At 37.0% G+C, this 72,089-nt stretch overlaps 1 protein-coding gene across 1 annotated transcript; it reads left to right on the forward strand.

Annotated features, from left to right (window-relative positions):
* The first annotated feature begins 1,928 nt into the window (after positions 1 to 1,928).
* Positions 1,929 to 48,070, forward strand: LOC122351050 (adherens junction-associated protein 1-like). The gene is made up of 6 exons (XM_043247894.1): positions 1,929 to 2,761; positions 23,696 to 24,417; positions 39,019 to 39,106; positions 40,398 to 40,640; positions 42,716 to 42,838; positions 43,835 to 48,070. Exons 1-5 carry the CDS (start codon positions 2,733 to 2,735, stop codon positions 42,786 to 42,788), a joined length of 1,155 nt encoding a protein of 384 aa, XP_043103829.1. The 5' UTR covers positions 1,929 to 2,732; the 3' UTR covers positions 42,789 to 42,838; positions 43,835 to 48,070.
* The last annotated feature ends 24,019 nt before the right edge of the window (positions 48,071 to 72,089 follow it).

Genomic DNA, 72,089 nt, shown 5'->3' on the forward strand with positions numbered 1-72,089 from the left:
TAACCCTTGGTCTTGACCCTCAGCCTTTTTAAATCAGAAGCAGCTAAATGAATGCAGTGCGTTTCATTACCAAACGCAATACACTCTGAACTCCCCTTTATTTGCATATGATAATACAATTGTCTGAAGCTGAAGCAATAGCTCAATTAAAGCAAGGCAGATAAGGACTCAGTTTCTTGACAAGTTTAACTGATTACAGTTATCTAATTTAATGCAGGTTAGCAAAGTGTCCAAATTGTTATTGAACCTGGAAGGGCTGTGGTCGATGTCGTTGACAAAATACTGTTTTGAGTCAGCATTTAAGGGTCTTTACATTGGAGGCTTAAATCATCAGTGTAAGGATTACACTGTAATCCTGTGTGAGTAAATACCCAGCCAGATACATACAGAACATTATGAATAACTCACTCAGCAAAACTGCGCAACTGTTTTCTAAGAACTGCTGGGATTTCGTGTTTTACAGCAAGTGAAATGACTGTTGGCGTTTCACACGCAAACGAAAGATTCTCCGTTTGGATGATTTTTTTTTTTTTTTTTTTTTTTTTTATGAGTTGAACACATAAAAGCGTTATATAATACAATTACATGCAAAACATGGTTAAATTGCATTGATTTTACAGATTACACAACAGGTTTATCATTTATATTCCAATACATCAGGTATAAGATGTCTAAGTGCATACATATGGTAATGTATATGACCTCTTTACAGATGCTAAGAAATGTAGCTTTTCTGAAATGCATTTCCAGTAATGGCGATAAAATGCCGAGCTGCTTGGAATCTGCTGAACATTTGCTGTTAAGGCTGGATTTGATATGCCGTACTGCTCTTTAATGACGCTTATTTATCTCTTCATTTTCTGTTTCCGCACACACCCCATTTATACTGGCACAATTTAAAACAGCTTTCCTAGATGATCACAGATGTTGTAAACCTTCCATTCCTTGCGTCTGGGAAATACGTCTTTTAAACCCTGCTTATCTGAAAGCGATATACATACGAGCCTGCTATTATCTTGATGTTCTCCTATTGTTTTTATAGTGAGCTAATGATATTTTCTCTCTCTTAGCCTCGGCGTAACCCTTATATAAACCCTTTTTGTATTTTTAGGTTTTTATGAAGACATTATTTATTGTGTTTATTAAGCTGTTTTCTCGTGGGGACCGTTAGCTGGTCACCGCAATGTTTGTGATAGGTTTAACTATCCCTCTGGGAACTGTTTGGTCCCCACAATGAAGGCGAAACGCGACACTTCATAACCTCCACACACACTAGCGTTTTCCAGGAATGTATTTTCTTCATCAAGGCTGTTTCACAAAGCCCTTCTCTCAAACGCGCCGGCTTAATGAGCTTTCCTGCTGCCTGACAGACTACAGGCAGAGTTTTTATTCATTTTCAGCCGGCTAAAGCCGTCCCTGTGAAATAAACAGGAATTCAACATCGTTCAACGCCACTGCTGTCTCTACATGGTAAATTGGAGTGGAAGATCAATCATCTTAACAACAAAAAAAGAGTTTCCGTGGTTCACAAGGAAGAAAAATGTGGCATTACGCTCTCATGTAATTTGCAGGATATAGCTCTATTGCTTCAGTAAACCCACTAGACACTGTATTAACCTTGGGATGAGAAACTGATCTCCCCCTTAGTGGAAAGTGCTGTACACTGGTTGAGCTTTTCATAGCCCATATGCAGACTGATTTATCTCGGCGAGCAGAGATTGGGATAGAATTGGGTTCGGATGAACTCCTCTGAGGGAAACAGGGGGAAGGATGTCTAAAATGTTACATATTTTACTTTAAAATGACGTCACGGGTTTGTCAGCTAAAGCAGGACTGGCAGGTTGTTAGTCAGACGGAGGAGGAAAGGAGAGAGAGTATGTGAGAGAGAGAGCGAGAGAGAGAGAGAGAGAGAGAGAGAGAGGAAGAGAGAAAGAGGAGCAGTGAGGGTGGATAGCGCGCACAGTGGTGATAACACTATCTATCTATCTATCCAAATGACGAGCGTCGCTTTCACGCGCTCCACTCATCACGCGCGTCCGTGAAGTGGTGTTTCATTCCTCACACTTGGTTTTTTTTCCTCCCGCGTCGCTAATTTATTTGAGCTGCAGAAAGACTGCGAGAACTATCGAAGAGCTTCTTCAGCCGATGTAGGACATGGTTTTGCGCCACGGAAATCTCGATGTTTTATCTTGCGTTTTTTGCCCGCGCTCGGTCTCATAACAATGTAGAGAAAGTGCGCGGTGACCGCGAGCGCAGCGCACGGGCGATGTTGACGCCGTCACCTTGCCGTCTGGTTCGCGTAGCTTCTTGACTTTTTTTTTTTTTCCAGTGGAGTATAATCGAGACGAACTTGTGAATGTAAAAGAAGGCGGCTGTTGAGAAGCGACTGAACCGTCCAGCTGCCCACGCTGCCGCTGGGTCGCTCTGCACATCCGTGCGCACTTCTGAGGAGAAAAACAGCGAGCAACTAAAAAAAAAAAAAGGGGACAAGACGCGTCCTTGTTTTTTCGTGAATATTTCGCCCAGTCCTCGTTTGGTGCGCTCTGGAGAGACGTGGAGCTATTTCAAGCTTTCGGTTTCTCGGGATATATAACATTAGAATGCTAGCATCCGTAACATTTGGAGTAAGGTGTCTAACTTAAGGTGACCATCGCGCTCGAGCGTCGACGTTTGTTGGAACGCATAAATGGACGAATACCAGGAGGACTGATTCGGAATTGTTGTCTGGAAAAATGTGGCTGAAACGGTGTGTCACACGCAGGTAATAAATATCCCTTTTCTGATCTCTCAGCTAAGGGCTAAATGCATTAAACGCCCTTTGCCAAAATTCTGTCATCTGCGAAGAGTTTGTGTGGCAACTTTGATGCCGTTATCACTTCACTTGTTTTGAACGTGACGTCTTACTTAAACCTCACGTCTTTGCGCTGGTGATATTCCCGAGGAAACGTCTTAAGTGATGCTGGTTTGTGTGAATAACTAGAGGGCTCGTAATTAACAAGATTGCGAATCGAGTCGAAGTCATTCGCGCGGCGCTCGCTAGGGGTCGCCAAATAACCGCGATGCGACAACCAAAGACTCGACGCGCGCAAATTAGGTCGAGTATCAGCTTAAACACACCCTCGCATACCACAGTACACCATGACAGAACAACATTTGCTGTGCGGTCAAGGCATTTATGCCATTTTATGAATCACCCCTCTTATTGTCAGAATGACATTTTGATCGTAAGGTTCACGTGGTGTGCGGTGGAAAAGTCGGGTCGAGTCAGAATCAGAAGAGCCGTAATGGCCAGGGATGTATTTATGGTTAACAGGAGCTCTTAGCACTTACTGTACATGCACAGCAAGAGTAGGATTCGATCCAAAACGGACATTCGTGTCATAAATCTTTATTATACATTCCGTATGGACAAAAAGTCAGCCAAATGCTAAGTAATACACTACGCCGAAGAACTACAACAGCTCGAGAATAAGAGCCATAAAGAAATGTTCATCGAAATGTTCATTACTCTGGTTTCCTAGCACTTATGACCCCCCCCCCCCTTCCAAAAAAGATGAAAACCGAGCAACTACAAGTTCGGTTATTTAAAGTGGCAGAATCTGACAGCTGTCGTCGCCGTTACATCTGTTTAGCAGCTGTTCCGGGGGGCACAATGTGGAGAGCATGTTTAAGGTGGGAATGGCGATGGAGCCAGGCGAGCATCATCGTGCATTGTCTACCTGATGTAGGATGCTGCAACATCTTGCATTCACAGGTTCTCCAGAAGGCACTATCTTACCATAGTCACGTGTGATAAAGTGCACATTTTACATAATTATATTGTTGCATGTTCTGTTTAGAAGTGTTCTTGCTTTATAAAGCCGTCAAGAAGTCTTGTCTTGTCATAAAGTCAAGAAGTGTTTTCTTTATGACTTTATGTCGGTTAAAAACACAGACTGGTCTAATATCAGCTGGAAAAGAAATACTGATTAGCCCTTGACTAACTGCTAGTTGGTCAGACCGAACAGGTTGTTATTCAACAGAATGCAGCCTGGTTAGTTAGGCTTACTGAAAATTTCTCCTTCTTCTTTCTGAAGATCCTTGTCGTTTTATGTTCTGAGACAAATGTAACGCAGAAATGCATCTCATCTTGTTTTTAGTGGATTTGTGTCTGTGTGCCGCTTTGATTTAAAGCATAGATAAGAATGAAAGTTTAGGTAGTCTAGAATTCATTACAGCAGGGAACACTGCATTCGAACAAAACTGCGAGCAATGGCTATTGAAGTTTAAATGTGTTAGATAAATTAAGTATGAAATTGCTGGTAAACCAGAGGGATATTATTTTTCTCATATCTGGTGATCTGCCGCTAAAACTCACCCCCTCCACAACTACTACGAATTTAGCATGGCCCATGCATTATGTATATCTACATTCTTTTTTAGTTTTACAATACACAGTGGCAATAAGGCACACGCTTCGTTGCACTCCAGCAAAGGTCTAAGGTAGCTCTGCTGCCAAGTTACGAGACAGCGGGGGAATCTCCCTTTAGCAGTTTGGAAAATGCCTCACTATCGCGAGCAGGCTGAATAGCCTTGATGAAGATCATTAGCTGCATCTCTTAATTGCTCCATCAACTACTTTAATATCTTCACATCAAGGTTATGCGTCCTCTCACGGCTCCGACGTTCTCTCTCGAGAGCCCTGATTCTCCAGTGTACCTCGCAGGATTATGCTGACGCTCTCACATTAAAACAGCCCGGCGAATGGGTCCTCATATGCCACAGACTGGGCATGTATCTCCGTGTCCAGTTCACCGACCCGGAAGCCGTTAGGAGAGTAAACAGTGATATGGGAATGTGGGGAATATCAGCCCCGTGTGCTGACCTGAACAGCAGCTGGTTCATTACGAGCTCCGTCACCGGAAAGAATTAGCTCGTCTCTGCTTTGACACAAGCCGTTGGGTAAATTAGATTTTTTTTTCAAACGTTTAAACGACTTAATTTGATCATATTTTTACGTGTTCTCCTTCTCCCTGTCAGACGAGGTTCTTTAAGTGCACAGCCGTCAATGTCTTCAATGGCAGCACACAACTACCTCATTACCATGTACACCGTGGCGTGTAATAGCATGACACTTCTGTCATTTTCATACCACTTTTTCTCGCCGGATGTAAGCTCACTTGCTCGCACAGTAATGCATGCCTGGTTAGTGCGAGGAGCGCTTCTGCTCTCCATTCGACACTCTCGATGGTCTGATATAACGGCAAGACGATTTGATTGCGCCCACCCCCACTTAAACTGTTATGTAACAACGTCTTCGAGGGTTCAATAAGCCAGAAACAACTTCATACCGCAGCTAATGGCACAAATGTCTGTAAAGCTGAAGTATCTTAATCAGGAGAGTTTTTAAAGGCCAGAAAAAAAAATTCCGAAGGAAGTCTGAAGGAAAAAGTTTTCAACCAGGAATAGCCATTCGAAGGTTTCGACTACTTCAAAGGCACAAACAGAGTCGAAGCGCCATGTTTAAAAAGTAGAGCTTAGCAAATTCTGCTTATGTAACTTCTGCTTCTTCACGGGGGGAATTGTTGGTATTAGCATATGTACATTCAAATCTTCAAAGCCTTGATCAGAGTCAAGTGAAATATCACATAGCATCTTGACCGACTGACCAATTTATACAAGAACGTATTCAACATTCAGACTTTCACGATGAACACACTCTTAAATATAAGGTTCTCTACTGGCGTCTGTAACACTGTCATACATCACATTTTCAGAATGAAATAAAATACTTGTTGCTTACTAATTTGGGGATGCCAAAAATAGTCACTAAACAGTTATACTTTTCCACAAAATATGTAGCAATTTTTGCTTCTGACATTTGTAAAGTGAAGAAGTCTTATATTATTTCTGGAAAAAGCTTTAAAGACATGATTACTATCTTTCTGGTTACAACTTTTTGTTCATTTTATAGCTGATTTTTACATGCATGAATGATTCAGAAGTCATTACTTTTGGTCTAGAATTATGGTCAAAGAAAAAAGAAAACGCAAACATTCTTATTTACCTATAAACTATGTTTATGTAAAGTTCTTTGGCATTAAATGGAGTATTTGAACACGTTTCCACTTCTTTGCTGACTGTAAGTAAAATACTACATTTTGAATATTTTTGTATTTTATCATAAATATTTGACATTCGCCTGCTTTCGTTATTTTGAAAAGTACATCAAAGCTAATATATAATTTTAATGAATTTAAAATATGCTGACAAAACGATGCAATGGTAACTTTATATTGATGTTTTTGAAACCGGCATAATCGTGTCAGGTGATATGACAGCTTTTTTGCAAATCAGCAAAAAGTTTTTTTCAAAATGTAGGGATGTGCAGTTCACTTAGGAAGCTTTCACATTCATTGCACAAAATGTTCTAGTGAAATTGGCTCTTCAGATTATTAAAATGTTAATTACACCAAGCAAAAATCCTTCTTTCTGTTCACTGAAGGTTCTTTGTGGAACCAAAAATGGATGTTCTATGAAACCCATTTTCGATTTTTAAGAATGCACAGGCAGTGTTACTTGTCCAAGTTGAGTCGCCGTGGCAGCCGAATGCCCTGTACCCCTCAGCACTGCCTGTCTAACAGGGCAGGAGTGGCACACCTGAACCACACACACACACACATACTCATGTAGCACCTTTGTTCAATCAATACCGCTTCTATAAAGCCTCAAATTTATCCGTCATGGCACAAGACCAACAGTGCCTGCTAGCCCTCCAGGGCCATGTCTCTCCACCTCTCTCCTTTTTTCCACACATTTCTTGAAAATGAACAGTAAACACTTTTATATGAGTTTAAAAGGACTCTGAGGATTTCTCCAAACGTCCAGGATGTCTAGGTTCGGCCTGAGAGGAAGTCAGTGCCTCTAACTAATGACACTACACGTTTAGTAATGAAGAAGCGTACGGTTACTGTTGTTTAAGCTTGCATGTACAGCATGCGTGCATGCTTTATTGAGCCTGTGGGTCGTGTACACAGTTGTGCTGAGGGATTTTAGTAATGGGTCTTTAAATGCCTGTGGCTGTTGAGGCTCTTTTATCTGCAAACTTTTAGTTTGGAAGATCCCTGCAGTACAGATGCAATGCAGATCTTTTCATCCATAATAACAGCTGATCCTCTCCTCCCAGCAATGTTATTTATTAGACACAGCTAGAGAGAGAGAGAGCGTGTGTGTGTGTGTGTGTTTGTGTGTGTGTGCTCGTTCACTTTTTGTTGTTGTTTACTGCGATAAAGTGCCACTTGACTGTACTTACTTGACCTACTATAACACACACATATATATAATTTCAGCATTGGACACAGTCTGTTACTGTCCATTACCAAAAGGATAGCAAACAGTTCCTTGTTTTCTTTAAAGACAGTTTACCTTGGCTCAACAAAACCCTGATGAGGAACTGGATGTTTTTTCTGGATCATTTGTGTATAAATGACTAAGTGGGGGCATCAACGTTCATTTTCACCAGAACATTTGTTTGACAAAGCGTAAAATTACATCTGAAAATATTGTAGTCTTTACCATTGAATGAAAAAAAACGTGTTTATATTCAAAACAAATCCTCATATCTTTCACAAATCAATTTATAAGCCCAAAAAATCTGTTTTTTTGCACATTTCCACTTATTCTTCACATTTATTTGAGAGGCGATCTCCATTTCAACCAATTTAATCCGCTCAATGGCTTCATTCTGCCAATCAGCATAATTAATGGATTAAAATTTGGATCATTCCTCAGGTTGCTGTTTGGCGCTCGCTGTAGTATTTGTTGGATCTGATCTGAGCATTGTCTTGGCATTTTGGATTTAATGGGAGTAAACAGAATGTAGAAATATGACATTTCACGATTCAGCCAAACAGCTGTCCTGGGGGAGATGCTGGTGGCATCAGTCCATTATTCATCCACTCAAGAGGAAAGAAAACCATTAAATTTATTACGATCAAATTATGTCATAATTTTTCCACTAATCTGCTCTTGTGAATCTGCTAGCAGCAGAGGTGGCAGCTAACTGTAATGGCTCAGAAACTTCATTTATTATCCATCTCTGGATCTTCCTCAAATGTGAATAATATTTAATCTACTCGCGTTGCGTTTCAGTTTAATTTATGATTGATTGTAAATTTGAATTAAGGCTGGGTGGTAAAGCTAGAACAAATTATGTCTTAGTAATTTCAATGTGTTTTACAATATTTATTTCGGGGGTTACTACATCAATGTTTGACTACTACTTTTTTTTTATTGTACTAAAATATTTCAATATATGAAAAGTCTTCAATGAACATTAATTTGGTTGATGATACAAATGTTGGGTTTTCGACAGTTTTGTCGAACGGTTTTAATTAATTTTTTTTTTTTTTTTTACTTTTTCAAGCCAAGCAGTAATAAGAAATAATTTTCGCTATCAACCAGTTCTAGTTCGAGTAAATGAAAACTTTGTCTTCAGCCCCTCGGTTTTTGAGTTTCTTGTCCGTGTTTTTGGTTGTGATAATGACTTGCGCTCGAGTTCCCATAACGCCACATCAGAGCAGCGAGACAGGGGAACTTTAGCTTACATGCTAATTACAAGTCTCAGATAGTTTAGAAATGTAATTGGACAGTGTAATTGCTAACTATGCGTGACAGCAATATGGACACCAGGGACACATAAACTGCCACAGAGAGTTCTGGAAGCTAACTAGATGTTTTACATACACTGTGACTTATTGAGGTCAAGCAGGGATCGTTTATTTAGCGTGACGAGGCATTAATTTGTGCTGAAATGCAATATATCATGTAAGTCCAAACATGGGCCTCTGTTGGTATAGGAACTAACAGAATAGATAGAAATTACAGCGCTCCAGCGCCACTGAATCCTATGAGTCCATATCAGCTGCTATGCAAAGAGTTGTTTGCATAGCCATTCACGTTAAGAGACTTTGCACACAGAGGGTACGGATATACCAATAAAGCCATCCTTTCACATTCAACACATAGCAAACAGAGGGAAATCTGGTAGGATCACTGCCCTCTGCCACGGCTTGTGTGAAATTTACTGTATAAACCATATTGAAAGAGATTCATAATTAAATGAAATGTTGATTAGGTTGGGGAAAATATACCTTTGTGTATGCTACTATAATAGTAGTACAGTTAGGGAAATATATTTAATATTTAATAACTTTTTCTATTATATATGTTTATATATTAAATATATTTAGATATAAAACATAAAAATACTATCTTGTACTTTTATATATATATATATATATATATATATATATATATATATATATATATATATATATATATATATATATATATTGTGTATTCATATGTCGATAATAAATATGCATAGCACACACATACATATATTATATAAACAAAAACTTTTATTCTGAATTTTCAGCAGCCAGTTACTACAGTCTTCAGTATCACATGATGCTTCATAAATGAACTGCAATATACTGGTTTGGTGCTTAATTATTAATAATTAATAATGACTCTCATTACTATAAACATTGAAAATATTTTTACTGCTTAATATTTTTGAGGAAACCATAGTGCATATTTTTTTTCAGGATTCTCTAATAAATATAATCGTTAAAAGAATTTCTTAAAGAAAAAAATGTTGTAATATTGTCTTTACTGTCATTTGTGATTACATAAATCATATTTTTCTTCTACTGCATACTCATAAACTTTACAATCACAGTGCACCATGGTTTATACAAAACAACAATAGCTTATTTAACATTTTATGTAGCACCTAGCACTAAAATAAAGGATCAAATTTGTACATTATTAACATTATAAACAGTAGTACTTTTCCAACGCAGTGAAAGTAAACACTCTGCTGAAATTCAGTCAGAATTGCAAGTCAAAATGAATTGAGAGAACTTGTGTTGATGCTTATGATGTCTCTATGGAGATTTGATTGACATCACATTTGATTGGACATGAACAGTAATGACAAAGTGGTATAGCGTTTGGCAGATAGCAGCAGTAGAGGAGTGTGATGGAGAGAAAATAGATGAGTCTGGCCCAGAGGCTGGCCAAGAAGCATGCAGAGTCCTCTGACGGACACTTTTGAGGTAAAAATATCCTGCTCAGGGGGGGTCAGTAGGAGCTTGACTTGCTTTGATCCAGCGGTTACTGATTTTTCATACTCGCAACCTTTAAAAGGTCCTAAATGTTGTAATGAATCCCACTCCTTTGAAACTTGATGCCCAGTCTGAGATTTGAGTCGTGACCTTGAAACCAGACAGCATTTCAGTCAAGATTCAGCTTCAGTGAAGCTTCCAGCCCCCCGTGGCCCTCTCCACACTGTCCCATAATTGCCTTCAATGGGGAGCTTTCTGCTGAAATGTGATTCCATCAAGCCGGCTTTATGCTTGGTTAACCAATTAATTTTCTACTGAAGACTTCAATATGAGGAAGATTTGAACATCCTTGCGTGGGCAAAACCAAATCTCTCTCTAAGAAAAGACGACGGTGGTCACATTTTGTTGGCCGTGAGTGGGTAACATTAACCACTTTCCTGAGAGCTTGCCAGACACAAGGACGGAGAACGTTCCAGATATCCATTCCTCCTATTAAGGACTTCAGTGCTTGTATATCTGAGGCTTTCAGCTGGATGCATGGATGCAGTATGACGTTGCGTTGTGCATCACGGTTCTTGCTGTTTTTGGAATGTAAGTCACTTTTATTTACTACATTTTCCTACAGTTATGTAATACAGCATACTCAACATGAATCATTTATCCATCAGATGACAGATTCTGGTATGCTACACAAAAGATGCTTTAGATCTGCTAGCATGAAGTTATTTTAATGATATTATGTATACACCCTTATTTACAATAGTAATTTTGTTTTTAATAATGTACCATATTAAAGTAATATGAAAACCTTTTATCAGCGGAAAATGTTTGCTATTCTATTATTAATTTATCTACTAAAAGAATAATAATTGTGTAATTAAAGTATATCTATTTTTTCTGACCTAAATAAATCAGGCTCACTTGTTATCAACAAAAATTTATAAAATTAATTAATAAATTAATAAAAACAACAACAGCAATCCAAAATATTAATATTGCAGTTTTACTGTTAAAAAAATTAATGAACATTTAGTAGTATTATAGTGATATTTATATTGATTTGTTAATGTTTTATTGGATTAAATAATAATAATTGATTAGTTTAAATTAGTTCCTTTAATATTGTCTTATTTTATTTTTTTCAATAAAATAATATGCATACACTTTAATAGCCAGTAAAAATGGCATGTACTAATTTTAGGCACTTATTGATAGAATTAATAAAAAATATGTTCTACATTTAAAAGAATAGCGTTCACACCACAAATATATCAGAAAAACAATATCATTGGAATCACTTTCACAACTGTTTTTCATCCAGTTGATGGATAATATTAAAAACATCTACATCCAATCAGAATTCATTCTTCTTTAAAGAGTCTGAGCATTTACAATGACGGTCAGCATAACTCAACCACACGCTCAGAATAAACAGACCTTTATTTTGCATTGGTGCGGATGCGAAATATAGTTATTGTTAAGATTCCTTGTGTGAATGAGCTTTGGTGCGAAGGTCAGAGCTGAAAAGCATACTGGGTAACATAACACAGAGTATTGTTCACGATTACTTTCTGAGTTGCATGCTCTCTCATCTGTGCTCAATTTATGTATTAATGAATTTTCTGCTATGCCGAGTCGTAAATTGCTTTGACCAATAAATCACATTGGCATAAGGGCACATTATACACACACACACACACACACACACACACACACATTCATCGTCTCATCTTCACTGATCTTTCTTTAGGTTTATTGGTTTGTCTGTCAATGTTTGCTTGTTGATCTGAGGTCAGTAATCTCATCTTACAGATCTGCTTAGGGAAGCTCTCTCTCTCTCTCTACTTCTTCTCTCGTGCAGTCGCTTAATTAGTGCCTTGTCTTTACTGCTCCATATGTGTGTGGTGTGAGGCTCGTGAAGAATGACAGCAGGATTAATCTTGGCATGAGCGTGCACAGGCAGCGCAGAAGAAAATGGAGTCCAGTCCTGCTCATAATTTGCTGTTTGCTCCCCCGGACAGGCGTTTTGCTCAGACGCTTGAGCCAGAACCGACCTTAAGGCTTTAAAGTGCCGCTGCGCTGACCTCTCTCCTCCAACCATTATTATTCTGGGCCACTCTGCCTTAAAGGTACAAACTCTTATTAAAGGCAGTGAAAAGAACAAGTCAATGTTTCTTATCTATTGCGAATCCTTTTTGGCTATCTCTCTTATTCTCTTTCTCTGGGGTGGAATTTGGGAGTCCTGACCAGCATTTGATTCAAAGAAACAAAAGAAGTAGTTTCTTTAGTACAATAAAAGACAAAGAAACGGATAGAGAAAGCTACGTGAAAAAGGCTTTAGATGCACAGTTGCTTTGGAGATTTGCTGATCTTTGTAAAACTGTTTAAAAGATCGGGGCTGGAGGATGGTACATTTTTTTATTCTTTTAAATGAAATCTTATGCACTCCAAGGCTGCATTTACAGTATTTGATGAGCAATATTGAAAAACGGTAATACTGTAAAATGTTTAAAATAGTCATTTCCGGTTTTAATATATTTCAAAATGTAATTAATTTATTCAATTTATTCTTGAGATGAAAAAAAAAAGTCATACCCAAACCATACCAACAAACAAGCAAACAACAACAACAAAAAACTGTAGCTGGCAAATCAATTGAAATATATATTTACAATGTGTTCTGAATTATTAGGCAAGTTGAAATTCTGGTCATATTTTTCTTCCAAGAACATTTTACCAATCAGAAACCACATAAATATATAATTATATATAAGGAATGCTAAAAATAAAAAACTCCATGTTTTCTTTTTCCAGACAAAATGAGCCAAGAAAGATATTGAACTCAGACTAGAAGTAAAAAAAAAACAAAAAAAAAAAACGTTAAATGCCCATGAGAAGAGTGATAATGCAATAATAGCAGAATAAGTTAATAATATAGAATAATTTAAGGAATGGCCACAAGTAAGGCCGGGTTCACACAGCAGCAGAATACGGTTGTCAGTGCTGTATTTGGGATTGACAACCGTATTTTCTTTAAAGGTGTGACTCTCAAAATGTCTCGTTCACACAGCAGCTTACATCTATGTTTAGAATTCTGTCTGTATGAACGTGCAACGGGAGTAAAGCCCAATTCCTTACCAGTAACCATAGAGACAGTGACTAAAGTAATATCAAAGAGTCTTTCTGACACGACAAGAGTCCAATTCAGCCGCAAGTTCTTTCTTCAAGCCTTAAAAAAATTCTTCAAACGGTGGTTCAAGGGGATGTGATGCTGTTCCTTCAAGAGTCACTCCCAACTCATCTGTCCACAACGCCTATGAAAAAGTCTAGATGGATTTCCCACTTTAGCATGTTATTCTTATTAAGTGAGGGTCATTTTGTAGGATTTTGAACCCTAGTTCTCAGTCTATGAGAACCTGACACATTGCAGTTGTGGAGACTCCAGGAAGGTTGCAGTTCTGAAAAATTATGGCGATGGTGACTAAATGGTTCTTGATGTTTTCTCAGCTAATTCTTGACATTAATTCTCAATTCTTTTGCAGTCTACATGTGTTTTCTTCTCCACCTGTTTTTTTCTGACTCAGTGGGACCCAGTGGTCATTCCTTAACTTTGCTATTTATATTATTGCATTAGTATTGCACCCTTTTATGGGCATTTTATAACTAGGAACTTTTAGTCTGACTGGAAAAAGAAAACTTGTTAATAATTTGGCACATCTAAATATAACGAGTTTTTAACTTTCAGCATTTCTGGACAATTTTATATCACTTATATATGATTAAATACAAAATCAATAGTAGTTATTAAGATTGGTGTTGTTTGGGATTGGTAAAATGTTCGTGGAAAAGAAAATATGACCAGAATTTCAACGTGCCTAACAATCTGGAACACAGTGTAAATATACTACTTTAAATATTGAAGCTTAATAAAAAATATATACATGTTTGGAGATTATACTTAGTTTCAACCATTATACCAAAATATATTTCAACATTTATTTTGGGGCAACAAAATACATGTCCAGTGGTACAGTAGCCTGTATTTAAATTAAGTCTAGATTTAAATGTAGATTTATAATGATTTAATCATATTTTACATTTTTTTACTTTAATTTTTATTTGTTTTATTTTAATAAATTAATCAATGTTTAAATGCTTTTAAAATATGTATTTATGTAAAAAAAAAATCATTATATAAAAAAATTATGTATGTAGTATAAAATATATATTATATTGCGAATTAATCAAATTCAAAATAATGATTACATTATATATTTATATTTACTGTGTATACTTATTATGTTTATAAAAATACACACACATAAAGCACATACTATTATATATTCATATTCTTATAGTTCTATTATATAGAAATATATATGTAATAAACGTAACAAATATACCTAACATATTTTTTTATAAATATTTACATGCATAATGTAAACAACAACAACTTTGTATTGTTTTGCAGGCCTATATTTATTATTATTATTATTATTATTATTAATGTACAAAATATGCTTACTGTCTTTGTTGAAACTTAAAATAAACAATCTCAAAACTTTTGAATGGTAGTGTAGGTTTTTTTCCCTATTCATGAAGTGGTACAGGCATCTTCCTTTCTCTTTTGATGGTAGTTGGTGCTCTCTCACCGCTCTCAGAAAAGCCTGTGGGCATCTCAGGCGGGTTACAGGTGAGGTCCTGTGCAGGTGAGACGGTGTGTTTCCTGTCTTAATCCCACGCCCTCGTGCCTGCGTACATGAGCCGACCTCGTAGTGCAGCCGAGCTGAAAGCATAGATTATTAATAGAGCAGATATAGCCTGTGGTTTCAGGACCAGAATAAAACAAACGTTGATGCATGTCATTTAGAATTACACTGAGTCACTGAGCATTAAAGAGGCCAGTAATATAGACAGGTACGCAGTGATCCGGGCTAAGCGAGGACGCGTGGGCTGTCCATTCCATTTTCTGATAAATCCACAGAAACCCCATATTTTTCATTATATTTATAGGTCTATTCACATCAACTTTGTTTGGAGATGCGATTGTCAGTATTATTCCCGTCAGCCACTAAAAAGTCCACCCTTTTTTCTGTCCGAGTCCAGAGGAGACACCAAAAGCAAACTTTAAAGTCTCATTCTGTAATGAAAGAAGAGAGAGATGAGTTTAACGCATCAGGTCGTCAGTCATCAGTTTACCATCAGAGTGCATTTGAAAAAGACAAATATCTGTGTCTCGATGATGTTTCTTCCTTTGCGTCTGTTTTTTTGGCTTCTCATATAGGCGGTTCCATCCAGTCAGATGAATAGGCACGTTTGATCACGTAGAGTTGCCCCTGGAGCAAGAAATGCATGAGGGAGAGAAAGAGAGAGAGCAAAAGGACCCTCACCGAGCTATTCATGAGCTTCTTCTAACGCGATGCAAATGAAAGGTTTCTTGTATCTGTTGAGTTCTATTTTAGGTGTGTGAAAAGCAGCGTGGAGACTTGCTCAGGGAGATGCTCGCTACACAACCCAGGAAAGGCGGGCTGAATGGACAGGAAGTGTGTGTGTGTGTGTGTGTGTGTGTGTTTTGGCACTTGTTTGCATGTGAGTACAGTGCTGAGCGTTTAGAGGATGTGGCGGTTTGACCCTCTCTGCTCCCTAACACTTACACTCTCTTGAGCCACACGGCATGATGCTTATCGGAAATCTCTCACACCGTAAAAATACCACATGATGGCTTATGGTTCTGTTTTCTTTTGAAAACACGTGTCTTCTGCTGGGCTAACCGTCTGCATGAGAAGATGAAATTAAACTAACACCTTTTGCAGGTCTTGTATGACATCGATAACTTAATCAGTTGAAGTGAACTACCATTAGTACATTTATACGATTTATAAAATCCTTAATTTCATTTTTTTTTATATAAATCACAAAGTCCTGAAAAAAATGTCAGCTTTGTCCTAACAGGAATAAAATACAATACAATACAATATTACTGTATTTATTGTATTTTGGTAAACTGCTTAGCATTGGAGGCTTCTTGGAGCCTTCAAAACCTCTTATTGACCTCAAAACATTTGAATGATAGTGTATATTATGCTATATATTGTATTACTTTATTCATTTAGCAGATGCTTTTATCTAAAGAACTTACGTTTAAGAACATAAGGAGCACTTCAAGCAAGTTGTCGTAAGTGGCATCAGTACCAAGTTACAAGTGGAAGATTATATTACAGGCTGAAATGCAGAGAAGAAGAGAAAGTTGTTTTTACAGGAAGTTCTTTTGTTTATGGTATAGCGCTTGCATGTGAAGTGTCTTCAGCTGTTGAATGAAGCTTGAGATAGTGTGAACAGATCGGGTTGAAGTTCACTGAGAGGAAGAGAGAGTGAAGATCAAGAAGAGTGAACAGTAAACAAACAGAAACCAAAAAAAGTAGCTACTTAAGGGGAGTATAACCACGAAACTTAAACCTAACCTTAAAATTATAGGCTGATGAATTTTCTTAAAGGCCAAACCTCAGAACCCATGTCCTATCCGATCCTAAATTCTGATTGGGTAGATCGGAATTGAGTTGATTAAGGAAACAGGTGCCATTTAGCTAAAGCATGGTAAGATGTAAGTACAGTAGCAGAATGTGGTAGGTTAGTTTGGTTATGTAGTAAATCTTATGTTGTTGACCGTGACTACAAGGTTTTGAAAGTTACACTGAGGGTACACTTTGCAGCTCCTTCAGACTGACTTCCTGGATAAAAAGGAAAGAGCAGCCTCAAAATAAGTCCCAGATAAGCTGTTTCTCTACTCTTATAGCATCTTTGCTGAGCCACGATTGACATTATGAACTGTGATGATTGCCCACCCATGACATTTTCTTCTCACTGTTGTGCTGTTGTGACTGGCAGTCAGAATCCGCGGTGCTGTCCAAGGTGCTGAAGAGAGACCTGTTGATCATTTGATTCGTGTCTCAGCTCCAGACAAACTCAACTGTCTAGCATCTCTCTGAAACAACTCAAGTAGATGTAATCCCGGTGTACTTTTGGGACCTTACTTCTGCAGGTACTGCACCTTTTCTTTTTGCTGATTCATAAATCTGTGTTTGGAGAAGTAACAATGTTACACTGAAGAGCTCAGGCATGTCTTCGAAAAACCGTGAAGATAATCTCACTGATTTGCTGTACTACCTAAGACCTGTCAGCAGATTAATGTGTGAAATCTTTTCTATAGTGAGTTAATGGCAGGGCTTTGCAATGACGTCACATCTCTCCCAACGAGAGAGCAGGGATTTGTCCTTTTCCTTGGCTAAGCCTCATTACACACTCTCACATACGCAGACACCCCTGTCATATCTCTCCAGACTGCTTCTGATGCTTCTACATATGTATAATTACTTGGAGATCCTTCCTGAATTGCTTTCCACTGACAATTTGTAACTTTTAATATTTTGTTATTAAATTTAATTCAATTGTATTATGTAATTAATATATTTTATTTGATTTGGTAATTAATTAATTTTATTAAGACATTAGCATTATTTGCCAGGCATATTTAATGTAGCTTTTATTTTATTTTATTTACAACTTTTGGCTTTTAATATTTTCTTACTTTTTTATTTTGTAATTTATCTATTTTATTAACAAACTGACTTTATTAAAATATTTACTTTTGCCTGGCATATTTAATGTGGCATTTACTTATTTTATTTATTTATTTATTTATTTACAACTTTTGCTTGCCATATTTGAATTTTATTTTATTTTCCCAACTAAGCTCTATTTGCCTGGTGAATTTATATTTTTGTATTTAATTTACTTAATATTTTATTCAATTAAATTTTCTTTCTTTTATCTAATAAAACAGTAATTAATCAAATTATGGATAATTTTTTATTATTAATATTATTAATATTATTCTTCAATAGAATACTTTTTTTTTTTTTTTTAAGTTTTTGAAAGTTTCAGAAATTTCACTTGCATACATTGCAATTTTATCGTCATTACGATCCTTTTTTCTTTTATTGTGTTTTATTTCTCTCTTTCTCTCTCTGAGGCATTGTATGTGTCTATGCGTGTGTGTATTTGTGTTGAGAGGGCGTATGTGTGAAGAGGGAGTCATGTTCTGTCATCACTGTGGCAGGGATATGAAATGTCAGTGCAAGGCTGTTGGAGATATCTCTCCCACAGTCACAACACACACACACACACACAGCTGAGCTCTACAGTGGTTCTCTCACACACACACACACACACACACACACACACACGCACACACACAGTGCAGCATATAGATCAGACCATGTGAAACAGCCATTTACATCCCAGTGTTCCAGCAGGAAGCATGTCCTGATGCAGTGCTCTTATACACTCATGTGCTAATGGGCAAATGCGAGAACAACAGCTGCCTGTTTATTACTGCCAGTCTCTAAATATGTAATGTGAAATCCTTCCAGCTCATTTATGAATATTATTTATGACAGGATATCAGTATTATAATCAGAATTCTAAAATGATTACCATATTAATTATTTTTTCATAATTATAATCATGTAACATAAAACAATAGGTGGATGTTTTATGTACATATGCAATATCTTATGGCATTGTATGTTAGCCATTTTGATTTCACAATTACAACAGGCCAGTTATATTATAAAATAGATTAGCGTGGAAAATTTGCAAATACAGATAATTCTACCTGTTCAATTACATTTATTTATTATTTTCACTCTGCTCAGGATAAACCAAGTAACTGATCCAAGGATTCAGCCGGCTGTATGAGGATCAGACTGACTCAGATATAAGCTGCGCGCTTATCCAAAATGCAGGCATGGAATCCATATTTATTTGCAACACTTCTCTGAAGTGTAATTCAGCTGAAAAATCGGCCCATGAGTCATATGTCAGTGAGCATTTGGCTTGCCGTCAGAAACCATTCTGGTCGGGTTTCTCAAGTTTCGTCATGTGTCTAGAGAGTATGTGTGATGATTCGTAATGGAACGAATAAGATCACGGCACTTGATTGTCTTGTGTGAAGAAATTCACTCATCGGATGTGAAGACAGCTGAGCAACTAGTACTGGATGTTCCTGAATTTTCCACCAGCCATATGCTCATCTATCAAAACCTCCCATCTCATTAATAGTAACCTGGGACAGTGCTTACCATAATCCCTCTGATATATACTGGGCTTGCCTGAGTATTTAGACCATTATTATTTGCTATTCCTTCGTAAACTACAGTCTTATTGAAAATATGACACTCCAAATTTAATTTAGACTTTAAAAAAATCTATAATATGGTATTAAAGGTACAGAAATATATAAGGGTATGCACTATTTCTTGGTTTCTAATCAAATTTAACATTGATCAGACAGATGTTTTAGAGCTTAAGATGCTCTTTGGATCATTGCAAATCATGCTGGAGCATGTGATCATAAAGATGAAAATTTGCGATATATTTGGTCAAAATCTGTTTTGATGTAGAAACAAACTCATCTACATCTTGGATGGCCTGATGGTGAGTATATTTTTTTAGTGAGCTGTTCCTTTAAATGTTAATGTCTAGTGTCGGATCTGCCTACCCTGTGGAATTATGTAATATTTATGTAGCTTTGTCGGTATTATTTGTTGTACAGCGTGATATGTTAGTAATGACATTTAGTCCTGAGGGGGGCAGTAAATGGGGGGACAGACTGAGCTACATATTGAATACATATTAGCATAGAGTAGAAGAGAGAAAGGGAAAAAAAAGCAAAGGGAAAGTTCAAGTGGTCAAAAGAGTGTGCTCTTGTCTCTGTGTAATGGTCAATAAACCCTTTTTATGGTGTTATTTACTCATAATTCATTGCATCATCAAATAAGAAGTGTCTATAACCTTTACTTTCAGTGCTCTGGAGAAAAAAGTGCTTCAATAATTTCAAATTCTGTGTGATTCTGTGATTTGTGCTAATACAGTTGTGCTAAATATCACTAAAGGTGGGTCATTGGCTTGTAATTATAGGGCAACCACTTTAAATGCTACATAGCACCTATTATTAATAGTGGTGCTGTGTAGAACCATAAGTAGAAGCTCATTTAATACAATGGCAAAAGCTGTTTTGTATCACTTTTCTGAGGTAAAAGTCCTTTGTGGGGCCTCGGGATATTTCCTTATAGCAGGGCCTTAGGGGTAAAAAGGTTAAGAACCGTGTTATCTTTAGGAAACACACAGTATTTTAATGAAATTTGTATTCTTTTCTCCGCTAAACTAAGAGACTTAGGGAGTTAGATAACCTTTATAAAAGTATACAGAGGTTAATATGTTCTTTGTATGGCAGTGGTGCTACAGAGCAGGGGTTCCCAAACTTTTCCATTCCACGACCCACCTAGGCAAGTTTTAACAAAATTTAGCTGCAGCTAAGTGATTTAGTGCGACCCACCTCGTCCCGCTCTGTGACCCACAAGTGGGTCGTGACCCGCAGTTTGAAATCCCCTTCGTACCTTATCCACCCCGAAGACTCGCTGATTTTGTGCGTGTGCGTATTTTTAGCCTGAATGGGCCTAAACCATCATATTTCTCAAACCATTTTGGCAGATTTTATTGGCAATCTATTACATGTTTTTGAAATGTAAGCTTGGAGACTATTTTGCAGCACGTGACTAGAAGTAGCTGAAGACGGCCCTTAAGGGACTTTAGTGAAACTCATGATCAGTTCAGTCAGTGTTTATAATGTTATTCCCTTTACTTTTAACAGAGCGGATATGAGAGAGATGGAAAAAGGAGATGGTCTTATCATTTTCTTTCAGGCTTTTTCTGATAGCATATTTTCCATTTAACTTTTTAGGAACTCCCGGGCTGCTTCTCTTAACTTGCTTGTGTCAGGAAACGCGTTCTTTTAGCGCTTTCATATATTAAATAAAAATATATTTCCTCCCATTATCATGAATATGGATGGGAAAAGAAATTATATATTCCCACTGAGTCTATATTTGTGCTGCTGTTAAATCTAAGCAACTAAGCACAAATCTTATGCAAGCTTGCAAACATAGCGAGCATTAGCCTAATGAATATTCAAAAGGAAAGTATTCTTTATTCATCCACTTTATTCCTGTCTTTGTCCCTTGCAGTGTTAATTTATTGCATTCATTTATTTATTTATTTTTATTTGTTTTACATTTATTTACTCATTTTCAGTGTCTCTTCAAACATGTGCAGAATGCAAATTCAATGAATAAATAAAACATAATACTGTTATTCACCAGCAGGCCAGTATCTTCAAGAACTTTAACATGACTTGGTAAGACAGGATATGTTTATATGCATAATGCAATTAAATCAGTCGCAAGTTGACACCTCAAATTTAGAAACATTCATATGAATGGCAAGTAATTGGAAGAGGTTTGCCTGTGTCATCTTAAGTGTCAAAAGAGCTAATTTCGAACCCTGAAAGTGCCTGTAGTCTATGAATCCAAATTGGTTACTATAAAAAATATGAATATAAACAAGACCTTTGCTTTGTGGGCAACGCGTTGAATTACAATGCAGAATCTAAATGCGTTACGCCATGCTGAAGTGACCCGAATCGTAGCTGATGCGTTATAAGTAAAGAGCAGGGAAGGGTTGTTCATGCAAAGCCGTCCTCGATCTCATTCACACCCTGTCTTGTGCGACCCTTAATTTAGCCCTCATTAATATCACAGCAGCCTCCTTGAATTCACAATGTAGCCACCTAATTTCATCAAAAGCCAGCAGACGGGTGATCATTAATAGCACAACATCGGTTCCGATACATCTCCTTAAGTAAATACAATGATGTTCCTGACAGGAATTACATTCTAATGGAACACATTAGCACAGGGAGTGTGAGTCAGGCCCCCCGGGGCCCAGCCCAATGGGATTGAAGGACCTTATTAGTGAGGTAAAATCTCTCAGATGAGTGGCCAACCCAAGGTCCTGACCCAGTTCAGTCAGACCAGATCCCACAAGTATGTTTTTTTTTTTTTTTTTTCAATGGAAAGTGAGAGAGAAATGTAAAGAGAAGCTAGAAGAGGGGGAAACTGAGAGCGAGGGCCCTCTCGTACTGTGCTTGTATTAATACATCTTATTCATGAACAGACGAAGCGGCATCCTGAACAAGCTCTTAAGCATAGGTAAATGGAAAGTGCTCTTTAGATGAAACGGGAATTTATATTCTTTTCAATTCGCGGCTTTATAGTATATAATGTTCAAGCATGACTCGTATTTTACTTTGTGTTGGACTTCAGACATGATGGTTCATCAGTGGGTCAGACAATTCTAGAAAATCGTCATCTCACTGCAACATAAAGGCCACTGATAGTATGTGTGGCCATGTGTGGGCTATTTAATCTCTCTAAATTAGCCTTTGACCGTAACCAATATTATCGAAGGCCAGAAAAGATTACAGTTATGCCTTGATGAACTCTTTCTGTCTGGATCAATACAGATTCTTGGCTTATAGATAGGAGTATGACAGCTCATTTCAATGTGTTTGAGGTCCTGAAATTGAAAAAAAAAAAAACCCAGCAGCCTTCAAGAAGCCATTACAGTGGAAGTTGGACATTTTTGTGGTTTGAGAAGTTTTTTTATTTCATTAGAGGTCTTCAAAGTGGTTTCAAGGACCCCCAGGGGACCACAAGGGGGTGCTAGGGTGTCTATGAAAAAATTTGGATAAATTATTTTACAAAATGCTTTTTAGGGCTGTCATAATAATGAAAATCTTGAAATGTGATATTGTTTTTATTATTATTATCATTTAAAGCACCAAATTTGATTGTGCTATGCTAGTCAACATTTGAAGTGGATCAAAACCTTTCATCAATGTTGGTCTAAAACCAAAATGCGTACTTGTCTTAGGACAGCTTTTATTAACTTTTTTGATCCACTTCAAATGTTGAAAACTGGATTTCGAAAGACAAAGAAGAAAGTACAATGAAGCAACACAATCTGAATAGTTTTAAATATTACATTTGAAGGAATTTCAATTATATTTTTTACTTAATTTCAGAAATTATTCACAATATAAAATAAATTAGTTTTTATAGCGCAAACGTATATTTTATCTGTAGCCCAACATTGTATCGCTGGCAGACTTCTATCCAAAGCAATATGCAGTTCATTCAAGCAATACGTTTTATTAGTGTGTGTAAACCTAGAATCTTTACGTTGTTAGCGCCATGAGACCAATTCAGTCAGAGGAACGTTTGTTTACAAAGCAAAGTAATTGAAGAGTGCAGGCTAAGACTGAAAGTAAATGTCTTTGAAAACAACATTGAAGTGTGCTTTTAGCATCTAGCTGTTAAAGGGGAATCACACATCTAATTAATATTGGAGTTCAATTTATGAAAACTTAGTGAGTCACAGAGCAGAACGAAGCCTAGAGCGAAAATCGCTAGACTGGAAAATGGTGTTGGAAATAAGGACATTACAAAGAGTGCAGTAAAGCCCAATACACTGTAGTCAGTCCTTGAAAGATCTAATAAGACAGACTTTAATGTAAAGAAGTTGTGTAAATTTTGTCAAACCTGCATATTCCCTCTGTGATGTCTAAAAGACCCACCGATTAAGATTCTCTAATGTGTCTCTCTCTCTCTTTCTCTGCTCTTCAGTTCCATGGTTGCTTGGAGACCTGGGGGAATGCTGGGATGTAGAATGTGGATCCTCTTCATCCTTGTCCATCTCACAATGGATCTGTCTCTGTGTGCACCAGCAGGCCAAGGGCTCACCCTCAAACTACTGCCCAGATCAGTGCCCGGCCGGCAGCCGCACCCTTTGCCCACTCGGGACACACTCGCCGGCCAGCACTTGAGGACTCTGGGTGTCTTTCATCGTGGCGTTCCGCCTCCCTTGACATCGCTGGGCAATCACGGGGCGCTGGGGGGTGCCAAACTGTGGGGGCGGAAAAACCGCAGGTCGCTCCAAACACGGCAACTTTGCGCGGAGTGCCCCTCCGACAAAGGAAAGTCGGTTGCATCGCCAGAGGGGAGTAAATCTGATTTAAATCTGCATTTATCTCGCTCAAGGAGGCAGCTGAAAGGGGACGGCTATGACTCCCTAGAGGGGAGGACCACCACAGTGGCAGGATTTATTGACTGGGGCCCTACGGGGGCCGACGAGGGGCTGGAGGAGGAGGCAAAAATGACCCCGAACGCCACCGTCACCTCTTTAGCCCCTTCCACCACCACAGTTCCCGTAACTAGCACTACCACACGCAGCCCCCAAAGGACGTATGCGGTGATTACAACCGCACATCCTAAGAGGCAAAGCACCACACAGCCAAGCAACTCCAGAGTGACTGCCAAACCACCGAAACCTTTTGGGGACACACCAGGTAGGGCATAAATCTGAATGGCGACGGTTTCTTCATTTAGCTTTTGTTTTCTAATCCATGTAAGATACTTAATCAGCTTATGTTTGATCACGTATTTAAAATTCAGAGGCGGTGAAACACAAAGAGATATTTTTAGGGGCCGGTTTAAGGTCATTTATGAACATGGCACAGAGGTCTTTGGGTCTTTAACCACAATGAAGCGCATCAAACACACTGTGTGGGTTCTTTGAAAAACTGAGGGTGGAAAATACTCACGAAGCTGTAATTGGCACACAACTGCTCGGCAATTTACAGCATAGAAGGTGGTTGAATTGTCGAAGGGCCAAGAGCGTGCATCTAGCTAGGTTTTTTTTTTTTGGTTAAAATATTGGCTTAGTCATAAATTTTTGCTACAAAAAACCTCAGCTGCTGTATAATTATAGAAAATAGGCAAAAATGTTGAAAATAACACAATGCGCTAGTGTTATTGAAAGTTTTGTGAAAAGTTTTGTGAAATTGGAGATCACTGGAGTCACTTTGGATTTTTGTGGCTAGAAGTTTCGTAAGCTGGCAGAAAAATAGCGCTGTACATAAATATAGTATGATTTTTAAAAAGTTTTTGAAATGTCTCAAATTACAAATCAAGGCTGAGTTTATTTAAAGTCTTCATTAAATCGAAATTATACAGTATTTATTGTGTTAGCGCACATTGATATTTTTGTCATAAACAATCTCTGCAAGTCAAAAAAAAAAAAGTCCAGTCTTCACTGTCACATGATCCATCACTAAATCACATTTAAATTCTAAACGGCCAGTTGATTTCAGTTGGCCAGTTTTGAAGACAGAATAGCTTCCTTTCTGCATCCTTTGCCGTTTTAAATATTTTGTATAGTGCATATTTTTTCAACACTCGGTTCCTACTGAGAAATAGGCATCGTAATCATCTCTAAATCTTTCTTGATGTTCTGGAGCCCCAGAAGCCTGAAACCAGTTTTCATACGCTTGTTTAGTCAGTAACTGACTGGGCACGGAGGCAGCAAGATGGTTTTAATGCACTTTTGCTGTTACATTTATCATCTTTGGCTCCATTGCATAATCCAGGCCTTGGTACTGCATGACAGAGTAGCCTACATATGGCAACCTCAGTATCCATCAGTAGTATTTGTGAATCCTGGGGAGATTGTACTATTCTCTGTACTAGAAGGATGATGATTGGCATTAGCTCTCATGTTTGCCATTAGGCTGCAATCTGTCCTCTGTGTTTGGTATTGCACAGCATTAGGCTAGTCATCCATTCAGTGTGAAGTCCTCTGGGTAGATCAACTATTGTGCTCCATAAATCTGTGCAAAAGGGGAAGTGTCTTGACACTTTCTACAAATTGGCTTGACACTATCTGTGTATGCGGTGCACCGAGATCTGTTACAGTGTACAAAGTGGGCAAAAGTTTCACGCACAATTAAGTTTACACAAAATCGTGGTTCGACACCAGACATAATAAAAGATGGACTGCATGACCCCTAAAACCGACACGCAGAAAAAGACATTTTAATCCCCTAATTCTACACTACAGATCTGCAGTACTGTGAAGTTATTCATCTTCACAAGTTTTGCACATTAGCATGTCATAGATTACATTAGCTGCAAAAGATATTAACAATAAAGACTCCCATAAAATTAGATTCATGGTGAGTAATATACAAGCGAGGACAATTTTACGACTCCCCTGAATGGAAACTTACATACATCCATGCATGTCGAATTATATTTCAGCACAAAGGTCAACCTCCAATCAAATGTCATGGCCTCATTAACCACAGGAATGATTAGCAAAATGAAGTCAATCTGGACTGACGACAGCAGTGTCATTATATCTAAAGGCCAGCATGAGGTTTCCCTTAATCTCTAAAGTGCTGTTCAAATAATCCTCCTTTATTTCTTATGATCTTCATAAAGGCTACGTGGACGCAAAATATCAGTTGCACCAAACTGACAGTTCATAACCGCATAGTCTAACACTAGTAGAGGAGACTGTAGAATTATTTTCATATATGACTCTCTGTGTTTTCAAAAACCATAATAATTGTATCATTTCGGTGCCATCAGTAGCATCCAATAGAATTGCAACTTGCGTCTTTGAAAGGCCTAACTGAGTTGGACATCATAACATTAACTGAATTGCAGTTCTGTTTGGTGATAAATGACTTGAAAATGATCACCTTTGAAAAGGAAAATGGTAAATTAAAAGAATGGCCTGATTGCTGGTGAATCATATGACTAGTATTACTGCATAATCTTTAGATTGTTAACCATGGTCATATGTTTTTATGGCTTTTAAATATATAATATTGTTGCAAGTTCTGCTGAGTTAAATATTAGGCAATAGCAACTCGCTAACATTGTTGAGGTTTTGCTAAAATAGTATTGAGTTATAGCATCCATATATATATATAATATATATAAAATAATACATATGTGTAGTTGACAAATAAAAATTGGACTGTGTCCTGTGGTGTGACAGCAAAAGAATCGAGAGAAGAAAATGGAAAGTGACACGCAAATATTATTTCTTGTAAAATGAAAAAAATGACATTTCAATTTCTGTTGGTCCAAATGTGAACAATTAAGCAGCGCTGCTTCATGCTAATAGTTCGCTTAGCACAAATAACTTATATAAAAAGTGAATGTACAGTAAACAGTTCTTTTTTGTTTTGCAGCAACCCCGAGGTAGTGGTTCACATTTGTAGCATGCTGTCACAGTATGTGCAGCAAGCAGTTTAATCTAATATTTGCTGCTAAATTAATTTGACTGGTTTGTGTTTTTTGCTTCTGTGTGTGGAAGCAAGTGTAATGGGCCCATACAGACAATGCTGCTGTGTTTTTGCATATTTTAATTATGTGGTGAATAGGAAGAATACCGGTGTTAATTGCAGTTTTAATACAACTGAGGCGTGAAAATTGAATAATTTGTTTGCAGCACACAGTCCGTAGCTGTCTTTTAAGTGCTATTTTGCCATAAGGGAAAAAATATGGCAAGTCACTCGTCAGTGACTCTAACAAATAACAAGCAACCTGAGAATATTAAAACTTGATGGAACTGCAGATGGAAAAAATAGCTTGTTGATAAGTAAATCCCTGATGAATAAAAATCCTTCGCTCTGTTCTACGCTGTCCACATGGAAAGAGTAGTAAACAACATCAAATGCTGCATGGTGTCTCCTGATGGTGTTAGATCTACAGTATCTGAAATATCAATGCATTATGTAGTATGCTGCCTTGGAATGTCTTTCATATATAGTCTGAAATTGAGTCCTATGTAGCGCCCTTAAGGCATGCCATAATTATCCATCTCTGTCAAGCTACAGCCAAACCTGTCTGATGAAACGAAATACCTATCAAGGTGAAATCCCTGCTCTTCCTCATTCGGCGAGCAGCCTGGGTAAATTTAGCCCCTCGCAAACCTGCACCAGTACTAAACTGCTTCTGACATGCAAAGTAATGGGGGGAAAATAAGCAATGGGCTGTGAATACAAAACTGGAGCATTAGACATGCATACGAGCCGGTGTTCGGCGAAGTTCATTTCAAAACATGGGAAGTGCGTATAGGTCAGTGTAACTCTTCACGCGCCTGATTAAAATCCAGGACACTTACAGCATTAACTTCTTTCATTATGGTATTGTAGATGCTTTACTATTTTTTTCTATTTCTTTTTTACAGCGCTCTTAAAGGGTACACCCAAAATGAAAATGAGAAATTTTTCAGGATTCTCTGATGAACAGACAGTTTAGTCCACTTGAAATTTATATATTTTTTACATTATGAATGTCTTTACTGCTAAAGCAAAAAAAAAAATAATAATAAAATTGTTTTATTTATATATATATATATATATATATATATATATATATATATATATATATATATATGTGTATATATATATATATATATATATATATATATATATATATATATATATATATATATATATATTATTATATTATTATATTATTATTATTATAAACCTAATTCCATACTTTTCAATGGAAGTCTGTCATGGTTTCCACAAAAATATTTCACAATATACAGTTTTATGCTGTCTTTTGATTGGTCCAATAAATGCAGCCATGGTCGGCATAACTGTTTGACTTTTATATATACTTTGTGCCTTTTGTGAGAACCAGAACTATAATATCCGTCTACTTTCATTAGATTGAAAAAGAGCAGCTTGAACATTTTTACAAATATCTTACAAGTTTGGAACAGGTATGAACTTGTCATACAAGTTTGGAACAGGTACTTAATGACATATTTTTGAATAAAATATGCCTTTAATTTCCTTTAATAGCCAGCATCCAAGCCAGCCTAGAAACCTTTCACTCACTTTAATGATGAACTATATCAGGCTTTTCCCCAAGGACCATTGCTTCGCAACTGTGTGCAATGCATCAAGTCCGAGCTTCTCTCCATCAGCTCATTGCTGACTAGACTATATTTTAGAGTCACGTATTAGTCCTGCTGGTGACAGCCTTGACTTTGCGGGTCTGTTGATACAGCACAAGGAAGATTTTATCGCTGCAGACCAAACATGATTCAGCTGTTTACCCATCCGTTTGTGTGTATGTGTATGTGTCTGTGTTTGCATTCAGAGGGGTCAAGGTTTGACCCCTTAAGCCCCTGCTTGTAGGAACCGTAATTACACAATCTAGTTCTAAAAATAGCATCTCTTTTCCATTGATGGCAAACCCAAAGAACCCACAAAAAATCAAGTATCTTATACTTTGCACTGTCAAACGATTCATTGCATGCAAAATAAAAGTTACATAACTTTACATAATATATGTGTGTGTGATTTATATATTTATTATGTATATATAGATAGAACACATGCATGAAAAATATGTTATTTTATATTGTATATATAATATATAAATATAACTATATAAATGTATATACATGTATTTTTTTTTTTTTCAAGAAATATACTGTAAGTATGTGTCTTTATATGTACATAATAATATACACATTACACACACATATTATTTTGGATGCAATTAATCATTTGACATCACTAAAAAGAATATAATAATATAAAATAATATAATATTATTATGACTGCTGGATTCCTGTGCTGAGCACCCATTATCAAAGATGTCAGATTTCGAGTTGTATAGAGCGGATTTCTACAGTTATTATAAATGTCCTCAGTGCATACCTGTGATCGTGTGTGTGTGTGTGTGTCCTTTGCCTCCATTTAAGATGCTAGCATTACCATGAAGATCACAGATGGAGCCATCAGGTTAACGATGTGCGTGAGTTGATTAAAATGCCTTACAGTCCTGCTGCTCAGCACTCCAAGCTCGTTATCACCTCCCCAGGCTCAAAGGTTAATTGAACATTTAATAAGGAAAAGACAAAATTATGCGTTTATCCAAGCCAGACTGTGCTTAAAAGTTAATGGTTGGAAAAATAATTTTTTTGTTACTTTTGCGAAATGGTGTTGTGACATCCTAATAACTCCTAATAACGCTCTGCTCAATGAAGGGTGTTCAATGGTAAAATAAGAATTATAATAATTACTGGAGAGCTGAAAATATCATTTCTACATTCCACTCAAATGCAAATTCTCATCTAATCCACATCAAAATCTTCCCCAGTAGAAAAAACTGCCGCAAGTTCTACTTTACTGAGGGACAATATGCGAGACCCAGGTATAATAGAAATCTTATTTGGAATGGCTGGGTAATGTGTTACATTGTTGCATTTCTAATCGGTAACTAATTAGTAGCTAATTATGTTACATTGTAACTGTGTAGAGTAATTAATCACTTCACATTGCTTTTATTCACGAGGCTTTTCATATTGAAAGTGCTGTCCGTCTTTGATTTATTTACAGTGCAGTTTGACGATATGATGTATTTAAAAGCTATTTCTTCATTTAGACATGACATTTAAAAAAACATATAGCGTTATTTAGTCTAACTGATCAAACTTGTAATGTGAACGTAAACACACTGACTGACAAGCATGACACACTCACCAGAATTACACTAGACTACCTGTTCTCATGGCATTAATAAACCTGGTGCACTTCAGTGAGACACAAAATACGCACCAACAAACTGAGTTTTGATTAATAAAGCATCATTTTTGCACAGTTACTTTAAGAATATCATGTTATGACTTCAAAACAATATTAATATGCCCGAGATATTAGAAAAACAATACTTTTGATGCATACCTATATGCAACGCTAGCGTCTGCTGGTTGACCTTGTATTGCAGCAGCAGTACAGGGTTTGTGAGATGTTTTTCAGATGCACTAACTTTAGGTAAAGTCGATGCTTTAAAGTTATTGCTTTGATGTGTTCCAGTTTTATTAAAAGGCGACATTCTTCCTGTCAAAGGTGTGCTAAATTCACTCACAGGGTCCTTAGGGATGTGTCTTGCCTGCATTGTAATACATGAACTATATTATGTTAGAAGTGCCGTCTTTCTCAAAACTGTTCATCCAATAGGGCCGTTCGGTAAACCTTTTAAAGACGTGATAAGCTCACAGGGCCGATCTGACAGACAGCTGTGAAGTAGTTCCATCCAGGACAACTTCATTATCTGTTAAGTAATACAATCATAGAGTCTGCTTTGACCACCTCTCCCTCCCGCACTGTACAGAGCGATTGAATTATGCAGGGGAGCCTTTGACACCGGGAAAAGGCATTTAGAATAATTGCCTTTGATCCTTCTTGTCTTTCTCTTTTGCTTTTTCCTCTCCATTTCACTCCGCTCTTGCAGTGAGGGTTTGGGAAGGCTGTAGCTCTGTGGAAGTCAAGTGAGATTGACATCTTGACATCTACGTTAATTGGCAATCGTGAGCCATCAGCAGGTGCGATGAGAGTTTTCCCGCGCTCAGGTGGGCCGTGTGGGAGGACAACAAACGGAGCGAAGGAGGGAGAAGGTTAACACCCGGGGGAGGGAAGACTTCAAACCCTTTTTCCCCTCCTCTACAGATCCAATGCATTCAAAATTAGACCTGGATAGTTGCAGGTTGCGGTTGTCGGTCGGTTGGCAAAGATTTTCATCAAGCCCGTTTCCACAAATGAATGAGAAGAGGGGCACTCCGCAGGAGTCAACAGCTCTGCGAACAGAAAGCTGATGCAATCAAACGTAAATCCACAAAGAGCACACGGATGTAACTGATGGAGATTTAGTCATTTTCACTGGTCTGCGAGAGGAGAACTGGTGCAGAAATAACAGTTTTTTAAATAATGTACTGAGCAAATAGGATTTACACATGAGAAAGCCTGTGCTTGTATTGCTATTCCTATTATCGCCCATGAATAAGTTACGATTCCATTCATAAGTGGAACCCTCTCATTCACATCCATTTTTTCGGTGTACACGCTTTTAAAACTTTTACAATTCAGTGGCCATGAAGCATAAATTGTCAAACTAAACACGTTCTGTTCCTGCGCTGAATTATAAAGCGTTAATGTAGTGCTGTGGGCTTTGTTACATCACGCTTATTTTACAGCACAAAAGAAGATATTTTGAAGAATGTTTCTACTGATTTTACTCACAGAATGAAAGCCAGCAGGGTTCAAAACAGTAGTGAAGAAAAAAAAAAATCGGGTTTGCCATTAAAGAAATAACATAAACTATATAAACGAACAAAACTGTCATTATTCAATTGCAATTGTGCCTCAAACTCCCAATATTAAAATAGAATTCAACCTAGTGACCATAAGAGGCCATTTAAAAAATGTGCATATAAATTGTTATATACAGCAACACAAAAGAAACTGTTAAAGACGTTTGTTTTCGATTTTGAAAACATAATATATCAAATGTAAAAGTGGCTAAAAAGGTACTGGCTACTAAAAAGACCTTTTAAAAGGTTCATACGGACTTAGATTCTGAATTTGGCTTTCCGCTGCAAATCCCCATATTACAGAAAATGCATAATTGCTTTTGGAAAATGATTTAAAAATAGATTCCTAAACCCCAGAGATTCTGCATGCACAGAGAATATATGCACAGACTAATCATTTTTAACACACAGTGAAAAAGAACATTTTTAATAGCACTCAGTCATCATGGAAAAAATGATTTTCTGTCTCCTCATGCTCCTGCTGTCTGTCTCTCTTTCTTTCACTTATAATGAAATTACTGCATTCCCATTAAAACTAAATCGACTTCTTAGATTACTGTGAAAAATCTCTGGTGTTAGCGTTGGGATTTGCACCGAACTAATTCCAAGGTGTGATTTTGGTGAGACTGGGGCTCCTGTAAAGTCAATTTAAACTTGGCAACCGCACAGCACTTCATTTCAAGTTTGAAGGATCTGGATACCCCTGCATACAAATTCTAAAGGTCTTTTTTGCGCTTTCATGTTCTTGCCTTTTGAATGTGCAGTCAAAGCTGTTGCTTTGCCATGAGTACTCCTCCAGCCAAACCACAACATGATTGAAAGCACTCAGTGAAGGCATCTCCTTTCCACTCCATCTCACTAGCCCTTTACAGCCATCTGTAGCTGCAGATGCCAGGCCTGGGCTGCACTAATAGAGCATTTAGCTGACAGATCCACACAAAGTCCCGCTTCAAACCTCTAAATGTCCTTTAGGTGCACAGAGGAGTGTCTGCCTCTGTGGTCTCTGCTCTATGGGGCCCCAGCAGCACAAACTCATAACCTTCAGTTAAAATACTGCCCCCTGTGTATGTGTCTCCTTTGCATATATTTTCAAGGTCTGTCTGTTAAAACGGTGCTATTTGGGTTTTATATTTGTCCTAGTTTTTTTAAAACTTGCTTTTCTTTCCACTACTGTCCTATTTTAATGGTAGTCTCATGACATTTCACTTTGTTAGGCCTAATTTTTATCTGGACCAGTTTACTTCACGTTATATATCACTGGCCACTAGTGGATCTTTGCTAAGGTGTTTTGTACACCCTGTTTCTACTTTCTTTCTTTTTTTTTTTATCATAAATGCAACACTACATGGCATATGCAATGACACAGTTCAATGTATTCAATGTATTTCCACACTCAAAACAGGTCTTGATATTATCTTTGAGAATATGATTGCATTATAGTTAGTATTTACTAACCATTTTATTATTATATATATATTTTATATTCATAGTTATAGTTTAGAACCCATCCCCATGTAATAAATTGTAAGTATTCAGACATTATTTACTGACTATTGTGATGTTTTGTAAATAGCTTTTACTGATTAAATTTTCAGATATATAAGTTATGATTTACATTTTAATTATTGCACTGAAAAGCTAAACATGCAGTAATTATTTTTACAACTCTAACCTTGATGACTAAATACAAAGAAATTTTTTTTTCCATCCATGCCACCTTGAATATGCTATTACATTTTGATGAAAAATTATGAAAACAAACATGTTTCTTGTTTCATTGGAATTACACGCACTTATGACACCTACGAGATAAGATCAGGAATGTTTATCAAGAAACCAAACGCAGTCAGTTTTGCTTTTAATGTTGTATTTAAAAGGACACCATTTTTGAATGGCTATTAATTGAGGCTAACAGTGTCGTATTAATCAGCCAACCTTGAACCTTTTGATACAACTGAAAGAAACAACACTCCAAAATAATTTACCAATTCAGCCTGTTCTAGTAGAGACGTTTAGTAGCATCTCTGGACGTGAGGACTCTACGTCTTTGCGGTTTGGGGAGCTTGGGAAGTAACCTCAGTGCCTCTGAGGGTTGGGCTCTTTTGTCCCGATTATTGGCAAGGTGCCCAGGGAAACAAAGGCTCACCCCGAGCACCTGAAGCAAGGTGACTCCATCACTGGCAGAGTCAGGAAAGAGGGTGTTTGGTACCTCAGCGTCAGGCTGCTTTCCTCTTTTGACACTTTCCCTGATTGGAATTGGTGCGCCTATCTCTCTCATTGCAGGTCCAGGTGAGACAAGGTGATGTACGTCCTGTTCTCTTTGCCTGGGTGGCAGTAATAAGAATATAATGGGAGTACATTTGCATTCGTCTACTCCGGTATTATAAAGCTCTATATTACACAAATGTGATGGGTTCGGTGTGACAGAACAGGGGGAATGAATCTTTCGAGCCGAAAATCAATACATAAAACAACAGGCCAAGAAGCCAACGAGAGTTCTGACTCAGTGCAAGGTCGAGGACGAAGAGCTCGTCTCATAAAATTTCACAGATGCATAAACACCTGAATATATCACCCGACACGCTCTCTCAATTCAATCTGCTGCCTTCCATCTCAGACTGAGAGGAACGGAGCGAGAGAGAGGGAAATTTAAATAGCTGTCCGATATGTTTATGTGTTGGTGTAGCTGGGGGACTCCATGCCAAGGAGCAGTGCTCAGGCCAGGGACTGAGATAAAATTAATCCAGCTCTGACCCGGACGCAGAGCACAAGGGAGAGAAAGTGAGCGAGTTTCCCAGACGCATCTGCATGCTTCCATCAGTCATAGTGCCAGCTAAGCAATCAGGAAGGGTCAGAACATCAATATGAAGTAAACGAGCGGTTGAACTCCTCTGAACCTTAACAAATTCTACTCTAGGTCAAACAAGGAACCTGCCTATAATGAATCAAAACTGCATCGGAACAGATTTTTTTACAAGATCAGTCCACGCAGCCACACAGACGGAGTGATTGATTATAAATAATCAGGAACAAATTTCATTATTAATTAGTTAGTTGTTCTGCGCGCTGCGGCATCTGCTGTTGCCGTCCTTTTACAGAAACGAAAAAAAAAAAAAAACCTTCTATGGACAAAACACACGCGTGTAATAGAGGTCACAGATTGAGCTGATGTGGGAAATGTGTATGACGCAAAATGTTCAAAAATATAAAAACGCTTTGAATTAACTGCTTCGGTGTCACAAGTGTAAAGTAACACGACTTGCCCTTTTAGGAGCTCTGACAGATGCAAGCGTTGTTCAATGCATTCGGCAGCTGTTTCAATATACGCAAATGTTAGAAATGACAGCAAACTTCACAGACTTAACCAAGCAAGCACGAGTCTGATTGAAAGCATGCGTGTCAAGCAAATGAAATGCACAGAAAGGCAGCACAATGTTTCTGACTAAAACAGAGAGTGCTGCAGTAATGATATATTTTGTATGCCAACTCAGAAGTTAGCCTCAGGAAAACTCAATCAGATTTTGCAAAAGCCTTTCGGATTGATGCAGAAAATAAGCTCTGCGTCCAACAAAAGTAGGTTTTGTTCATTGTCAGCTTTATCGGTCTTTATTTAAAGGGTTAGTTCACCCAAAAATGAAAATTAACCTGTGATTTTCTCACCCTCCAGCCATCATAGGTATAGATGACTTTATCCTTTCAGACAAATCCTATCAGAGTTATATAAAAATTTGTCCTGGTTATTCTGAGCTTTATCTTTGAAGTGGGCAGGTGTTTCTGTTCAACAGTCCAAAAGAGGTCAAATGAATATATAAATATATAAATAAATAAATATAGCTTCCGCATAAAACAGATACAATATTTGAGACAGAAGTGTTTGATATATAGATATTTTTCTTTCAAAAATGCATGGTTTCGCTGTAGGAGGCCTTTATTCATGCAATTTTTAATATAGCTCTGACTGGATTTGTCTGAAAGAATAAAGTCATAACCTTTTCATTTTTGGGTGAACTAACCCTTTAAAAAATCATTAAAGTTTGCATTTGAATAATTAAAAAAAAAAAATCACAAGCATATTTTAGCCACTTGCTAGCAACAATTCAATTCAATTTTTTTTTAATCTTAAAAAAACCACAAGGGGGAATTACTAATATATTATAAGTCATCGAATAAAAAGTGGAAATATTTAGAGCTTTTGTTAACCAAAGACCTTTTCAAAAACCCATTGACTTCAGGATGAACCAAAATGTTACCACATTTCTGGGTTTCAGCCTGTAGAGATATGCCATCCCTGCAGCAATTAATATGTGGTGTGAAACAGTACTTAAAAAAAACTTGAAGGATGCCTGACAGAAAGTCTGTTAAACCTCACTGAACGAGAGCAAGCTTGTGCGCGTCAAACAGAGCATAACAGAAATCTAGCGCACAATCTGAAACAAGCCTTAAAACTGAAATGAGGCTAAACTGGATGTAGATAAGCTGTTAAAATGAGCTTTTATTTGCATTTCTTGTTCATCTATAAAAATTATTCGAAGCACCTTGATTGTCAGTCTAATAAGTGTTTTGTCACATTAGTCTGCTTTCCTAGACATGCATATTTATTCAGATCATTTAGTACGGTTGCTGAAGTAAGACTAGTTAATATGAGGAGTTTGCTGGGAATTAATTTTCAGACGTTCTCAATGTACCATAAGGAGCGCGGCTCAGCAGAGCTTGTTGGCCCTCAAGGCTAATGTAATCTGTCAGAACTGGCCCAGATGTTTAACGTCACATACACACATACATGTACAGGTTTGTAAACACGCACACATGTGCTCAAAATAGAAGTGTTTAACTCTCTCTCTCTCTCTCTCTTTTTCGCTTCTGTTCATATCCCTTTCTCTTTTTTTTCTCTCTCTCTCTGGTATTGATTATTCAGCCAGAACTTGAGGGACTCAGCACCCCAGAGGTCGGCAGGGTTAAGTAAACCAGTTCAGTGTTTTCTGTACAGCAATACAGTATAGCAAAACGTAGGTCTTCCTGCCAGCTCCGAGACATTCCTGTAATTGACTCTAAAATGAGACATGCCTAACTCAAGGCCACTAGTAAAGAAAATGATGTGAAAACTGACAGACGCACACACAAACATACTGTACCACAACAAGCACTAATATTTGCTGCCCTGTTAGCTAAATAAAACAACTGCATTAGGAAGAGGATGCTATTTGTGAAGTGATATATCACTTTTATTACTATATACTGAATAATGCAAACAGTCTGCCGGTTGGTGGCTGCAAACTTGGGACTGTGGTGGAATGGATTATTTTGTTATTTTTCTCTAAAGGAAAAAAAAAAGACAATTCGGAGTATGTTTTTTATTACTGTCAAACACTGTTCACTTCTTATTTTTTTTCTGGCCACCCCAAATATATCCAAAATCAAATCGAGGATTTGAAAAAAACTATTTTTTGCTCAGATGCTGCTGATGCCTTCATGAAAGTAAATATTTCAAACAGCATGATCTAGTCAACATGCATTATTGCGAATCCTGTTTCAGCTTCAAACGATCATGACAGAAGACGCAAAATATGGTTTGCTGATGCATAAATTGCATAAAAATAAGAATGTGTAAGTGCATATTTGGTCACATTTCTATTTATCTATTTGTGCCTTAAATAATTTAAAGGTTCCTGTAATGTGATGAATAAATTATATTTATATAAATATATAAATAAATGTTTATGTGCATAGTGTTGGTTTTTTGACACACTGCTTTGTTTTATTTATTTATTTATTTATTTATTTATTTTTAATTGTCACTTAATTAATATATCCTGACACCTGATATGTTATAATTGTAAAATAATTAGCAAAGTATATTTCAAAATTATTTTAAACATCACTGTCAGTGCTTTATATAAACTATTTTTTGTTAATGTACAAAGGTACATCAAACCAACACTGTAAAGAAAAAAAGGACAGGACATTATCTAGCAATTTTATGGACATTAATTCAAGATACGGGTAAAAAAAAATATCTATACGAAAAATTTGGTTACACTTTTTTAAGGTGTACTTGTTCTTGTGAGTAATAACAACTAACTAAATGTACTTATATGGTTAGTGTTAGGGTTTGGCATAGAGTTACTTGCATGTAGTTATGCGTAATTAAGGACACTTTTGTTACCAAAATAATTTTTTGCTGTATATTTTGTCCACTGAAGATAATTTTATAACCTACAAAGACAACAGGTTGATAAAGGTGGACACTACGCCCCACGTGAATCTGTGCTAGGTGAGGTAAGCTTAACTAGTACTACAACTCTAGAATGGTTATGTGAATGGGTTATGTGGCGGAAGCGTAGAAGTCCCTTACTGTAGGTCCTGCAAACTAACCACTCACATAAATACTCCAAGCTGTGCCGCATTCTCATATCCCCGATACTTTAATATGGATGCTGCCGTTCCTCGCAGACCCGCACACAAACACTTTAATATTGATGGGGAAATCCATAAAATTGCTTCCTTCACTCTTATCAGCTCCAGCAAGAAATGGAAGTCGCGGCACTCTTTATATCTAAAAGTCTGTAACTACGGCTCCCTGCGGGGTTTCATTTCTATCCGTTCGGGAGTGACGGAGTGAGAAAGACAGCGTAGCTCATAGTTCGCTTGTGACGCTCTTTATTCTGGAACAGAGAGTTCTTGTTCTGCATTAATTGTTGTTTGCTGACCTTTAGCCAGCTGGTATGCTTGCCGTCTTCTCCCAGTCAAGCTGTTTCATGCTCCAGACTTTGTGAAATGGTCAAATGAACAATTAAATTACTGTAACGGTGGCAGACGGGGCTTAGAAGAAGCTACACTGGAACAGATAGAGCGGTGCAAGTTAAGATGCAGAATCAGTGTTATTGCAATCAAATACCTTACAAAAGGCACTGGCGCTCACATTAGTTGCCATGGAGACATTGATAACTATGCTGTCTTTGTTTTTTTCCCCTCTTCTTAGGTCTGGCTGTTCACCAGATCATCACCATCACTGTGTCCCTCATCATGATCGTTGCAGCCTTGATCACTACTCTAGTCCTTAAAAACTGGTAGGAAACATTCTTTCTTTAAGCATTTTTTTTGTGTTCCTCTTGTCTGTCTCTCCCTGTTCCTGTCTCTCAGTCTGTTTATTATCTTTTCAATCTGTCCTTTTCTATCACTCTGTCTGTCAATGTGGACAGTGACCCTTTATTGCACCAAGCAATCCGGACACTCGTACACAATAGCTTTTTCCCAAACCTGTTGAGCTTCCTTCATAGGCAGCATTTTAAGGCACCTATGACACCTTCTTTTGGAATTATAAGAATCTTGAGGAATGTGAGGAGTGAGGAATCCCTGAGTGCATTGCTACATGAATGTGAGAGCTTTATTTTCACAGTAAGTAAAAGTTAATTCAATTCTAAAATTATTGCGAAAAAAAAATTCAAATAAGGAAAAATTAATTTTAAAATAATTTTTAGAAACAAAAATGCTCGGACTCAACAAATACAGAAAATGTATTAATTATAATTATATATATATATATATATATATATATATATATATATATATATATATAAAGAGAACTGTGCATTATTCAAGATACTTAAAATTGTTTAAAAAAATGCAGTTCAAATAATATTAATAATATAACATTTGTTTATTATGCAAGATGCTGTTAGTAATAACAATAACATTTTTTATATAATTAAAAGCTAACTGTTTTGCAGATGTGAGAGAAATGATAATTATTCAGTATTCATTCGATAATGAAAATTAAATTAAAAATGATTAAAAAATAAATAAAGAATAAATGATTTAAGAGTTGTTTAATGATGCAAGATTCATAAAATACTACACATTATTTCTATATTTCTATAAATGTAAAAAAAAAAACCCAATACAAACAAAATGTTAATTAATTAAAAATAATACTAAAAAAAGTTCATCATTCAAGATACTGCAGAAAAATTGCATTGCAAAACGACATTAATATTTATATTAACACAAATGAATAAAAATAATAAATAACCCAAAAGTAACCATTAAAAACATACTGTTTTAACCCAAATGTGTGTACTACACATATTTACGATTGATCTTCATTAAAAACTACTTTTGTCGAGCCATTCTACTGCACTCTGCTGCCTACATAGAGCATTTCAGATCAGCCGTTTATGAGCTTCCATTTCAATCAGAATACCTATTTAGGAAACGCGCAGCGAGAAGGCTCACTAGGTTTCGAACAGAGCTAAATCTGTCTGTGTCTGCTTCCCCAGTCCATGTTAAATGTAGGACAGACACAGCGGTTCAAGGTATGATTTTATGTTGGCTTTGTGAATTTGGTGCGTGTTTTTGTAGTTGTGCGCAGTCCGGGAATGGCCGACACAGCAGCCACCAGAGAAAGATCAACCAGCAAGAGGAGAGCTGTCAAAACCTGACCGACTTCACGCCCGCCCGCGTGCCCAGTAAGGTGGACATCTTCACCGCCTACAACGACAGTTTACAGTGCTCGCACGAGTGTGTGCGGGCCGGCATCCCGGTGTACACGGACGAGATGATCCAGCACACACCCATCTACAAGACCTCCTACAATGGAAACAGGCAAGAGTCCGACATTAACATATACATTCTGTAGGGAAAAAAAAAAAAAACTGGGCTGGATGTTACTATTGCTGACCGAGTAGTTTGGACAGCGAAGAGATCGCACTGACAGCCCAGTCTGTACATTCTGACAGGGTTTGGCTTCCTTGTACAGAGTAGGTTTAGCACTGTCAGAAATAATATTCTTTCTGAAAAGCTTAAACACTGGACCGACGCAGAGAAGAAGAAACAATATGCGCTAATGTATAACATGCTGTTTAAATCTCGCATCGCATTTGATCCTTTCTTTTTTTTTAAGGGGGCATATCACGCACAGTTTCAATCTCGAGTTAATCTTGAGTACAGAACAGGACTGCATCCTTCGTATGTCCGAAAAGGCTTTCGTTTTAATCATATTTATTAAATATGATACAGCTTTACGATTCTCTCCAAAAAAGCCGAGCTCTTGGAGGCGTGCCGTCTGGCCAAAGCCGAAGATGCAGGAGCAATTGCGTCGATTGGCAACAAAACACAGACATTTGATGGCGTTTCACTTACCGTGTGCAGTTCTGTATCATGACCGCTCTCCATCTTTCAATATCAGATGATAATCCGACGTCAAACTGGGCTTATAAAATGTTCATAAACATACACGCTTGCGAAAGTCCTTTGCTTTGCAAAGTGCATCCACTATTCATGCAACGCTGGGTTCTTTCAGAAAACCTAACGTGGTTATCTCTCCTTTACAACTAAAAATGTATTCTTTGGAAGCATAGAACTTACATAGAACAACTACTTCTCACGCGAGCCAAGCACTGAAACTTGTACAAACCCGGAAGTAATATTTGCACACAAATACTCGGTCATATGTCCAATTTTTTTTTTTTTACTTTGTCCATGTGTAGCATGAGAATCTTTTTAACTGTGCAAACAACTCTGAATGCAACTAATTAGCCATTTACTGAAAACTATAAACTGTTTATGCATTTTGGCTGTTTATTTACATGATAGCGGCATTTTAAATAGTGCATGAAAATGCAAACTTATGAACTTAAATTTTTTTGTGTGTACGTTTTTAAAAACTATACCAGTATTGTCACAATGTACAGTAAAATATATAAAACAAATATATGAATTGAAATGTTTCTTTACGAAGTGACATCGCCCCCTCTGCTGGCATGCATAATAGTGTTTTAGTAATTTTCGAAGATCCATGTGAACAGAACGTTTTGAATATGTTGTAGTCTGTACGCAAATCTTTTTAACAAAGCAAAGGAAAACTTTTTAGTTTTCTACTTGATTTATATTTTTTCATATAACAGTGCAGTCTCAGAATAAAGGTACAACGTTTTTTACCCCTAAATGGTACATATTAGTACCTTTATTAGTGCCTAGAGTGTAAGAAAAGTTTTGTACCTTTTTTGTACTTCAGAAGCTGACAGATGTTTTCATATTAAAACTTTCTTAGAGAAGTTGAATCTTTAAATTCATTGTGTATATTGCACCACCGTCATGCAGTTTTTTCCTGTAGTTATGCGTTATTTTTGAGCTATTTATTACAGCTTGTCAAGTTGATAATGGTCTAACTTTTAAATGTCAGTGGTCTTAAAACCCCGGCATCTTGTGCCATTTGAACAGTTTTTGAAAGCAAGAATGCGATAGCTTCACCATTCTTGGTGAAAAGTAAAAGCGCCGCTTTTAACATGTTTTCCCTTGCTGCAATCTTCAATAATAGAGTAATTTAGCCTTTAATGTGCATTTTGAAAATAACTAGTTGAATCTGCCAGATAGTCATTATTTTTCAAATAAGTATGTTGTGACAGTTGTGTATTCTTGTTTTTTGTCCTTGCATTGCCCTTGTCTTTATAAAAGACTGAGCTTTAAATTGTATGAATAATTTCAGCTCTGCTTCATTTAATACTGTATGCTTCTGAATACAAAAGCCTAGATGAGAGGGTTTAGAGGAAATGTAACTGTGGGCGCTTTGTTTGTGGTATAATGCAGTCGCCACATAAAAAAAAGAGTCTTGAATCAGGGAGTGGGACAGAAGTGCTTATATCTGCAGGATTGAGAGCTGATCTGTCTGTCTATTCCAGACCGTCGCCCACTGAAAGGCAGCTAATCCCTGTGGCCTTTGTGTCTGATAAATGGTTCGAGATCTCCTGTTGAGGCCCTTTTACTACCTTTGGGTTGAGCCCACGTCTTCAATTTGTGCCCTGGTACGTACTATATTTCATATGGCATGTCGTAATTCTGGCATGTTTTTCCACAGCTTGTGTACCTCCTCAGTGTTCAGCATGGATATTTCACTAGTCGAACAACTGAAATGAGTCGCTTATGTCTTGTGAAATATAGCGACACATTAAAATACCAATATATTGCCAACACTTGCATTGCACTTACATTAGGCATCATATAAATAAAAATGAATATTTTACACAAATAATTTGTGAAACATGATAAGCAATTTGTTATATTATTTATTATTTAAACAGTATGTATATTTAGCGTTTTTAACCTTTGTTAACGGTAATTGAAATAACTTTTAGTTCATGTTAGCGCAGGTTCATTAAATATTAACAGATACAACTTTTTAAATAATCTATTAGTCAGTGTTATTTTACTGTGTTTTTATCATTTGTACTGTGTCTTTCTTTTTTATATGCCTACATTATTATTTTTTATTTTAGTACATCACGTTAAAACTAAAATGTTTCTTTAGGAACTGGCTGAATTGAATATTTTATTACATAATTCGTATGGTTGTAGTCAACTAATAGGGGACACTTATTCACTATTATCTGCAACTTATCCCCCAGTAAAGGTAAGGTAAGGTAGTTTTAGATATTTGCTAGAATCAGGGATGTAGAATTAAGGCATTTATATGTCTTATAATTACTACTAATAAATGACTAATATTCTAGTAATATTCACACTAATAAGCAACTAGTTAGGAGTCCCTAAAATAAAGTGTTTTTTAATTGTTAGTTCATGTATGCATTTAACCAACGACAAATGGAAGCTATAGTAAAATGTTATGCTTAAGTTATTGCTTTATATTGCTTTTATATTAAGTTATTGCTTTATATTTTTCTTATATACTTTTAGAGCAGTTTATTTACACCATCAGTTCTTATCACTAAGTTCTTACACTGTTCAATTCTTATTCTATTTAAAAAGTCATTTTAACGAAACTGAATCTTTTCTGCTTTCAGGATCTCATTGGAAAACCTGTGAATCAAACACAAAAGACTAAAACACAATAAAGCAAAACGAAACCACAAGAACAACAACGACAAGCAATTACGGAGACGGGAAGCGAGACGAACAGGCAGTTTTGTACAAATGTCGGATCTCTCTAGAAGCGGACTGAAGATGTTTATTTTTCTAGACTGATGCAGTGCTATGGATACCACTCCCAAATTATTTTCCATAGACATGTGATCATTTTAGAGATGATATACCTAGAGCTGATATATTATATACGTGTATTACTGCACATGTTGGGTGTGCTGGAGAGGAGAGGCCGAGGGGACGCTCTCTGACACGATACGTCTGCTTGTGTGGAGAAAAGACTCTCCTGAACTTTGTGCCAATAATGCCATTATGTGCCACTACATATATAGATGGGACGCGTTCAGTTTTGTGGAAAATTACAGACACATCAAGTAATTTCAGTGACTGTCTCCCAATATCAAACTGTCATCCGTTTTTGTATAGAAAGTATGAATATGTATTTGAAATATGTTTTGAAATAGCTGAGGAAATGTGTTACAAATGTCCAAAAAATATTTATATGGAGCACTATTCATTTAGAGAAAAAAAAAGAGAACCCAGTGAGGAATAGTAGACCCAGGTTTTAATTTCGCTACATTGTTACTAGGCCCCGTTTTAAAGGAATAGTCTCTATTTTTATACAAACGAGGTTACATATGAATCAGACAGACCCAATTCAACCGGACTCTTGGGACTGTTAATCTGCGAGCAGAGGTTCGATGAAATGTTGAATTTTTTTAAAGCTATCAAACAATGTGGACGCCAGATTCAGTATTCATTCACAGCTTTTTTTGATTTGCCAAAGCCATGCTTCAGACGCCTGTTGAGTTTCCTTTATTTTAATCGCTGATCAGAAATTACGTGTACGGGTTAATCATGTTTACGGACTCACAGAACCTCGGAGAGGTGTTTGATACCCGACAATTACCAGTTAGTTTGTGGGTCGAGCCTAAATAACACAGTTATCAATTAAAACATTACAAAATAGCTAATAAAGCTCCTCTATGTTTTAATTACAAAGCTTAATTTGAATAAATCACCAGACAATTATAAACCTCGTGCATAGACTCATAAAGGACAAAATATTGTGTTACTTTATTTTTGTGCCTAGTAATTTGTGCCAACTTGATTTCATTTGCGCTCACTTCTATATTTAAATCTGCAACAAAACCACGAATGTCCCTCTCATTGTCCATGTTTTAATCCAAGCTAACAGTTTATTATTTAGCGTTTTTCACAGTTTGATTTATTAGAGGAGTACTGACTCAAAGGCAAATATTCCATCAGCAGAGACAGAAACGTCTAGTGCCAATCGTTTTAATAGCAATCAGAAATGCAGTAATATATAAAACAGCATGAAACTTGCCAATCAGTTTGATTTATTGATAAAGTCAGCAGGAGTAAATGACACTTTGGATTAGTGCGTGTGTGTGCGTGTGTGTGTGTGTGTGTGTGTGTGTGTGTGTGTGCGTGTGGGAGTGACAGAGAGAGTGTGTGTGTGTCTGAACTGAAACACTACTCGAGCATCACTAGACCAAAGAGCAGTACATGAACAGACCAGGACAGTTATTCTGTACATGACAAGTAAATAAAATAAGAGGGAGGATAACTGTTGTTTTATCCCAAAACAGATGTTTAGTGGTTACAATTACATATTGTACAAAGGCAAACACTGTGACGAGGAAAATAGTTGTTTGCAATAGTCTCTCACTGAAAGTGAAACGTCTCTGAGTAAATTTAATCATAGGTTTCAGACATAAGCAGTAGAGAATCGTGATTCCTGTTTTCATCTCCGGAAGACAGCAATACATATGAAGTTTTGTCAACCCTTTTCTTTTTCTTTTTTTTTTTCCCCTTCCACTGTTGTCTATAATTGACCAATTCAGGAGATCATGTGAACCACGCTGGCCAATCATGTTAGCTATTTAGAAAACTACTAATTATATACTGGAACACTAAAGCTCTGTATTATGTACATGTGTAAATGTGTTTTCTATATATTTGCATCTATTCTATCTTGTGATTTTCTTTTTTTAATCCTCTTTTTCACAGGGTCGATGGAAAAGTTTGAAACTGATTTTTTTGTTTACACCGCATAAGTCGCTGCAGAGGTTACAGACAGACAGATATACACATTATTGTTGTGCCAAGCCTCAAAAAAAAAAAAAAAAAAAACCTGTTGTTTCTGCTGTAGCTGTAGTTCTCCTAATAATTAGGAAATTCCAGGTCATTTGCATTTCATTTTGATACACGGAAAAAGATTGAATATGCTAAACGGGTCTCTTTTTTGGTTTGCTTTTCTTTTTTTTGGTTAAATTAAAAACGCTTTAGGTGTTTTGTCATTCTCTTTCTCTCAGAGAATGAAAATAGCTCCAAACCATCTCAGTCGACAGCTCAATAAACTGAACGTCAATTAAAATAAAAACACAATAAATCTGAACAGACGACTGGCCTGTGTGACTGCCGGCAGAGGAGAAGATCTGTGCTGTGAGTCTGATAAACATGTCTGGAGTTTGACTGAGTGTGGATTGTCGATTCGGAGCTCGGAAACAGTTTAACGAAAATCTGCTGAACAAAAGGTTAATTGACTTTGTGCTAAGCCCCGCCTTAAAACACTACTGACCAATCCTACTGTACCTTATCAACTGTCTGCCATATCGTAAGACGAGCTTATGGAAGCATGTTTGGATAGTTGCAAATGCAATTATTTGAAAATATAATATAATAATACACACATATTATATTATATTACATTTTTATTTATAGGTCAGTTTATTTTGCCTGGCCTTTAATGATGTTATTTCATAAACACATCTTTAAAGAAAAAAAAAAGAAGATAATTTTCATTCCATCCCACGTAACAATAATGTACTTTTTTTCCACTCACGGGAACATTTTACTGCGAGTCGTGCTTTTTTTATTTGCGATTGTAGATTCTGTAACATTTGTCTTAAGTGAACAACAGTACCAATGACATAGAGTTTTGGGGAACAGACAAATGACCATTTTCATCTGTGCATTACACCTGAATGTGCTTTCTCATTCATTTCAAGTCTACCAGAACTTTCTCTGAATGAAACCTGCTGAATCCAGTGCAATATGATGTTTTTTTTTATATGAGAAATACTTCAAAATCAGAGCCCTCCTCATTGTCGACATGTATATTACACACTGCTTATTGTAAAGGCTTGTTTTGTTGTCATGTGTTGTATTTTTTTTTTTTTGGTTTTCATGTGGTACTATACTCAGGCATCATCTATCTATGAATACGTTATTTTATAAAAGGCAAGTATCTAATGTTTACGCACACAAACCTATGTTGGCTTCGGTTCTGTTATTTATGAATTCTTTTGTTGTTTTCTTTTTTAAGCGACGCACATTTGCAGAGTCACATTTCATGATGACAGGTTTCATACGGTGCAGAACGTACTCCTAAACGCCCCCCAAAAGCCCTGGGCTGTCAGGAGAGATTACGCCAAATTCCTCCTTGTGTGACATAGATCCGTAAAAACCGTTTAAAACTTATAGAAACCGGAAACTCTTTACTGAGGCTTAGTCAGGGAGTATCTGAGATGGTCTTTGGCTTTTGATTTGCTGCAGGTACAATTTATTACATTGCTCCATATTACGTGCGAAAACAACCTGACACATGTCCTGTTGTTGCCATAGAAATAAAAACTTTGTACTTTGTGTACCTTAACTTTTTATATTTGTGTCTAATATATCGATGAGTACCTCTTTTTTCTTTTATATAAGATCTATGAATATAGTACACAACACAATATACGAGAAAACACACACACATAAAAACACATACACGGATGCTGTATGAACTAACAGTCTCTGTGTCAAAATAGTGCTGTGTACTTTTATTTTGTGTCTTTGAGTCTCTCTCTCTCTCTTTCTCTTTTTGTAGGTATTGGTAAAGTTACATTTCCAGGTGACATTGATTTTGATTCTTGTTCTAAAGCTCTCTGTGTTTTGGCCACTGTAAATGCAGCTGTCATCAGAATGAATCTGTACATTTAGTACTCTCTCAAGTTGCTATTAATAAGATGTTAAAATGAAATGGGCTGTCTTTCTATAAACACCATCAAATGTTTGTAAAATGATTATGGGGTGTTATTTGGACTGGGACAATGATATTGAAAATAAAAGTCATTCAAAAAAGAAAAGCGCTGTATGCTGGCATATCACTGCTGATTGTTTCTCGAAATCATTTATTTCGCGTTCCACTCATCCAGCGCTATTTGCGAAAATTGCATTCCGTGAATAGGATCGTTGGTGGCTCGGAACATTGCTTATGTTTTTTTCATATTGACTGAACCAGATATGTTTTTTTTTGGATAGATAAACTATCAGGACTGGTTCTGGACCGCCACTAAGACATGAAAAAGTCCGACCAGATTTTTACCAGATGGACCTCTGTATGATTTCCCATAAAACGTGACGTTGCGTTCCCATTTACCAAAAGTCTAGGCTAAACAAAGCCTAATGAGCAGCATTTCTCTGGATTTCTCGAGATGAAAAATGAAAACGCTCCATCATGCTCCAAGGAACAACAGGAGGCAGAGAGACGGAGAGAGATTGTGAAAAGGATTGTGCCGTGAAATCAACACAACAACGTGCCAAAATATTGTCCATATTGATGGATTGAAAGTTGTCCTACAGTTACATAACTTACATTAAAGTGCCATACGGGAACTTCAAGGCGGCTCAGATTTGATACGATTTTATAGAAAATCTATTTAATTTGATCCAAACCTATAGAATATACTTAATAAAACTGTGGTAATAATTAGCGCTCAATCTGTTGTTGATTTCATCCCATATGTGAGGAAAGATACATTCAACAGATACATTTTAGTTCGTTAGTACATTACACCACACTATGACGATTAGTATTGTACTTTTGGCAGCTAGCATAGACAATGTTTGCAATGAACAAGACGTTACATCCCTACAAAAAAAAGATATACATTTAAAATACATTTATTTCATATTAAGTGTGATTCAAATCCATTAACATATTTAATGTCACTTGCTGATATTCAAAAATATGATTATTACGTAACTATTATTATTATTAATACTATTCAATTATTATTGATTGTTTATTTGGAGTTATACTTGGGCATAAAGCCTAAATTGCGTTTTAATGTCAAAGCAGCACTACAAGCTTATTCAAACTTTTTGAGTCCACAAGCTAACAATAAGTTCTACTCTTCAACACAACAAGCAAAATTCATAATTCATACAATTCATTCAGACCACGGCATATTCTCTCTTCTCATCATTCACAGATATTTTAGTTCTAACTGTTTGATAAATGTTTGTTAGACAGAACGCTCTCGTCATTGCTCTTGTCTGATGTCCCTATCTGAATGGGACGCTTTAATCTGATTGGTTCCCTTGACAGGGCGCTTGAGAGTGAGAACAGAAGATGAACACCTGCTGTCAGAGCCGCTTACATCTCCTCTTTGGGCTACAGACCGCAGACGATCCCACAGCCCCCGACACCAGACCGACTCACATCCACAATCTTCACTTATTTATTGATCAGTTATTGCCGCAAACAACTAATGGGCTGTACATTCAGGGAAACGGCACACAAAGCAACAGATGATGAGATCCGAATTGCATAAATTGCATCTTTATTGCCAGCCCTCCCATCAGCCCGCCGCTCAGATCTTCATTAGCGGTGCAGAGGTGTTTCGACGCTCTCTCCGGCGGGACTCCAGTCGCTCCTGTGACCGGGATACTAACACACCCACTCGCCTGCATTTGCATTAGCTTCAGCTTTCCATTTCTCTCTGCCATCCTTGGCAAAAATAAATATTGAAAGGCTTTGTAATCATGACAAGTGTATTTGTGTTGGTAAAGCAATTACGTGTGATAAAATCAAGGTAAATATTACAAAACATAAAAGCAAATTGCGTTTCTCTCTCACGCTGCCTCCTGTTGCTCCTAAGGAAGACTCCCTGCATTCATATGAGGCTGTTCTGATCCCCGGCCTGCCTGACACTCACACACAAGCAAATTCTGGATTCCCAATTCACACACACACACACACAGATACATGGATACCGACTGACAGCCACACTTGCATCCCTTCCACCCCTTGACAGCTGCATACACACTCCAGACTAGCTGACAAAAGGCCATCATCAAACACAAACACACACACAGAAGACAAGACAGACGTCTGCAGAAACGTGCACTTCACACACTTTGTGCTCACTGACTTCATCACACACACCCTGTTCCAGCTGTTAGTCTATTAATTGTGATTATGCAGGCAGTGCCCACGTCCTCATCACAGCGAGGACAGCAGCTGGAAGACGGAGCTGGAATACCTTCAGCTCACTGGAGCTGCTGTCACTCTCGCTGTCTTCCTGACAGTCATGCCCTGCCGCTTCACACGCACATGCTCTAGCATCTACTCTTCCACATTTTCTTCCACCATTCTCCTTCGTTATTTCAGAATCTGTTGTTGTAGCATTTCAGAATCTATATTATTGATATAGAATCTTCTCCATCGTTACTGTGCAAGAAAGTATTATACTATAGTTCTGGCATAAAACGTACTTTACTGGAAATAATACATCAATATTGAAATAAAATATATAAACTTTCTAAATGATCCCCAAGATAACCTTGGTGTTATACAGGAAGCTATATGTTTCATGCATAAGCATCTTATTGACAGTTTTGTTTGCAATATTAAATGATTTTAATATGGGCTTTTTATATCTAAAATATACAAAATAGCTTAATAGAATTTAGATAGTACATCTATTTTTACCTTTAAAATTACAATCAAATGGAAGTAGTGATACATTTTTTTTTCTAAAGATCAGCAGAGAGGGAATCTGCATGTCATTCAGCGCACCTGCTGTTTTGTTCAGATGTTTTATGTAGTATAGTAAAAAAAAAAAAAAAACTGAAGTAAGCCCGTTCTGTTTTTGCTTCAAATTTTGAAATGACACAGTCATTCAGATTAAAAACTGCTCGTGCTGCATTTATGCCGCATCTTTGTCTGGATTATAATTAAAATACAGCGGTTGAAGATTTGTTTGTGTAACTTGCTTATTTGGTTGGGGGTTTTGTTATATTTCAATTTCACAAAGAAGCGTGCAGCAATAGCCTTACAAAATGACACCTTCCCATTTACTTTGTAATGTGTTCAATCTCATTTTGCTAAAAAAAATTGTTTGTGTTTGTGCGTTTTGGAGGCGGCGTGACTTTTGGAGGGTGATTTGCAGAAAATACAAATTTTCATGTGTTGCACTTTAATTTAAAAGCGTAGCATTGCCAGAAGTACATTTTGTTAAAAAAATGCACTGATCTAGTACACACACTGCTTCAGAATGTCAAATATCGTGCTGACACAATCCGACAAGACAGAGGTCACGCCACTACCAAAATATTTGTCCACAATTGGCAAGATAACCCTGATCTTCATCCTTTCCCTGCAGAAGTATAGGACAAATGATTCAAGCCACGCGTTCTGACCTAAATACATCAGCCTGTGGCAAACTTCATCAAATGGCTAAACAAAAGATCAGCTTTCTCTGCAGCAGGCTTGGTAAACAAGCACTGATTTGCAGCTCTGCATGACAGAAAAGAGCCAGAAATCCAGTTTCCACCAACAGTTGTTCAGTTAGAGCTGCTGATATACAGCTATTGCGAGGGAAGGACTCTTCTAAACAATAAATATTCACGTATATATCCACACAGAACACAAAGAAGCCTGATGGGTGGCTCTCATACCTACATTAGGTCTGATTTTGTAATCAGACATGTAATTGCCCCTTCCTATAGCGATTCCTCTTCTTAGAGGGGAAGGAGAAATGTTGTGTGATTGCAATTACAAGTGAGATATTTTCATATTTCCCAGACATGCCTCAGCCGGTGTGACCTTTCCCCTGTTTTCCTGGGACTGGCCGGATCTCTGAGCAGCACCAGGACGGACCTGTGGGGACGTGGCGTCTTTCCATGCATGTATTAGACTAATAAATGTAATACAAGGCTTCTGCACAATTCATCCAAGCACTTTGGGGAAGCATGACCCCTCTCATGTAACACACACTCACACACATTTGCACTGTCTGCTTGTTATTATGCTGTCAGTCAGAATGGGTTTTGTTTTAATGCCATTTATTGTGCAAGGCTTGTAATTTCACAAGCCATATTTTGCATCTGAGAGATTAGCAATCATGTCAGCCAATAGCACCCAATAACTAGAATTCTGAAAATTCTGTTATGGAAAAATGTGGTGGCTAGGTGTTATTTTTGACCTAAGTAAGAAGAGGCAAGATGTGGCTTGGGTCCATATTTTTTGGTGGTCACCAGTTGTATCATTTACTGAAAGATAAAAAGGTTAATTGCTTGGAAAAAAGTAGGTCTCAACAATTTTACTTACAGTGAATTTCAATATATTTTTTTTACAGTTTTCCCCCATGTAGTAATGTATTATTATAGTTTTTTTTTTTTTTTTAAGTAAACAAAATTACATGTTACATTTCACCAAGCAAAAGTTTTATATCTGATTGCTCAGAAAAAATAGCTCACTTTAACTAAAGAAATAACATTATCAGGTATTTTCAGTGAATTTAAATAAATAAATAATATATTTTTTTTTTCTAAATGTTAATTCATATTTTAATACTTGCATTTTTAATAAAAAAGTTTTAGATTTTACTTCTTATTTTTATTATTTATTTATTTACTATTTTATATTATTATTTATCTTATATTTTATTTCTATATTGTACATTATTTTATTTTTTAAACCGTTTATCATTAGACAATAAACGATTTTAAAAATGGATTCTTTCATCAAATGTTTGCAGTCATCTTACAGACAAATTCAAGAGTATAAATACTACAATTCACAACTGTTGGGAAATGATAGATATTTTATTTGGGCAATTTTGTGAAAGTTGTCAAAAACTGACAAGCATTTATCTTTATTTTTGACTCCCAGGAAGGACTGTGAAGAAATCACCATAACTGTTATCTACGGTCTTTATCCCTTACAGATGTATCAGAGGAAAAGAGTGTGTGTGTGTGTGTGTGTGTGTGTGTTTGTGGGTGAGAAAGCCTTTGATGTTGTTTCTAAGCGTTCTGCACTGAGGTAGGGGTGTAATCCAAAGGCTCTTTTCAAACCATCTCCTGCCTCAGCTAACAGAAGATTAATCTTGATCCACACCAAATTCCCAGAGTGTGATTCATTTCAGTGTGGGCACATGCTGATGAAGAATATCACACGCACCACGCTGTGTTTACTAATGTCTGAATAACTGTGAGTATCAGCTCTCTCCATCTCTGACCTGAATAAACAGCACCATCCCACCCCTTCACTAGCTTAATCTTTCTAAAATGTTTCGTTTGGAAGTGTTAAGACGAAGAGGACTTGCCAAAAGCAAGGACCGGCTCCTGGGGTGTAAAAGTCACTTCCTGTGTCTGGCTCTCTGTGAATGACAGCCGGATGAGTTGCGTCTCGGAGCTGCTGTGGGTTTGATGGGTGTGGATGAATGATCATAGCCTGCGTAGCGTGCTGAAATGCATCTGCTCAAATCTGTCGCCATGATTAAACCATGCACAACGGCACGCTTCAGTCATAGATTGATGTTAGCGAGTGTCTGCATGCGCGCACCACCAGACATTTATCCGTGTTTTGCAGGCTTCACCTCGACCAAATATTAATGGAATTCTGTCGTGGCGGAAATGCCTGTCGTGCACAGTAAGCAGACATCAAATATAAAATGAAATTCTTAGGAGTTGTCAACGCTGAAAGAGAACATTTTCGGTAGGCATGCCAGTCTTGGAAAACTGTACACTGTAACAAAAAATAAGTAAAATTTATGGTAAAAAAACGGTAGCTGTGGTTGACTGTAAAAAAAAAAAACAGTAACGACAATTTAGGTTTTTCGGTTTTAACACAAAGCTACAGATAAATAACAATAATTCATTTCATGCTAATATACAAACCTATTAAAGTACTTTAATGGGTTTTGTACGTTTGAAATACATTGTTAACCACCAAATGCAGGTTGTGATGAGAAAGTCACATGTTGAACCAAAGGCAATCACAAGCAGCTTTTATATATTAATATATATAGAAGGTGCTCAGTGTCATTCACACAAACACTAAACGCCATCATGGTGAAATATGCAATAAACATTAATTTTAACAATTTTAATTTTTACATTAGATGTAACATACAACCCAAAAAACACAACTGATAAGAAAAAAACTTAACATTTGTTCAAATGCAATGCAGGGACAACATTTTTTCTCCTAATATTTTAACAATTGAACAGGTTTTTACCATCGCTTTTTTACTAATTTTACCATTAAAATCACAGTAATTTTTTATAGCGTAGGAGTGTGCTAGTGTACTACTCTGAAACTTTTAAGAAGTATTCCAATTTTAGAACCTTGAAATCAGAGTTCACAACTTGCATGGTCTACTTCACATACAAATCACTCTTGAGTTGGTTATTTTAAACAGTCACAAACACAGGAGATATTGGTATAAACCAGTTTGGTTAGTTTTAATGAATTAACAAGAAAGCAGATACAATTTACTCGCATTTAACAAGTTTTTAATGCGTTTTGAGTGATTTGGGTTTTGACTGATAATGCAACCCTTGCTGGATTGTATAGATGGTTACATTATCAACTACATCCAGCTGCCAGTTAGGAATCAACAAAAAGAAGAAGAAGAAGAAGAAGAAGAAGAAGAAGAAGAAGAAGAAGAGATACCCAACGCACTAATTGGTGAATAAGTCATATGAATTAGTGGCTGATTTGTAATTCCAATTCACAAACATTCATATGATCTTCTTACATCCCAATGCAAGTTAGGTTTAACGGTGAACCTTGGTGATTATTGTACATTTATTATAAAAGCCATGCATTTCACCACCTTATAATATAGTTTAATGAGATAGGGTTGTTAAACCAATGATAAATAACTTAGCAACTACATGTCGACTACCAATTTGAGTTAACTCTAACTGTAAACTAACAGACTACCAGTAATCTATTAAAACTCTATTGTGTCATGGTGTGGTGTGGGAAGGAGCGCACAAAGATGACAGATAACAATTAACAGTCTTTTAATAAATCTACAGTAAGGCGATTCTAGACAGGAGGGTAGCAACCACACGTATTCATTGACGAGACCGAACAAACTTACACTGAACAGAATCAAACTTATAAAGGGGAGGTAATGACATTAAATGACGAGAGACATTTGAACATAATAAACTGACTAACACAACACAGAAACTAGGTCACACATGTCACACGAAGAATGAAAACACACAAAACAGTTCAGGGGTGTGACATATTGAGAGTTAGCTGCACAGTTAGAAGAACATCTAGAAGTGAACTGTCAAAATAAAGTGTAACCAAAAAAATTGTTTGGGAAACCATTCTTTCTTCATTAAAAATGGTTTGCACAAAGAACTGTTTTCATCGTAAATAATTATTATAATAACAAATGTTTTTTGAATGACAAATTGAGTTCTGAAGGATCTTGACATTGATGACACAGAATGGCTGCTGATAATTCAGCTTCGCCATCACAGGAATAAATTACATTTTAAAATACAAAAAGGTTATTTAAAATGCTAATATTAGTGGTTTACTGTATTTAAAAAAAAGAAAAGAAAGCCTTTTTTACTTTGTTTATCAGGTCCCTGTGTCATCTCTTGAGCAGAAGGAGATACAAGTTTGTGTTTTGTTGAGTTCTGCAAAAAATGAGGGCGCAGCAGTTTTCTGGCCAAAATGGATCAGCTCCAGACAACCGGATATATAATTCACAAAAACACCCTCTCTCACACACACACACAATTCTTTACCATAACTTACATACACACTGACATTTTTACAGTTTCGCAAGGAAATGAGTGTCAACTATTGATTCAAATTTTAAACGACCATTAAAATCCTGATGGAATAACTTCCAAGCGTGTTTTTATATATTTTGCCCACACCCCATTATATATAAACGGTGTGTTTGTATAAGGTCATGTGATTTGTGGTAAATCAAGCTTTGCTACACAAGGCTGAATCTAGTTCCACTGAATTGGCCAATGTATTGTGTCAGACATGCACTTTTTCAAAAAGAGAAAATATCCAATAAAACGTCTTCATATTGCATCATAAAGCAGTCCGATCGGATCAGGCCCTGTTATTGCTATATTTCAGAATCCATCATCCCTCCGATGGGACAGAAACACAGGGACAGATTGGCTCGCTGGAGGGCACCTTTCCTCATACATCAAGCAAAACAATACACACCTGCTCCATCACCATGGCAACACCACACTGAGAATGCCATTTTGGTGCACCTGTCTAACTTCACCTAAAATACCAGCGAATCACAGCACTCTGCTCCGCCAAACCGCATGCATGTATCTCTAAAAGAACAGTTCATCCAAAAATGAACACTGTCACCCCTTGTATTGTCATTTCAATCCCCTATGACTTCCTCGCTTGTGCAGAAAATCTGAAAAATTGCACTTGTCATTCTATTCCATGCAATTACATTAAATGGGACTGAGGCTTTCAACTTTCAGAAAGGATATAAGATGGTCCACACAACTTGTGTGAGGAAAGGAGAACATTGTGAGGGCGAGCAAATGATGTGATCTATTCCTTTAAATTGCAGTTATTGACGCTAACCGAACAGATTTATTTTCAGAGTAAGACTTAGGTCTTTGAATTGATCGTCCTGGTCCACACGATTTCTAGAGACACTGCACCAGAATGATATCAGTTATCTTCAACATCTCTTTATCTTGGGGGCGATAAGTTTGCTCGTATTATCCTCCTCTCGTATCTCTCCGAAGTGGGAACGGTTTTCTCACAGCATGAGGTGGTGCAATACCCTCACAAAGGTTTCATCTCTTCGTCACAGACAGGAATAATTCCCTCCCTTTCCGTTCTGTGTGACGTCAATACAGTAGATTGTTTTTTCTCTTCTGCCTCAAATGGCTGCAGTGGAGGTAGAAAATGCTTTGGATGGTGACAAACATTTCAAAGATTTAAAGTTATATGCAAGAAAAGCCCTAGCATAGTATTTTACAGAATTTTTAAAACTTTTTTTTTCATAGGGACAAGTGGGGTTTTAATAAGGCAGCATCATGTACGATTTTAATAAATATTATTACAGAGCGAAACAGTGTTATTACTGCATAATGTTTAATAATGCACTTTGACACAAATGGTGTCTGCCTTTATTTTCATTGAATACTATTTACATTAGTAAATAACATCTGATTAATTAAGCTAAGTGCAAAGCAAGTACGTTTTAATATACAGTTACACTTAGTGTAAATATATCTATCTTATATATCTAGATATATCTATCTATATATCTAATACGCCTATCTTGCACTTAGTGTAATTGGCATCAAACGCCAATAATTTTTAATTGTATAAATAGGTCTTTATGCTAGAAAATTAATTGATGCCTTTATGTTTTAGACTGTCATATTATGTGATCCTAAACTGTTCGAAATTGAGATTTGAATATGTAAATCTGAATATTCTGAGGTTTATACATCTTTCCATAGATATATGATTAGGATGGGACAATATTTGGCCAAGATACAACTATTAAAAACCTGGAATTTGAGGGTTTGAAAATATTAAATATTAATTCATTTAAATATTTTAAAAATGACCTTTAAATTTGTCCAAATTAAGTCATATCACAAGTAAATCATTGTGACCCATACAATGTATTGTTGGCTGTTGATACAAATGTGCTGTGCAACTTATGACTGGTTTTGTGGTCCAGGGTCACATATAGTGGTTTATGACATCAAAATGTATGAAAGTCCCTGAGCTAGACCACTAGATGCTAAACTGTAACTAATGTTCCAAAAACCAGCTCAACACTTTAATGACATTTAAACTGAAACAGGTCGTAACATATGCGAAAAACGTTGAAAGTCATCATTACAGTGGCTTAAGTTTGAATGGGTCCTCACAAAAAGGCTGTATATATATATATATATATATACACACACACATACAGATTTGGCCCTTCCATCGAGCTGTTCAGGTTGTAATAAGCTGAAACGCTCCATAATTCAGCTCTGGCAGGACAGCAACAAAAAGAGGAAGACAGTCAGCAAAGATAGGCATTCATAAATCACACACACACATGCACGCACGCACGCACGACTCCATATTGTACTTATACACATACTCAGCGAAAACAAACAGCAAGTGATACACAGCTTAGATCCAATAAAGAACCTATTGAAAACACCTGTTGAAGATCTCCTTCAATGGCTCATAAAATGGTTTTACAAAAGTGATTTTTTTTTTTTCCAGCGCCGATGAAATGCATTCTTTCCTCTGGAAAACATCTGGCAACAATATCAAACTTACAAATCGACAATTGCAAGGCCATCGATTTCAGCCCGCTGCAAAAAAGACATGCATTATGTTATGTCTGCAGGTGTGAGCATATGATAGCAGCATGTGTTTCGTTTGACACTTAATCTGTTCAGATCGCTCCCTTGCAGCTGCTAAAACACAACGCACGTGATTTGTGAATGACTCTATGAGGTTTGGCCTCCGTGACGGCGTGCAGAGAATGCAATGTTACGTTAATAGGCCCGAACGGATGGATATTTAACACTGGATGAAAACCGTATACGACGGTGAGTGATCACAGAGAGCTGTATGTGTCCCCAGGCCAGCGTAATACATTTAAAGCATCAAAGCTGATACAGATGAAGATTCATCATGCGTTCTCTGACCAGCTTTTATTACATTGTGGGCACGGCCTGTGAGGAGGAGGGCAAGAGCTCATTTGAATATCGCCTCAGCAAGGGAATGCAATTATGCTACGTGGAGATGGAAAGCAGAGCCGTGACTTTTCGTTTTGACTGTCTAACGGTTATAATTGTGACCTTTCTGATATCAAATTCCTGAGAAAAAAATCCTTCAGTGCGTCAAATAAGTTTTAATGGTACTTCTATCGAAGTTGTGTTGCTACAGATTGTCTTGTTTATTTCATTAAAACGGACAAATATTCAAACAAGCAGAAGTGGATTTCATCCATTTCCCAGCACTCGTTGAGTCAGAGGCCTGTTTATTCATCTTTTAAACATAGTGTCTCTCTTTCCTTGCTTTGCATCAATGTACAATAGATTGTGAAAAGTGGAGCTTGTTTTGAGCAGCTGTGCTGAGCCTTGGCTGCATCTCAGCTGAGGTTTTCCTAATTACCTCCCAAAGGAATGAAACATGGAGAGCGAGGAAAGAGAGAGAGAGAGAGAGAGAGAGAGAGAGAGAGAGAGAGAGAAAGAGAGAGAGAGAGAGAGAGAGAGAGAGAGAGAGAGAGAGAGAGAGAGAGAGAGAGAGAGAGAGATGGGTAGTACAGAACAAATAAGAAGGAGTCTTATGCTCTCACCTGATCTAGATCAGTGGTTCTGAATTGGTAGGTCGCCACCCAAAAATGGGCTGCAGGTCTGTTCTGACGGGACAAATGAAAGTGATAAACCGCAACTAGCCATATAATCATGCAGAGCCAAGAGAGCAAAATAAATTGTATTTATCTGTGCATTTTATCATACTGGCAATGTAAAATCTGTGTCTTGAAGCAAAAAACACTGATCTTGATAGCACTCTCTTCTGCAAAGTGCTCTTAAAAAATGCATGGACACATTGCTTTTACAGAAGCTGGGAACCTAATGCATGATAACATGAACCAAAGATTAGCCTTTCAACAATACCAGGGTCTGTTAGCTCTTAATAACGACGGCTTTGAGAAGACAGACACTGAAACTGCATTAGTTACTATATGTTCCAGTCACATGTTCTAGCCTTTGTACACCTCAGCTTCAGCTAGCTTATGAAATAATTATGAAAGGATTAGAAAGTCACACAATCACAGAAATGTGCAAAGTTGAACTAATATGTATGAGAACGTCCATTTAGAGCCATCATGGCATCCCTTCATCAACACAGTTTACATGAACTTTAATCTGCTTATAGTATGTACACTTGTTTACTGGATACTTGATACTTTATAATCCACAAATTAATTGATTAATTTAAATACATACATTATTTAAAACAATGATTATAATATGTGTGTATTTTTTTTATTGCATTTATTTATTACTGTAAGTGTGACTCAAGGACATTGTTAAGGCAAAGTTAAAACTAATATAGACAGATAACCAGTATTATATATAATCAATCAAAAGTCCTAATTTTTTTTTTTTTTTTTTTTTTTTTTAATTATAAATCTTTGTTTCTTTAACAAATGAAGCATAATAGGAAAACATTTCACATGGCTGCATTTTCATTGGTGATTTTACAAACGATTACCTTGAACTCTGCTTTAGGTTGCTGTTAACATAAAAACCCATATCTTCCTGTTTAAAATATTAAACATACACAGAATTTAGTGATGGTCAAGTGGAGAACGTGCTTGAAAATAATATGCAGAAGACGTTGCTGCCCTAGGCGTTTGCCTGTAGCCTCTGCCAGTCATGATCTGCCACTGTACACAATGAATGATAATGTCATATTTCATATTGCAGACTTATTCAATTTGAATTTTATAAGTCATTTGTCAAGCATTTAAAAACATATAGCTACAAATGCAAGAAATAATATGTAAAATCACGAAAGGTATCATAACATGTTTATCTTTCTAACTCTTTCTCAGAGCAACCTCCAAGCAGTTGGTGCCCTGGGGTCTTGTAAGACCCTAAATCTGTCATATTTAGTCATATACAATAAAGTTTAGATTATCTGTATAGGGTCCATCCCTCAGACCTACAAATACCCTCTATGATTATGCCGTTGAATTATGCATGAATTATGAATTATGCATTATGAAATGATATGTTCTGCATAACCTGCTGTTCACCAGAACCTGTTCATCTGGAAAAGATAATGATAATTACAATGGCAACGATAATGACAATTATAATGTCAATGATAATAATAATGTCAATGACGATATGAGCGATTTTGATGATGATGACCAAAACAGAAGTGTACAGATTCTGACATTAGGGTTGAGAAAGTGAATGACGGAGAAGACCAATGCCCTGACAGGAGCCACTGGTGATCACATGCCGATTGCATTCATGAGTCTGAACTGTTGTTCAAGCGTGTGTGCACTGTTATGGAAAATCTTTTGGCATTCATTAACATGTTTAACCATGCATGCAGGCACTCTGCATCCCTTCTCTCTCGCACACACCAGGAGTTTTCCACACTCTGTCACAGCGGAGTTCAGCACGCAAAGAGTGCAAGCATATGCGATTCAGATACTAAGGTTTTTTTTGACTGCGCACAATAACACTACCAATAACACCATAAATGTGAGAAATATCACTTTTTAATGTGATAATCCCATGTGTTTTTCGGTGCAAATGCTCTTCCTTAAATTGAATTCCATAAAACATACGCTTCAATATTTTACCCTTTCAGCAATTTTGGCTTATTTGCTTGTTCTCAAAAAAAAAAAACAACAACAAAAAACCCCACGATATATACAGGTAAATGTGTGATTTAACTGAAAAAGAAAAAATAAGAAATCTGAGCGAGATGCTGGGTAATATGACTATGAAAATGAATTTATTTCATGTATTAGGCTTTACCGCAACAGCATATTATTTGTGAAAAGTGCTAGGAGCCAGCATTAGTAAATGCATTGTGACAGCAGAGGTTACCTTGAACGGGCAGGCGGACCTGGTGGCTGTATGTCTTCATTTAACCAAGTATCTGCACATGCCAAGGAAAAAAAAATGAAACATAAAGTGAGAGAGAGAGACCGAGGGAAAAGTTATTCTCTGTGTCCAGCCCGTAGGGAAAAAAAGGAGCTAATGATCTTGGCCTTGGTGATTGGTACCTCTTTCTCAGAATAGAGCGTGTAACGTGTGTGTGTGTGTGTTGAGTGTGCGTTTGAATACGTATATAATGCAGGGTGGTCCTCTGAACCCAGATGTTTCATTACCAGTGAGATTACGCTCGGGTTGACCGGCTGTGATGAATAGACCCTACAACTCTATATATAGCACAACATAAGCAAAGTGGGCCAGTCAGTCATCAAAGTGTGTGCACACAAAGAAGCTTTACTCTAATACCTGCATGGGGAAGAAGTCAAATGGAAAAGATATGTTTGTTTCATTCATAAGGGCAAATATATCCTTCTTGCAATGTTAAGCACAGCTGCGCACAATACCAAATGTGATGTGTTGTGTTTTCAGGGGATGAAGCAACATAGCAACTGCCTGTTCACTGACCTTTTGATGCATATTCTACATAAAAATGGCAAATACTTAAAATTGCTGAAAAACCCTATACACATACATGTACAGTACATATATACATACATACTGTATATTTGTACACACAGACAGCCAGACACAGACAAACACGAATGCACACGTTTGTACAGCTATCTTTGTACAGAATTTTGCCATAGACTTATTATTTTTATACTGAGCTAACAATATTTTCTATCCACTAAACCCACACTTTTTTGTGCATTATTACATTTTACATTTGTAGTAATTTTAAGATCAAAGTCTTGTTTTCCATACAAAAATGTGTTATTAACAATATTGCTTTTTAAACAAATAAATACTTAAATAATACATAAATACATAAACTAAAAACCAGTGTATAATTAAAAATACATATTGTATGTTGGGTGGCTACAATTATATAATAACTGAAATTATAATAAAAACATTATTCAATATAATATTAATATTATTGTAATAACATTTTATGATGATGTGAATATTCTAATAAAATGAACAAAACATTGAAAGAAAATTTCATTATGAATTATATCATATTCAACACACACACACACACACACACACAGGTGCTGGTCATAATTAGAATATCATCAAAAAGTTTATTTCACTAATTCAATTCAAAAAGTGAAACTTGTATATTATATTACACACAGACTGATATATTTCAAATGTTTATTTCTTTTGCTTTTGACAATTATAACTGACAACTAATTAAAATCCCAAAATCAGTATCTCAGAAAATTTGAATATGGCTTAAGACCAACACAAAGAAAGCAAATTTTTTTTAGAAATCTTGGTCATCTGAAAAGTATGAACATGAAAAGTATGAGCATGTACAACACTCAATACTTAGTTGGAGCTTAATGCAGCAATGTGGCGTGGCGTGGTATGGAGTCGATCAGTCTGTGGCACTGCTCAGGTGTTATGAGCGCCCAGGTTGCTCTGATAGTGGCCTTCAGCTCTCCGGCATTGTTGGATCTGGCATATCACGTCTTCCTCTTCACAATACCTCATAGATTTTCTATGGGGTTAAGGTCAGGCGAGTTTGCTGGCCAATTAAGAACAGGGATACCATGGTCCTTAAACCAGGTACTGGTAGCTTTGGTACTGTGTACAGGTGCCAAGTCCTGTTGGAAAATGAAATCTGCATCTCCATAAAGTTGGTCAGCAGAAGGAAGCATGAAGTGCTCTAAAACTTCCTGGTATACGGCTGCGTTGACCTTGGACCTCAGAAAACACAGTGGACCAACACCAGTAGATGACATGGCACCCCAAACCATCAATGACTGTGAAAAATTTACACTGGACCTCAAGCAACACTGATTCTATGCATCTCCTCTCTTCCTCCAGACTCTGGGACCCTGATTTCCAAAGGAAATGCTAAATTTACTTTCATCAGAAAACATAACTTTGGACCACTCAGCAGCAGTCCAGTCTTTTGTCTTTAGCCCAGGTGAGATGCTTTGACGCTGTCTGTTGTTGTGGCTTGACACAAGGAATGTGACAGCTGCAACCAATGTCTTGCATATGTCTGCTTGGACACAGAGCTCTGTGACCAGTTAGCCTCTTTTGCAATGACCTTTTGTGTCTTACCCTCCTTGTGCAAGGTGTCGATGGTCGCCTTTTGGACAACTGTCAAGTCAGCAGTCTTCCACATGATTGTGTAGCCTACAGAAATAGACTGAGACACCATTTAAAGGTCTTTGCAGGTGTTTTGAGTTAATTAGCAGATAAGAGTGCGGCACCAGGTGTCTTCAATATTAAACCTTTTCATAATATTCTAATTTTCTGACATACTGAATTTGGCGGTTTCTTTAGTTGTCAGATATAAAATCATCAAAATTAAAATAAATAAACAGTTGAAATATATCAATCTGTGTGTAATGAATGAATATAAAAAAGAAACTTTTTGAATGAAATTAGTGAAATCAACTTTTGATAATACTCTAATTATATGAATATATATATATATATATATATATATATATATATATATATATATATATATATGTGTGTGTGTGTGTGTGTGTGTGTGTGTGTGTGTGTATACCCGGACTGTATCCAAAAAACATAAAACCACAGCTGCCCAACTCACTGCAAAATTAAATGTGTACCTCAACTCTCCTGTTTCCACCAAAACTGTCCATCGGGAGCTACACAGGGTCAATATACATGACCAGGCTGCTATAGCCAAACCTTTGGTCACTCATGCCAATGCCAAATGTCGGTTTCAATGGTGTCAGCAATGAAAATCTTGGGCTGTGGACAATATGAAACATGTATTGTTCTCTGATGAGTCCACCTTACGGTTGCGGTGTAGAGAAATGTACCACCCAGACTGTTGTATGTCCAGGGTGAAGCATAGGGGTGGATCAGTGATGTTTGGGCTGCAGTATCATGGCACTAGACCCAATACTTGAGCTAGATGGACTACCGAACCATTCTGGAGGACCATGTGCACCCAGTGGTTCAATCATTGTACCCTAAAGGCGGTGCCATGTATCAGGATGATAATGCGCCAATACACAGCAAGACTACTGACAGGGTGGTATAATGAATATGAAAATCTCCCATGGCCTGCACAGTCACCAGATCTAAATATTCTCGAGCCACTTTGGGGTGTTTTGGAGGAGCGAGCAACACGTAGTGACCTCGCCACTATTCTGCAAGAAGAATGGCTCTGAATCTCTTTGGCCACTGTGCAGGACTTGTATATGTTATTCCCAAGACAAATTCATGCTGCACTAAGCCATACTAATGAATTATTGTTGTCTAAAACCAGGCATTTCAGTACATACACAGATATACAGTATATTACGTAAACAAAAACTTTTCTTTTGAATGTGATTAATCGCAATTAATCGTTTGAAAGTACAAATTTTGTCAGAATATCCGCTGTTTTCTGTATATTCGATAATACAGAAAAATGCATTTTGCTGCCAGATGGTATAATTACAGTATGGCATCGACCAGCAGGGGCTAAATTGGACATGCTAACCTGAGATACCTTGAGCCTGCGGCGGTTCTAGGCCAAAGTAAACTACAAACAGATCCAGAATTCATGCCGCAAGAAGAAAGTCTGGCTACATGATACTACACTTTTAGAAACATATTTTACTATGACTACGTAGCTTGTATGGGTAAAATAGTGGCCTCCTCACCTGAACCCCATACTAAGTCGGGAGAGGTAACAGCTCCCTTTCACAGATGAAAACACACTGCCATCACTCATCAGTCCTCATATCAGAGCACAGGAAGTGTCCAGCTGCAGGATTTTGTGTGAAGACTGGCAACTCTCTCAACTAGCCTCATCTACCCAGCTTGTCTTTAATCTCTAGAAGAGAGAGAGAGAGAGATAGAGAGAGAGAGAGAGTGAAAGACCGCTTTATGGATCCTTTCAATGGCCCCGCTGTCCTGACCAAACATATCCCCCATGCCCCTGCTATTACTATTATGATGTACAGCTGTCAGGCACAGCGGTCCGCACACAAAATCACTTTAGCTTGGAGGCACATATACAGTACACAACAGCACATCCAAGCACAATAATAAGTGGCTAATGATGTCTCCTTTATTTATCTGCTTTTTGATGGTGCTTTCATTACAGGAACTGACATCTGGCAAAGTGGTAGAGCAGCAGTCCGAATGAAAGAGAAGTTTTCTGTGACCATGGCAACAGCTACTGGCGAAGTGAAAAGCATCAAGGGACAAAAACGTCAAGGAAGTTCACGCACATTCACACACAGAGGGCGATCCGTTTTGGCCCCATTCAAAGCATCCAGTGCCTAGCCTTTATAATGGAGAGCAGATCTGCAGTGGAGAGAAAAGGACACTGGGACAATCTGGGTTTTTACTGTGAAAAATGACGCAGAAGGAATGCAAACGCGATATCGAGCAAACAAATCACCTCTCGTTAATAACCCCAGACAGGGTCTTATGACTTGACACGCTGGCTGGCTGGTGTTAATCAGTTAAGTGCACTGTTGCCCTCTGGGCCCTGATGATGGACCTCATCAGCTCATTCAAACACCCTGGCATGGCTCTGGTCCATTTGGATCCATCTCAGACCTAAAACAAAATCATTCAATAGACTTTTGGACATCTGAGAGTCAGGCTAGAGGAGTTGAGGCACCAATCAATGACCAAGTAAAACCTTGGCAGAAAACAGCTATTCATTTAGCTGTACACTGTTATTGGTGCTGGAAAAGAGAAAGCTTTTCAGTTATGTAAAACTGCATTTTCTTTTTGCTAGTGTTGTTTATAGGGAAAAGTGAGAGAAATTATAGAAAATGCGGTGACAAACTGGGTTGCAAAAGGTGCACATTTAACTTGTGCGCAAAATGTGCAAAATCATCACTTCCTGATATACTGGCACTAAGAAGCAACTAAATATAATCATTTTCATATATAATAAATGAGCGAGCAGATGAAAAACAATGAACGTGGTCATTGCTTTCGTCTCAAAATACTTTGACAAGAGACTTTTCTCTGACATTTCAGAATGACTATAACAATATTTCACATTCTGATTGGATTCAAGATTGGTCCACTGATTAGTCATGTTATGCGAACCCCATCACACAAAACCATGTGGAGAAAATGTGCTTCCATCTTCCATTATTCAAAAAAACCCTTGTTCGCAAACATACCACACAAGCATAAAAACTTGCAAATTAAGGTATTTTTTCCTCAAAAGTTAGTGATTCCATCAATAGTTTCTGATGCGATACTTCAAAATGTGCATTAAAACAGGACGATGGAAACATGGAACATCCACATTATTACAGAAAGTCTGTATTTATGTTTTCATGTTAAATGAAAATAAACTTCACATCAGTGCCACAGCTAATTACAATGTCAAATGCCCTGAGTTATAAAGTTGGGGGCATATCAGTGAGAAAATATGACGGATACACTATATAGATGTTAAATTTGTTAAAATGAATGAAATGATTTCTAATAACTAAACCAGCTAAGCAGCAAAATATGACAGTACTGTATGATTATGATAGCCCATATGAGGACTGTGGCTCATGCATTAACCACTAAGCCTGTAAGAATTTCTTTCTCCTGCAGAGAGCAAAAGAAAACATTTTTCATGTTCTTTTCTATTAAATTAGAATGAGCAGGAACTAAAGCTTCACAGATTCCAAAAAAGAAAAGGAACATAAATCAGATCCATTATTTACAGAACTTTTTGATTTCTGCCTAAGCTCTCCTTGGCATTATTGCGAAAAGTAGTTCTGTCTGATTCATGAATGATTCTTTTGAGTAAGATCTTTTCAATGAATCAGCAGATGTGGCCTGAATGATTCATTCACTGATCTAGTTTTTGAGTATTCTGAAAAATCTCTAAAGTTCATAATTCAGTTTGAATTACAGTTCAGCGGACACTACTTTCGGTAAATGCACAGCACATGATCTCAAGACTGTAACCACAACACAAAACTGATATTTTGAAAATACACACAAAGCTGCAGTTTGCACTAGCCGACGCTGAAGGACACCACTGGTATCAGTGTTTCTTCCAGGATGCAGATTCAATAACATTAGCTCTCTGTCATCTCCCCAGCCGAGTCTGTTGTCACAGATGATTGATTGGCAGTTAAATCTCTATGTATGCGAGCTGAGCTGTAGTGCATGTATTATACAGTAACTCGTATGTCAATGTAATCTTTAGAAAGCACTATTTGCATATGCATCAGACAAGCTTGGAGATATATGACTTTAGGAAGGCAGAAAAACACTAAACAATGAATGGATTCCACACATAGACACACGTACACATGATAAGAACAGAAAGAGTAGTTCTTCACCGAAAGGGCACAGAGTTTGTAGAAATGAGAGTAACTCACTTGCGAGGAGGATCGAGCTCTTGAGAGGAATTTTCTGTAATATTATGAGCCTTTAGAAAAGGGCACCGCATTCTATCCATTGACTGGGTGCTCTTGGATATCTGTGATAAACTGCTGTAACCTCTACGAGCTGTTTCCAAAAGCACTGCTAAACTGCTACTACATGACCTTTTCCTGAAGGCCAAACATCACGTCTGTAGATACACAGAAGCCATTATGACACTAATAATGTGCCTCGGAAACAGACGAGTCAAAGAAAGCTCACCCTCGATTTACCGCCTCGCCTCTGGGAGCAAATAAATGATGTCTGTTTATCTATCAATTTGTCAGACACTTGTTGAGGAACAATGCTATGATGGAGCCCAGTGAATTATCTGGGAGGTTTTCAAGAAGGTTTAACACCATTAAAACAATCTTTTCGCCAGCCATCTTATGGGGTTAATTTTCGGGTCATACATTTCTTGGGCTTTCTGTTAACGCAACCTCCGCTCCCATCTGGACTGGTGCATTTTCTGCTGATAATCTCAAACAATCCCACGATTCTTCCTCCAACATCCCCCACCCTCAAACACACGGCTTCTGCCAGCGAGCCCATTCTGCTTATTAAAGTTCAAAGCCAGCAGGACGCCCATGCACTGTTTAAGAACACGCCGCCTGTAAAAAATAATAAATAACTGCTGGTAAATCACTTACCTCTGTTGTTTTTAATGCTGTTAGATGGAGATGCTAAAGCACAGAGGCACGACTGGGTCAGTGCGCTTTCTACATGCTGGGAGAGATGGGTGCTTCGGTACTAGCGGCTTTAAAGAGTGTTTAAAAAAGCTGGTCAAACATTTTGAAGTATACTGAGTATCAGAAGGTTAATGTTCATATACTTTAAGTTCAAAGAGAGTTTATGTGTGTAATTTAGAGTAAAGGCTCTAAGCTAATTTAAGCATGCTCTTTAAATGCTCTTTTATTAAGACATTTTATCAAAATATTTACACACATTTCTCATGGTCACTTAAAGGGTAATTAACTTTTGCTAGTTTGGCACAAGGGGCACTAAAATCTTTCTTTTTTGACATTTCAAGTAAAGAATCAGGTGCCTGGAGGAAAAAGATGAAGATGTTGAGGCAATAAATAAATAGTATATAATATCTTAATAAAATATTTTATACTGTTCATAATGTCACATGCCACGATCATGACTTCTTTTTTTGTACATTTTAAACACCCTCCAAACATTTTGAACAGTATCTAGAAAGTATCTGTACCCATATACTGTGAAATATGTTTTGTGACCACTGTAAACTTAGCACTATTTATAGAAAGATAAATATACAGCTGAGTCAAAAGCGAACAATAACTTCTGAATAACCTGCTAGGAATATGATTTTTTTTTATTTGCCAAATCTAGGGAGTAAAAAGTGGCTTAAAAGAACAAAATGGATCTCCAGACAAATGTCATCTGTACAGCTACCTAGAGACCACTTTCCTTTACTTATGAAACACAGTTTCAGCTTCCTCAGCTTGAGGACAATTTCTTTCAACCGAGTGTTTATTTTTAAAGTGTCTATTCACTACACTTTACCATTTACAGACTTTTACTTGTTCATTTCCAAATGTTACCGACTGCTGCTTCTCATGGGTTGTTTATGATTTGGAAGCACAACAACTTTTTTGGTTGCACAAATCATTTTTGGCTATAATGGTTTGATAAAAAAATAAATAAAACACACACACACACACACACATATATTATACATATAAAACAAAACTGATTATACTACATAAACCCAAGGTGATTTGTTAAATGCCGCTGAATTATTGCTAGATATGCTTTTGTCTATATAGACAATATGGTGTTCAGAATAACAAGGAGAGTCTTTCTCATGACATTTCACCGTAACACAGAGCAGAACACCAGTGTTTTGACATGCAAAAGCTTCTTGTGTTGTTCTAGCCACTACCATTCTCAGCAAAAATCCACATAACACATGCTATGACATGATGTCAAATAATAAACAAACCTGCCCTGCTGTCTGTGAGTCTCAACCTCTACATCAGAGATATGGATGTTCCTGCCTCCTCATTTTCCTTCCATGTTTACTTAGAGTCTCTCTTTCATTTTCATTCTCTATTTCGTCTCTCTCCCGTACTGTCATTTGTCTCTTACGATCCCATCTATTTTCTTCCAGAAATACACAAATATTATTCACAAATCAAAGGACACACGCGTGCACACAAACACTTACACAGCACATTCATATATCATGTTAAAGCTCATTTGCTGTCTCTCATTTTCACTCTAATGATCATTCTTGGCCTGGCTGATGTGTTTGGTAAATGTAAGCCTGGAAACTCTGAGAATGATCCGCTGAAAAATGAGCTGGTACATATTATTCTGTTTCAATCATTCATGCCAATCATTTATACAAACTATATGATGGCCAAAAAAGCAGGTTTATTTTTATTAATGCTGTAGGTGGAGAGAGACACAGTTGGGCAAGATAGGGAAATTGTATCCTTGACAAAAATCTGATAGTACATATCAAAAAACAAAATGAAGCTGAAGAAATTTCAGTCATAACTATCTGAAGATTTGAGCATGGTGATGGATACGACAATGTTAATGTGTTCCGTTTTGTCAGAATAGATCTGCTACTGTGCTGCCGAATTGCTGCTGGTGTTGGTTATTGCTGTAGTTGTAGATGATTGTATTATAAGTATATGAACTTGTTTCTGCCAATTAATATGGTGATACAATGAGTATTTAAGACTGCTGCTGCAGGTGGAGCTGGGAAAGGTGGAGGGTTTCAGAGGAATCTCGAGTCAATGCTGTCCAGCCATGCAAGGCAGTAATCAGCTTGTGCCAAGCCATTTACTCTCCAAATATCAATTATGTGAACAACCCATCAGCCCATCAGTTTTGTGACTGAACTATATATTTTAATTACAAGTATACTTTATCTTCATTCAGTACTGACAATCATTGCTTTTTTAAGCATTTTTTTTATTATTTAAAACTGTAAAAAATATAAAAAAAAAAAAAAAAAAACATATTGTTGACAAAGTAGGCCATCCAAAATGTAGATGAGCATGTTTTTTAAAGGAATTTAGCCTTACAGTAGATCACCTGCTCTGCAGTGAATGGGTGCTGAACTTCTGAAAGTTGCTAAAACTTCACAATAACTCACAAGTAATCCACACAAAATCTGTCTATTAAATAACTGCGGGGTGAAAGTCTGTGTTTTTAAGAAACACATTTAGCTTGGACTCATTGTGATGGTACCCATTCACCGCGGAGGATATATTTGTGAATAAGTAATGTAAGGCTAAGTCTGTTCCAACTCACCTTAAATGATCTGACAATGAGTACATATCCAGCAATTTTTTCTTTTTTGGGTTAACTATTTCTTTAATGGTTAATGGAATTTCCTTACACTTTTTTATTATTGTTAATAAACTGTTGTGGGTATGGTTTAATCAAGTAAGCAGCAGATGCAAATATTACTCAATAAAAATGTAATTTATGGTGCATTCTAACCTACAATAAATAGCATTTTTTTCTGATAAGGATTTGCTCAGCATTTCAGGGAAATAAGCAGGCAAAATTAGACATGATTAATTATTGAATTATTTGGTTAGAATGTGTGTCAGGTTGTGTTAGTTAACTGTAATTTCCTCTTCCATTCATTCCAGTCTAATTCTGCTCAAATTCCAAACTGTGAATTAAAACAGAGCCAATCCCTAATGATGTTTACATGTACTTACATTATATCAATAGATCAAATTCAGGGGAACTGAACTGTTCTCGTAAGGTTTATGAACATTTTGATTCCCACAAATGGAGTGCCAGGCTCTAATTCAGCCAGTAACATCTATTAGAGCAGCTTAGAGTGACTGTGTCATCAATTACTAATAGATTTTGTTACTTCGTGTGAGAAGATGATGTGTCACTTCCTGTCTGAAACATCTCTTTTCCACAGCTTTGAGAGTTTGTGCTGTCTGCAGGAAGCGATCAAAGAGC

The sequence above is a fragment of the Puntigrus tetrazona genome, chromosome 8 (assembly GCF_018831695.1).
Source record: "Puntigrus tetrazona isolate hp1 chromosome 8, ASM1883169v1, whole genome shotgun sequence".
Lineage (NCBI taxonomy): Eukaryota > Metazoa > Chordata > Actinopteri > Cypriniformes > Cyprinidae > Puntigrus > Puntigrus tetrazona.

Excerpts from the sequence above, each read along its gene's own strand:
- LOC122351050 (XM_043247894.1), top strand. The coding sequence starts at position 2,733 with ATGTGGCTGAAACGGTGTGTCACACGCAG. Across the intron at positions 24,418-39,018 it reads ACCTTTTGGGGACACACCAG|GTCTGGCTGTTCACCAGATC; the intron begins GTAGGGCATAAA and ends CCCTCTTCTTAG. Across the intron at positions 39,107-40,397 it reads ACTCTAGTCCTTAAAAACTG|TTGTGCGCAGTCCGGGAATG; the intron begins GTAGGAAACATT and ends GTGTTTTTGTAG.